The sequence below is a fragment of the Haliotis cracherodii genome, unplaced genomic scaffold (assembly GCF_022045235.1).
Source record: "Haliotis cracherodii isolate W230 unplaced genomic scaffold, xgHalCrac1.p SCAF_13, whole genome shotgun sequence".
NCBI lineage: Eukaryota > Metazoa > Mollusca > Gastropoda > Lepetellida > Haliotidae > Haliotis > Haliotis cracherodii.
Window position 1 is genome coordinate 31,877,509 of NW_027266268.1, and position 72,089 is coordinate 31,949,597.

The 72,089-nt window shown below is 42.2% G+C and overlaps 4 protein-coding genes across 4 annotated transcripts in view; all 4 read right to left on the bottom strand.

The window, feature by feature from the left end:
• Positions 1-6,641: 6,641 nt before the first annotated feature.
• Positions 6,642-19,274, bottom strand: LOC139459852 (uncharacterized). The gene is made up of 5 exons (XM_071241560.1): positions 19,157-19,274; positions 13,582-13,893; positions 12,486-12,818; positions 10,719-10,772; positions 6,642-6,918 (listed from the first exon to the last, which is right to left on the bottom strand). The coding sequence occupies exons 1-5, from the start codon at positions 19,224-19,226 to the stop codon at positions 6,872-6,874; spliced, it is 816 nt and encodes a 271-aa protein (XP_071097661.1). The 5' UTR covers positions 19,227-19,274; the 3' UTR covers positions 6,642-6,871.
• Positions 19,275-30,301: 11,027 nt separating this feature from the next.
• Positions 30,302-37,263, bottom strand: LOC139459851 (uncharacterized). The gene is made up of 5 exons (XM_071241559.1): positions 36,990-37,263; positions 34,071-34,364; positions 32,875-33,261; positions 31,688-31,732; positions 30,302-30,615 (listed from the first exon to the last, which is right to left on the bottom strand). Exons 1-5 carry the CDS (start codon positions 37,108-37,110, stop codon positions 30,491-30,493), a joined length of 972 nt encoding a protein of 323 aa, XP_071097660.1. The 5' UTR covers positions 37,111-37,263; the 3' UTR covers positions 30,302-30,490.
• Positions 37,264-41,560: 4,297 nt separating this feature from the next.
• Positions 41,561-53,289, bottom strand: LOC139459846 (uncharacterized). Its single transcript, XM_071241555.1, has 8 exons — positions 53,209-53,289; positions 48,035-48,349; positions 46,071-46,427; positions 45,340-45,423; positions 44,709-45,023; positions 43,533-43,886; positions 42,684-42,782; positions 41,561-41,996 (listed from the first exon to the last, which is right to left on the bottom strand). The coding sequence occupies exons 1-8, from the start codon at positions 53,261-53,263 to the stop codon at positions 41,836-41,838; spliced, it is 1,740 nt and encodes a 579-aa protein (XP_071097656.1). The 5' UTR covers positions 53,264-53,289; the 3' UTR covers positions 41,561-41,835.
• A 14,413-nt stretch (positions 53,290-67,702) lies between these two features.
• LOC139459845 (uncharacterized) overlaps positions 67,703-72,089 on the bottom strand; it is a 12,455-nt gene continuing 8,068 nt past the window's right edge. Inside the window, exons 6-8 of the mRNA XM_071241554.1 lie at positions 71,949-72,089; positions 70,142-70,234; positions 67,703-69,171 (exon numbers count right to left, since the gene is read on the bottom strand). The exon at positions 71,949-72,089 is cut by the window's right edge and continues 207 nt beyond it. Of these exons, the coding sequence (XP_071097655.1) occupies positions 68,828-69,171; positions 70,142-70,234; positions 71,949-72,089 (578 nt within the window). The 3' untranslated portion in view covers positions 67,703-68,827. The remainder of the gene's footprint in view (positions 69,172-70,141; positions 70,235-71,948) is intronic.

Here is a 72,089-nt window from a genome sequence, read left to right on the forward strand (position 1 = left end):
TAAATACACAATAAGGGCCCACAATGATAACTGGTCAAAATGTTAAAATTTTAGGATTGTGAAGTTTTTAATTTGGTTCAGTATAGATCAAAACTAACCTGAAATGACCTGATTCAATCCATGATTAAGGTCTACGATTCTGGCTTGGGGCTTTCAGAACAGTTCCTATTGATTGGCTGTACAATGCGGTTTAGGGGCCATCTCTTAAACAGCGCGGTATAAAACCATCTTTAAATTTCTTTCACGATCACCTTTAAAATAACAGATTGCTGACAAATAGCAATGTTCAGTGGTTCTCAATTTCTTACCAAACAAGCCATCAAAAAGTCTTTGAGCACAATGTTCACTTTTGTTTGATTTTGTGACTGAGACGTACGCTTAATCAACCTTGATCTAAAGACGGTGGGCAAAATCAATAGGTTCATGTTTTCTTTTTACACATGTCTCTGAACTCGCTAGCAGCAGTTTGAGTACGCTCGTGGGCTCTATCAAGTTCTTTATTCAAAGCAGATTTCAGAGTTGCTTAATCAGCTTTGTTATCGTCAGGGATATCGTTAAATACCCGTGAGCAAAACCCTGCAGGAAGTACTAAAGCTAAACCACGTAACTTCTTCTCAGAGTTAAGGCGCAAAGTTTTCACTTAATACACATTTTCAATAAACTTCGCAAATGTTGACTGTTTTGGATCCAACAAAGGAATTCTGAAGTGCTTGATATCTACAGAATGGTCTTGATTTGTACCACCTTTAGCCATGACGAATGGAATATTATTCTTGCTCAAATGTTCAACGTCAATCACAAAGTAGACGAAAAAGATCAAACACAAGATCAAAGTGGCAAAATGGAACAAACTCACGTTACAGTTCGATGAAGACCACATTCTTTGAATTTTCTCCTTAAAGTAGCACTTTCTTCAACGTTCTTCCATGAGTTCACACTTAAACACCGCTGTAGGTCTTCAGGCCCACATAACATGCAACACAGAGGTACGAACACAAGACGTTTACGAACACAAGGACAACAACGAGACTGTTTACAATCGAAATCGGATCACGCGTCACAGTCTATGATTCCACGTGCAGACACACACAACTGATGGGGACAGTTGCGTTCGGGCGAAGCTGTCCAACACCGGGAACATCCCTCCCCTCGCAAGAAAGGTCTGGCACGACTTGATCAACACTTACGACGACTGTTTCTCTCGATGAACGGCCTGATGACTTGACTTGAGGAACTCACCATAATACTTGGATACCACATATCCAGACTTGAAATGATGTTTCTTGAACTTATGTACTCCTAATATTTCCGACCCGTGAAGATCCGGGGTAGAATAGGTTTTCAGCAAACCATGCTTACTATAAAAGGCGACTATACTTGTCGTAAGTGAGTGAATGAGTGAGTGAGTAAGTTTAATTTTTTAGCGTCGCAACGGCATTAGTTCAGCCATAGCGACGAGACCAAGTTAAGTTATCCACAATTGAGTAATTTATGCAAAGTTATATTTAAGACATGGTATGAAACATATTTGAGCACAACAATATCATGTATACAGTTTTAAAACACGGGCTATAGGCCACCAGTAACCAAAGCTAGGTCATCTCGCTGGGGATCATGGGGACTTACAGTACCTCTTCTTCCTGCATGATACCCAGCAGAATTTACATCATCACTATAGCCACTGGTGGTTGTGCACAATGCTAGCCAATATTAAAAAATACTCGGAAATGAGTTGGCTTAAAAACACTGGTTGATGATAGTTACATCGATTATGATAGGATTACGTGTCACACAGGGGGACAATAATTTTACGATACTTTAACCCCCTGGACAGCCTTCAATAATGTCAGTTGATAATAGCATCACACCAAATTTGAAAACAATTTTTATTATTCACATACATATCTAAAATGTATTATAAAGACCAATGTCTTTCCAATAGCTGATAATAAGATGTCCACTGGCGGGAAAAGAGATCTTTCAGATTTACGCTTTGATAATGTGAATCCCTTGCGATTGCAAAGTCCACACAGTCAAGCAATATACACTTAGGAGGCTCGTCCTCATCTGTTTTCAGCAGATATTCGTGGGTAAACCGAGTGAGGCCAATACGACACCATCGTAAAATGACCTCGTCATGTCTTTACTGACAACCCAAGTAGGTATGGCCGAGTGAGGCCAATACGACACCATCGTAAAACGACCTCGTCATGTCTTTACTGACAACCCAAGTAGGTATGACCGAGTGAGGCCAATACGACACCATCGTAAAACGACCTCGTCATGTCTTTACTGACAACCCAAGTAGGTATGACCGAGTGAGGCCAATACGACACCATCGTAAAACGACCTCGTCATGTCTTTACTGACAACCCAAGTAGGTATGACCGAGTGAGGCCAATACGACACCATCGTAAAACGACCTCGTCATGTCTTTACTGACAACCCAAGTAGGTATGACTGAGTGTTGGTTTCATTTCGTGAAGTTTATTGCTTCCTACCTAGGTGCCCCACCTCGAGATCCCGATCGCCAGTATAACTCTTGATGGTTGGTCGGAAATCACTATACGGGATCAGTAGTGGAGACAAAGATTTGTCAAGAGCTGCTTTAGCTGCAGCATCGGCTTTTGAGTTACCTTCTATGCCTACATAGGCTTGTCGTATGAGGCGACTAATGATCGGGTGGTCAGGTTCGCTGACTTGGTTGATGCATGTCATCGTATCCCAGTTGCGTGGATCGATGCTTATGCTGTCAATCACTGGATTGTCTGGTCCAGACTAGATTTTTTACAGACCGCCGTCATATAGCTGGAATATTGTTGAGTGCGGTGTTAAACGAAAACATGACCACGAGTTAAGCCAACTAGTACTACATGCATCTATGAGCTTTGTGTACAATACCATCAGTCACCAGATTTTTAAAGTCGGCTGACTTTACCTTCGGGAACAACCTCCCACCTGATGACCATTAAAATATCAAGTCATCTATTATTCCACCTCTTGGAATAGAAATTAAACCTTATATTCTCTCTACTAACATTGAACTTGACAATATATCAATTTATTATATACATATGAATGAAATACTGGAATTTATCAGTGACGATAGATCAAGTGACTGATATAAACAAGGTGCCGGAACTACTTTCTCCTGAATCAAAACATTAAAGAGTTAACTATTTTAAACAGGAATGTTTAATTATGACAAACAAAAATGTCCATGGAACTTAATACTCGATATGAAATAATATATTTCGCATAACATATATTAACAGGGCTAGTTTTATTCACGAACTATATTCTTTGCTCAAAACCCTTTATACGGCGGTGGTAAAGGGGCGACAGGGAGAACCTAGTAATTTATCAGACACTGTTTTCGAAAAAATATATAAATTGCAAGTAATGAAAATAAAACATGTATATAATAAATAGAAAATTCAATGTGTTTTTTCAAATAACACTTTTATCTCATCTCGTGAATTGGGGAGAGTCATTGGGGAGAATCATATTCGGAACACGCTGGTGTAACTTAGAAAAACATGACATTGTCAGAGGGAAAAAAACACTCGGCATGAATAGCAAGTGTTTGTTTATCAAAGCAGTTGCAGTGTTGTCAAGAGGTCCCATGGTCGATGTCAAACAGACTCATTCATAAATATTGAGGTTTGAGTTTTCACTTGGCGCACATCTCTGATAGGCTGATATAATTGTCAGTCAATACTGATTGGTTAACCATCACACGTACAGTGATGATGGCGTAAGAGCATAAACAGTCAGTCACGTTTGAATTTGTTGTGATTTATTGTCAAAAAGAAAGAAAGTATTGCAATAGGTTCCGGTTTATGCATCATACAGTGTTATGGCAAATGTCCATTACATCTATCCTGAGCCTTTTCCAATATTAAATGTTTAAGATCCGGGGTAGAATAGGTCTTCAGCAACCCATGCTTGCCGTAAAAGGCGACTATGCTTGTCGTAAAAGGCGACTAACGGGATCGGGTGGTCAGGCTCGCAGGCTTGGATGATCCATGTCATCGATCCCAATTGCGTGGGACAAACAACAAACAAACAAACATAGGCTTCCACCTAACATGTTCTCTGTCCAGCATGCTGTGACAGTATTATCCTTCTGTTGTCATTACCTACTCATGTTATCTCATTCATGTATGCAATTGTTGTTACTGTTAATCCTCTACTGTCAATCAGCCACCTACTATATGTATTCTGTATAATGTTCCTCATTCAGTCTTGCTTGACAACGGTATAAGGGTCTATACCGAAACGTATAGTATTAAACAGTTGGGTACCCCTCAGTACTTTCGGCCATCGGAGCCGTGTCAATTTACACATGTTAGAGGGGTACACAAAGTACGTGATCTGGACTAGCAGCTGTCGGACTTTAATTTTTGTGGAAGCCTCGGTGGCTGAGTGGGTTAGATCGCCCGGATGGGATTCAACCCCAAATTTACGAGAATCTGTACTTTACTCAGAAAGTGTTACATTTGTTACATTTGACCACTTTCTAAATGGCATTGTGTGTTCATGTGATAATCTAGCTTTTTTAAGGTCCATCGTCGACAGATTTATATATGTCACTACCTTATAACTTAGTCTAGATAATATGGTCGAGATACTGCCCATGTGAAATATTTTACTCACTCACTCACTTTTAGCAAGAGTCGACTGGAGAAAATCAGGTGTTCGCACAGTGCGTCTTAGGTGGGCTAATGTCTGTAAACGTAAATGTCTGTTTTTGTAAAGTGTATGTGTGGACCAATTTATGTTTGTGTGGGCATATGCCTGTGTGTGTAAATAGTTAGTGGCTAAATGTCTGTGTTGACAAATTAATGTTTGTGTGGGCATATGCCTGTGTGTGTAAATAGTTAGTAGCTAAATGTCTGTGTTGACAAATTAATGTTTGTGTGGGCATATGCCTGTGTGTGTAAATAGTTAGTGGCTAAATGTCTGTGTTGACAAATTAATGTTTGTGTGGGCATATGCCTGTGTGTGTAAATAGTTAGTAGCTAAATGTCTGTGTTGACAAATTAATGTTTGTGTGGGCATATGCCTGTGTGTGTAAATAGTTAGTGGCTAAATGTCTGTGTTGACAAATTAATGTTTGTGTGGGCATATGCCTGTGTGTGTAAATAGTTAGTAGCTAAATGTCTGTGTTGACAAATTAATGTTTGTGTGGGCATATGCCTGTGTGTGTAAATAGTTAGTGGCTAAATGTCTGTGTTGACAAATTAATGTTTGTGTGGGCATATGCCTGTGTGTGTAAATAGTTAGTAGCTAAATGTCTGTGTTGACAAATTAATGTTTGTGTGGGCATATGCCTGTGTGTGTAAATAGTTAGTGGCTAAATGTCTGTGTTGACAAATTAATGTTTGTGTGGGCATATGCCTGTGTGTGTAAATAGTTAGTGGCTAAATGTCTGTGTTGACAAATTAATGTTTGTGTGGGCATATGCCTGTGTGTGTAAATAGTTAGTAGCTAAATGTCTGTGTTGACAAATTAATGTTTGTGTGGGCATATGCCTGTGTGTGTAAATAGTTAGTGGCTAAATGTCTGTGTTGACAAATTAATGTTTGTGTGGGCATATGCCTGTGTGTGTAAATAGTTAGTGGCTAAATGTCTGTGTTGACAAATTAATGTTTGTGTGGGCATATGCCTGTGTGTGTAAATAGTTAGTGGCTAAATGTCTGTGTTGACAAATTTATGTTTGTGTGGGCATATGCCTGTGTTGGTAAAAAGTGTGTGGATAAATGTCTGTACGTGCGGTTAAATGTTTGTGTGGGTAAATGTCTTCATGAGCAATTGTATGTTTGGACAAATGTCGAACGGCGTTAGGGTAACCCTTATGGTCAATTCGTTCGCCCGTCACGCTGACAGTCTTGATTCCAAAAACGGGCACTTGTGCGAAGCCCATTCGTGTTGTTTCCCCTCCGTGAAATGAGTGAGTTCGTGCTTTCAGAGGAGTAAATCAAAACGACTCGATTGTCTTTCGAAACAGATTCCATTAGGAGTAAAAGGCGAGAAAGAGGGTAATGAAAATTATGTAAAAGGATTTGTTTTGCAACGCCGCACTCAGCAATATTCCAGCTATATGACGGTGGTCTGTAAGTAATCGAGTCTGGACCAGACAATCAAGTGATTGACATCATGAACATAGATCCACGCAATTGGGACACGATAACATGCATCAACCAAGTCAGCTTGCCTGACGACCGATCCCATTAGTTGCCACTTACGACAAGCACTGTTGCCTTTTACGGTAAGCATGGGTTGCTGAAGACCTACTCTTCCCCGGATCTTTACGGGTCTTATGTAAAAGGATAACTAAAAGGATAACTGAAAACACTGGTGATGACGCCAGGTATATGGTGAAGTAGTTCGCAGGAATCTATGCTTGTCACCAAAGGGCATCGGGGTGTCAAGTTCTGTGACTTTTTCTGTGACTTGTCAATTTAAGTGTCAACGCAACCCAGCAATCAATCACTGGTCTGTCTGCTTCATACCGACCATTTCCAGGCCGCCATCCATTAATTGTAATATTGCAGACAAGCACATGCTGCACAGCCGAATTCACGTGGTATTGCAAGGCATTTTGGGGGGTAGGATACCACTTTTTTTAAAAAAGAAGAACCTACTAGCGGCGTTGAAGTGCACTAAAACATACCGGGTGTTCATATTTTATTCTTTAAGAATTTCTCCTGGAGTCCCCATAACAATTACAGATTACATTATGTGAAGTTTCTCCTTGGCCAGGAGACCAACGCCGTTGAGAGAGTCTTTCACCAAAACGAGTTCCTGCTATGCCTGTTCAGTGCAAGATGTCACTGTAGCAATGCCATGGTGTCTGGATTCAAGGTCATCCCTGTGACCGCGCCTTGACCCTTCCGGACAGACATTTGACACCTGGAATGGAATAATGACATCTATATACATACATCTATATATATCTATAACAGTACCACAAATGCAAAATATGTCTAAGTACAAATACCTAGATGTTGTTCGTAGTGTTGTTAGTCAAGGATGCCATGGACAACGATAACCTTGATGGTTTCTTTGTTTGTTGTTTAACGCCGCACTAGGCAATATTCCAGCTATACGACGTCGGTCTGTAAATAATCGAGTCTGGACCAGACAATCCAGTGATTGACATAATGAGCATCGATCTACGCAATTGAGACACGATGACATGTATCAACCAAGTCAGCAAGTCTCACCACCTGATCCCGTTAGTCGCCTCTTACGACAAGCATGGGTTGCTCAAAACAAATTCTAACTCGGCATCTTCATGAGACCTTGATGGTTTCAAGCAATATGATATTCTACTAAACCCAGACCTACAGTATACCTTCACAGACTCTGTCATGGTTATTCATGGAGTGCCTGAGTGCTGTGTACACCGTAGTAAACAGTAGTCCAGCTATATAACGCTGGTATGTGAACAAGCGATTATTGGCCAGACAAACCATTTACACGTTATTAACCAAGTCACTCATCTAGATCACCAATTTTTTTTCAGAATCTTACGATAAACGCCGGTAACTGGTTACCAATCTAAATACGCCCTCGGAAACCCGAAGTTGTTAATTCGCCGTTACTTGCAGGAGACTCGTGAAGATCCGGGTTAGAATTGGTCTTCAACAACCAATGTTTTCCGACAATAGATGATACTTATCTGCATCGGTCACATAATCTGCCGAGTCCTAGATGATTGCTCGTATGTCACGTGATTGCTCGTATGTCACGTGTTGACTCTGTGTGAGGTCACTGCACATTGTGATCATATGTTTAAAATGTTGGTTGGTTGGTTTGTTGTTTCCGAACTCAGCAATATTCCAGCTATATGACGGCGGTCTGTAAATAATCGAGTCTGGACCAGACAATCCAGTGATTAATATCATGAGCATCGATCCACGCACTTGGGATCGATGACAAGTATCAACCAAGTCAGCGAGCCTGACCACCCGATCCTGTTAGTCACCTCTTACGACAAGCATAGTCACCTTTTACGGCAAGCATGGGTTGCTGAAGACCTATTCTACCCCGGAATCTTCACGGGTCTCGCAGTAAGGAGGGGAGCAAAATTGGTGTTTATGGAGATGCCCACTTCTTGACTAAATCTCCTATCCCCATTTCCACATAGATGTTACATAGGAGGAAGTTTTTCACATATTGTTTTCTTTAGATAGCATTTTCTTTCTATTTTGAACCTTTGATGCTGGAGAACAAAACTTTGTATATTCATATGGTCACCACGTTAAGTGACCATTGCCCCACGGATCAAGAAATCAAGTTTTTCTTTAACTTTGAAGAGTTGGTGTACAACGTTAAAAACAGCTTATATTATTAGGAAATAAATTGAACTTGGATAATTTTGATATTACAAACATTCGAGCAAATTCGGTGAGTTTTGAGAGCCAACATGGAATAAATTCCTAAGTTTCTAGCTTGGGTTACTCGTGGCCTATAGCTTGTGTTTTAAAACTGTATACTTGATATTGTTATGCTCAAAAATGTTTCATAAATTGTTTTTAAATATCGTATGCTCAAATATGTTTCATAAATTGATTTTAAATATAACTTTGCATAAATAACTGAATTTTGAAAATGTTAACTTGGTCTCGTCGCTATATGGCTAATGTATGGAAATCTTTCAGGGCAATTATTTTTTTCGTTTTTTTCTCGATGCTATCTTGAAATTTCAAGATTCAGAAGTTCAAATTTCAAGATATTAAGTTGAAATTTCAAGATACTATCTTGTAATTTCAACTTAGTATCTTGAAATGTCAACTTATTATAATAAAATTTCAACTTTTGTATCTTGAAATTTCAACTTCTGTATCTTGAAATTTCAACTTAGAATCTTGAAATTTCAAGATAGTGTCTTGAAATTTCCACATAGTTTCTTGTAATTTCAATTCAGTATCGAGTTTAAAAAAAAAAAAAAAAAATGGTCCTGAGTTGCCGTAATGTATAATTCAACAGTTTATGTCTACCCTTATTACACGGAGACAATGCTTAAGGTTACACGTGGAACAAGTTACAATTTCTGGAACAAGGCAGAACATTGTGACCAGACTGTGGAAAATAGTCCGGTCACCTCCATCATGACAACTTCACTACCGAACACTACTACATAATGTATCGATATATAATAGTGTCCAAAAGAAACGATACCACCTGTTTGCAACGACATAAAAGAAAAACTAAACAATGCAGAAGTTTAGGATTGGTGTTATGCTTTTGAGAAATCCTTTCACGACATCTGTACAAAAATTTCATTTCAATAAAATCTGTACAACCAATATGACAAGCCTTTAAAGATGGGTGGGGTCGAAAAATGAACATTTCGTTAGAGCACTGATCACAGAAACAACGGGAAATGTCACGCCACACGTCTCAAAGTCAAGTCAGTAGCGGGTATGTCCACCGTGAGCATCAATACATGCCAGAACACGCCAACGGACTGATGACGTCAAACGTCTGATGACGTTGGGAGTGATGCGTTGCCATTCCTCGAGGAGACATGGTTCTAAGTCCTGGACGTTGACTGGAGGCACACGGCGACGTCGGATTTGCCGATCGAGGTGGTCCCATATGTGCTCGATGGGATTCATGTCCGGTGAACATGCGGGCCATGGCAAAACCTGTACGTTGGCGTTGGCAAGGAAGTTCTGTGTCAATCTTGCTGTGTGTGGCCTTGCATTGTCATGTTGGAAAAGGAGTCCACGAGGCTGTTGCTGAATAAAGGGCACCACAACAGGCCGTAGGATGTCATCAAGATAACGCTGTGCATTCAGGTTTCCACGAATTACGACAAGCATCGTTTTGACGTCACCACATATGCCACCCCAAACCATTAACCCTCCACCTCCAAACGGCCGGACCTGTTGGATACAGTTAGGCGCCAAACGTTCACCAAATCGTCGGTTTACAAGCTGCCGTCCATCGTTTCTGAAATGAGGAATCTGCTCTCATCAGAGAACATAACACGTGCCCAGTCCCGCCGTTGCCAACGTCGAACTCGCCTGGCCCAGATCAGTCTGTTGTTCCGGTGTCGAGGCGTCAGGAGCGGTCCGCGGTAGGGATGACGTGGCCGGATACCATACTGCCGTAGTCTCCTGTAGACGGTCTGTCGACTGATCCTCTGTCCCAGTGCTGTAGCCGCCGTGGACGTCGCTGTTACGGTGCGGTTCCTCAGGTGTATTACCCGGATGTAACGATCTTCACGGGGCGTGGTTACTCGTGGTCTTCCACTCCTAGGCCTGTCTGACGTCTGACCTGTCTGACGTAACCGCTGCATCAACATGGTGATAGTGATGCGTGCGCAGCCCAACCTTCTGGCGACGTCGACGTGTGACGCTCCTTGTTGGACCATTCCAACGGCTCTCTCTCTCTCGATGGCTGTCAAACGTGGCATATCTTGTGTTCTTTTTGTTGCTGTGATATCAACGTGTCTGATCAGCCGTTTTATACAGTTTTTATGCACGTGCAGAACATGCTAGAGAGGGAAATGTCACTTTCACGAAATTTACGTTTTTTCCCGGAAGTGATCACGTGTTCCCGGTATTTTTTATCGACTATGCTGTGTTTGGGATGTGCAATACGAATTGGCATGTTTTCATACTAGAAAATTCACTTAGTAAAAAACAATTTTGAAAATAAGTTGGTATCGTTTCTTTTGGACACTAGTTTATGTTCACCTCTCACAAGGTCACAGGCATGGCGAATAGCGTCCGAGTAAGTGTCTTTCAACCCTGAAGATACACAAAGCATTATGAACACGTGTCAAGGTCACCTGCATTGGAATTCAGGTAAACGTCAAGGTATATCAAGATGTAATGTTTGAGGTGAGGTGAGGTGAAATTGGGTTTAACGTCGCGTCCAAGATTATTGCACTTATATAGCGACGTGCATGTACGTGGGTGTGTTTGTGTGTACTAGTCCGGACTGATGCCGATTTATAGTGCTAGCTCACTGAGATACCATGCCGCAGTTTAACATGAATACCCCACTCAGACACAGTATACTGACTCCGAGCCGACCAGTCCTTGTTTTAGCCCCTTATTGCCGAGCGCCAGACAGGGTAACAACAAATACCATTTTTTAACGTCTTTTGGTATGACGCGGCCGGGGATCGAACCCCGGACCTTCCGTTCTCCGGTACGTACTTAGTACACAAATTGAAATTTTATCAAATCTCAATACAATCAGATGTTTTACTCCTATAGGGTACTTCTCTGCATGAAGAATATAAGGAAATCTCCATAGGGGGGTGCGGCTGGAGAACTTTTATTTGATTGTTTAACGCTGCATTTCCAGCTATATGTCGACAGTTGGTAAATAATCGAGTCTGGACCAGACAATCCAGTGGTTGACATTATGAGCATCGATCTACGATATTGGGATACGATGACATGCATCAACCAAATCAACGAGTCTGACGACCCCATCCCGTTAGCCACCTCTTACGACATCTTCCCGAGGCAAGGGAGTTAACTGACTACAAAAGTCTAGTTTCCACCCCTGCCGAACTAGGCTGGAATTCCTGGGCTCGATCGTAGCGCCACCAGTGGCTATTACGAGTTATGTCCCTTATATGCCCCTCCTATGTACCAATCAAATTCCATCTAACGTATCACTTGCATTTGTTTCAAACAAAATGGCGGCGCCCAGTCAAGACGATCTGATCGATAATAAAGATCTATATTGTGATAAAACGGGTCTTACATCGCGAAGTGCATCAAATCACGCGAGCACCGTAACATGAAAAGATTAGTTAAATATCTGCTGACTACAAGTTGGTGGTGCACATGCTTTGCAAATCCTGCAATCGACCGAAATCTGCATAACAGTTACGAACCGATTTACAATTTCGATTTCGTTGCGCGATTTTGATTGGACTATGCATAGACTCGTTAGTCCAGCCAAAATGTAACTCCATAATACCAGCCTAATTCGGCAAGGGGGGAAACTGGACTTTTGTAGTCAGTTAACTCCCGTGCCTCGGGAAGATGCTTACGACAAGCATGGTCGCCTTTTAGGGCAAGCATGGGTTGCTGAAGACCTACTCTACCCCGGTTTCTAATGAGTCAATCAGCGTCAAGACCTCACTAACTCACTTACTTTCTACATAGCTTCGTGGGACTAGTGATCCATTCATTCATATAATTTCCCGGGGTAGAATAGGTCTTCAACAACCATGCTTGCCATAAAAGGCGACTATGCTTGTCGTAAAAGGCGACTAACGGGATCGAGTGGTCAGGCTCGCTGACTTGGTTGATGCATGTCATCGTATGCCAATTGCGTGGATCGATGCTCGTGCTGTTAATCACTGGATTGTCTGGTCCAGACTCGATTATTTACAGACCGCCGTCATATAGCTGTAATATTGCTGAGTGCGGCGTCAAACAACAAATAAACAAACAAACGCTCACACTTTAACCCAGTCAGACATGCTGGGTACTTACATACAAAACAAAGGAGAAAGCCCTTCCCAAGTCTTGATGTAGAGCCAACGCTAAACACATACGTGACGTCGCCGCTGGGAAACTCAAAATTTTTGTTTATGTCGTTACTGGTGACGTTGACCTGGGATGTTCCATTCATGAAAAATATTATGTCGGATGTAGTGTCAACTTCTGCAGCCAGAAAAGTGATCCTAAGTTTTTTGCGTGGCTTTGCAACAAATACCATCTGGTGATATGATTGTGTGGCTGGGTAATCCCATGGGAAATACTCATGCGATTTTATGACACCATCCTTCTTCGTCAAACTGATCGGAGAAAACAGCAAAATCTTATCTGCAAAAGATTAAGTTAAAAGTTAACTACAACTACTACTGATTCTACTATTACTACTCCAACTGCTTCTACTACTACTGCTACTACCACTACTGCTTCGACTAATACTGCTACTACTACAACTACTACTGGTTCTTCTACTACTGCTACTATTACTACTACCACTACTACTACTACTACCACTACCACTACAACTACTACTATTACTACTACTACTGCTACTTCTACTACCACTATCATTATTACTACTATTTTTACTACTACTGCTACTACTACCACTACTGCTACCACTACTTCCACTATCAGTACTCCTACTACTACTACTTCTACTACTACCACTACTACTATTACTGCCACTACTACTACAACAACTAATACTACTTCTACTAGTACTACTACTAGTACTACGTCTACCACTGCTACTACTACCATCACTACTTCTACTACTACCACTGCTACTACTACTTCTACTACCAGATACTACTACTACTGCTGCTGCTACCACTACCACTACCTTTACAAAGATGCAGTACAATTCTACTGTCAAGAAGGTTGCTAAGGAACCAACCATATATTTTCTGGTTGATTGTTCTTACAGAGATATACGCACGCACGCACACCGACACACACACACACACACACACACACACACACACAAACCGAATAGTTCATGGTTCTTTCTTAATACTCGTATATTGAATTACTCGATTCAGTGAGAAATGCTGAGAGATGAAACGAGATTTCGTTATTCTTAGTAACTTACTTCTTTTAACACACAAGGCTCTTGCTGAGATAACACGTGGCCTGACGTTAGCACAGTTTCCATTTATGTTGAGTATATTTGGCTGCTCCTTGTTGAGGGGGAAACTGCATTTAGGATTCCAGTAACAAGATTCAGCAACTGTTCTCAGAACTTCCTGTTGCAGACCGGAGCACGTGACCACACCACGACAGTTTCCATTGGTCGTGTTAGAGCTCCTTACATCGACGTAAAACATGGAACTCCTCTTCTTACATTTAAACTCAAGTTGTTTCTCGGTGTTTGGGTACTGGCGGCAACGACTTTCACAAAATGCTGAAACATTTATAAAGATTACTACAGGAGTGTATGACAGGTGACATATAGCTTACAACAAGTTATATCAAACCGTATCTAACGAGCGAAAGCCTGGTTGGTTGGTTTGTTGTTTTACGCCACACTCAGCAATATTCCAGCTATGTGACGGCGGTCTGTAAATAATCGAGTCTGGACCAGACAATCCATGCATCAACCAAGTCAGCGAGCCTGATCACCCGATCCCGTTAGTCGCCTCTTACGACAAGCATGGTCGCTTCTTACGGCAAGCATGGGTTGCTGAAGACCTATTCTACTCCCGATCTTCCTGGTCGCGAAAGCCTGGCTAGATGAATGGTATATGACACACACGAATGCGGCTTAGTATTTTTACATACCCTAAACCCATTGAGGTTGGGGTTGGCAAAGAGAACCCTTTTCGTACCCCCAAATTGGTCGCTTTTAATTATATATGCTTCTGTTCACCTCGCTGTGAATTGGTATTCGACAGGACATGTTAAGGTGACTTTAAACCTTATAACGCCTCCAAAGGACCTTTGTTGTATACATCCCATGGAGCTGAGAATGAAATTTAAATGCACTTCGATCTATTCATAAGGGTAATAATGTAACGCTTTCAGTATGCATGTTTCAATGGTTTGCTTTGGCACATTTTGAATATTTGATATACATTATGATATGTTATATTACACTTTATTAAAGAAATAAACGACGAGGGGCAGTTGTGTATCGTACAATAAAACACTGCAGTGTTTGTTTACAAGTGCAGAAATGTTACTGCTAAAAGTAAAGAAATATCTTCGTTTTGCAACAGTCGGTGGCAGTTTTAAAGTCAACAGTCAACATGTCCATCGAACAACTGATCTTATCGGTTGAAATCTGTGAACAACTTATTTTTTTCTGGAATAAATTATCTTTTTAAAAGAAACTATCAGCCCCCACCCTTCCTCCAAGGATATCAAATGGCCCGTTCCACGGTGAGAGAATACTGTTTAACGAGTAATATTCCAACTAAATGATGTGAAAAGGCAAAACAAACCAGTGGTTGACAGCGTAAGCATCTATACGCCATCGAAGTAATATTACACACAATCAACCAGTTTGCACTGATCCATTGTAACCATTCTATCCAATGTGTAGAACCGCCTCCGTGGTCTAGAGGTAGAGCGTCCGCCCGGAGAATGGAAGGTCCGGAGTTCGATCCCCGGCCGCGTCATACCAAAAGACGTTAAAAGATGGTACTTGTTGTTACCCTGTCTGGCGCTCGGCAATAAGGGGCTAAAACAAGGACTGGTCGGCTCGGAGTCAGTAATCTGTGTCTGAGTGAGGTATTCATGTTAAACTGCGGCATGGTATCTCAGTGAGCTAGCACTATAAATCGGCATCAGTCCGGTCTAGTGCAAGCAGCCACACACACACGTGCATGCACGTCGCTATATAAGTGCAATAATCTTTGACGCGACGTTGAACCCCATTTCACCTCACCTCGCCAATTTGTAGAACAAGCATTAGTGCTTTCTCCTGCCAAGCTTTCTCCTTGGTCACTTCCAGAAAAATAGCGAATCCCACAAGAGTGACTGGTGGAACGTGTACGTGCGAGTGATCATATATTTAATATCAAAGTCGAATGTGAGATTATATTATTCTCCATTATTTTTTTATCATTATAAATGAGCAATTTTGTTAACAATGTTAAAATAATTACTATCGATCAGATGCTGGATGGCTTCTTTTAGGGCAAAAAAACATCCATATATCTTTTAGGCCTCTGTCACCGCTTGAAGATCGCCGGTTGTGGCGTTACTGTCTTGGCTTCAAATTCTAAAGGCTTAAATATGTATGTGAATAATTAAATGTTTGTTTTTAAATTTGGTGTGATGCTATTATAAACTAACATTATTGAAGGCTCTGTCTAGGGGGGTTAAAGTATCGTAAAATTACTGTCCCCCTGTCTGACACGTAATCCTATCATAATGGAAGTAACTAGTGTTTTTAAGCCAACTCAATTCCGAGCATTTTTTTATATTGGCTAGCATTATGCTCAAACACCAGTGGCTAAAGTGATGACGTAAATCCTGCTGGGGTATCATGCAGGAAGCAGAGGTACTGTAAGTCCCCATGATCCCCAGCGACGTGGCCTAGCTTTGGTTACTGTATCAATGATATTGTTATGCTCAAATTTGTTTCATCAATTGTTTATAAATATAATATACTAAAATATGTTTCGTACCATGTGTTTAAATATAACTTTGCATAAATGACTGAATTGTTAATATTCACTTGGACTCGTCGCTATATCGCTTGAATAATGCCGATGCGACGTTAAATTTTAACTCACTCACTCTAAAGGCGCCGCAATTCATTGTGCGGCTTGGCTTGACCGTGCCCGAAACGTGTAACCGTCGTTTCGAACCCCAGATTTGCCCTGATTTGTTTCTGTACCTCATCCTTCCTCGTCGCCTTCACCAATGTGGAGACCCGAGAAGATTCTCGGGTAGAATAGGTCTTTAGCAACCCATGCTTGCCGTAAAAGGTGACTATGCTTGTCGTAAGAGGTGACTAAAGGGATCGGGTGGTCAGGTTCGCTGACTTGGTTGATGCATGTCAACGATCCGAATTGCGTGGATCGATGCTCATGATATTAATCATTGGATTGTCTTGTCCAGACTCGATTATTTACAGACCGCCGTCATATAGCTGGAATATTGCTGAGTGCGGCCTTAAACAACAAACCAACCAACCAAACTTATTGCGAAACTCGCCTCATGACGATTAATAGTGCATGACGATTAATAGTGACAAAACATCTCCACAAGACAAGAGGTATGATTTGCAACATTCCAATAGTTAACTTTCCCTTTATGTCAAACGTAACTCAGTGTCACTTGGTTGATTGACTTCTCACGAGTCAAAGGATTACCACCAGCGGAAGTGTATTGTCCGGGTAAGTGAGACAATTTTTTGTGCATTTCAGTGTATTGTGTATGAAAATGACCGTCCGGTTCCGGAAACTGAATTTCCGTATATACGGGTAAATTTATATAGTAATTATTTCGTTTTGAATGAAAATCGTCTGGGAACCGAGGTTTCCGGATATCTGAAGTCTGAATAAGCTGTTGCTGTAGCTGGAGTGCGGCGTTAAACAACAAACCAACCAACCAATCACCAATGTGGTAAACATCTGAGACCCGCTTCACTTCACTTTCCTGTCAGGTCAAGCTAACTCGTCGTCATAGTACTGAAATAGTGTTCAAAGTGGCGTTAAACTAAACCCACTCACGCACTCAAAGCTTGACACTATAACAATTTCGTCTGCTGAATAACGAAACGAGCATTCGGCGCTTCTCGCAACTTCGGTATTTGAAATTCGATTACGCGTGATGTCACACGGGAGGCTGTGAGATGTGGACTCAGGGGAGACGACTCGTACAGCCGTAGCGTACTTGATTGTTGTCTTCCATGCTCTGATGATTGAAGAGACCTGCTTTATTTAAGCTGCTATTCCTATTTTCATTCTGTTAGAATGCACACACATCACTGAGAAACCTGGCTGTGAGATCTTGTTTGATGGATATATATTTATTCAGGTGTTTAATGTTAATCTCCTTTAAACATCAAATCGGCTTTTGTATGACATAATAATAATGTTTATTACCATGGATATTGTCGAATGAAAGGTCCGTTTCAATGCTAAATACAATTACACCCGTTAACGCACGTGCAACACAAATTGTGACGTCAAAATTTTGTGTATACACAGGAACATTAAATTTTGGTGCTGCACGTTCAGTTTGAACTGGTTCTTTGTCTTATTTACGTTGCGTCATTCGTGTATGTGAAGAGGGACTATCGATACCAACTTATGTCAGTCTAATCATTGGTAATCATGAAATCATTTTGTTAATATTTCGTGACATTTTAAACTGCGGTTGACACTGGTTATTATTAATTTCATGATGCATAATGTCTGAATCTGGCTTTCGATTTGGTATTTCGACTCTGCTGAGAGCCTGGTGATTTTGCACATGACCGGTAATATATGCCATATTTTAGATGAAATTAAAAAAAACCCAGAAATCTGGTCTTGCACATTTAAAATTTAAATGAATTGAAAAACTCGTATTAATTTTAATCAACACCGAGCGTTTCCTAGTTGAATTGTGACAAAACATATAACTTTCAAGAAAAAGTTTATACATCATTTATCGAATTGGCAACTGTATTCTCACAAATCACGGTCTGCCATGTGGTCTAAGGCCCAACACTTTCCTATGTAGAGTTGTGTCCCTTAGAATGCCCTATTGTCGTGGGTTCGAATTCCTGTTCTAAAGTCATCAGCACCATACCCGTGCGACTAACGGGATCAGTTGTCAGGCTCGCTGACTTGGTTTATGCATGTCATAGATCCTTATTGCGTGGATCGATGCCCATGATATTAATCACTGGATTGTCTGGTCCAGACTCGATTATTTACAGACCGCCGTCAAATAGCTGTAATATTGCTGAGTGTGGCGTTAAACAACCAACCAAAATAACCCTTTAAACGTTCGGGGTCGGTCGGGTAGCCTAGCGGTTTAAGCGTTCGCTCGTCACGTCTAAAACCCGGGTTCGATTACCGACATGGGTACAATGTGTGAAGCCCATTTATTGTGTCCCCCGCCGTGATATTGCTGGAATAGTGCTTAAAGCGGCGTAAAACCATACTCACTCACCCACGTTAAACGTTCCTCCGACAGCAAACTGACTCCCCGTTATATAACTGAAATATTTTAAAAACCAAATCACTAACTCACTGGTGATACGATCCAAATATCCGTTATCTATGATCAGGTTTAACAAACATTCACATAATTTTAAAACCGCAAACCTAATTTCAAATGTCCCTATGGTTACAACATGGTAAGAGTCAGAATAGACTATTTGAATAAAAGCGAGTTCAATATGAGAAATCACAATTATTCTAAAATATTTATATTCTCAGAATGGGACTGAATGAAATCACTTTTTAAAAACACGAAAGCAGTAAATTAGCATATTAAAAACCCACGTGTGCATTATATAATTTTTTGAAAGATACACGCTCTTATCCTCACACAAATATCGATAGCTTCGACCTTGGGACGCACAACTAGTTTCCTGTTCAGTCAAAGTAAATCATATCTCTCACTATACGAGGAAACTGGGATGAGGAAGTAGAATGTGGAGACACCAGCTTATCCTCATGCAAGTCACGATAAGGGATGGAAAATAGAGAGCAACGTACCTGTGACTACCCAGAAATTGCAGCTCAACACCCATACCCATATAAGGGCATTTGCCTCCTCGCATCGCATGGTTTTCCTGTAGGTGTGTACGAGGCTGTGCAAAATGTTTCCTCTCTCACAAACCTAAATAAATACCCACTTATTTATGCGTCCCCTTTACTTACATCACAGAAATGTAATCAGATACGTTGGGAGAATTCATGTTAGTTTTATCAGTGGCACATATGTCGGAAAAAACTCTAAAATCTCGTCCCGTTTATTTTCGTACATGGCATTTTGTCAATTTTGTTTGAACTAAATACTGTCATATCTCAGAGCTGTGGTGATAACCGCGTCATATCGCTTAATGCCTCTGTGGGGTGTTGATATGAAGGTGTTAAGTCTACAAAATGTCTCATCATCGCTCTGGAGTTCCCCTTGTCTAGGTTATTATCAGCAACGGAACAGCTTGTGTTTCAGGGCAGGGTACGGATGGGTACACATATATACAGTATTTTTGTGTGAGTGGATGTTATGTGAGTGAGTGAGTATGGTTTTACGCCGCTTTTAGCAATATTCCAGCAATAGGGACACCAGAAATGGGCTTCACACATTGTACCCATGTCGGGAATCCAAACCGGGTCTTCGGCGTGACGAGCTAACGCTTTCACCACTAGGCTACCCGACCGCCCCTGGATGTTATGTGTGTTATGTAGATACGAACGCGTTTGTGACACGTGAAGATCCGGGTAGAATAGGTATAGGAACCCATGCCTGCCGTAAAAGGCCCCTATGCTTGTCGTAAGAGGCGACTAAAGATATCGGGTGGTCAGGCTCGCTGATTTGGTTGATGCATGTCATCGTATCCCAACTACGTGGATCGATGCTCATGATGTCAATCACTGGATTGTCTGGTCCAGACTTGATTATTTACAGACCGCCGTCATAATCTCTGGAATTTTGCTGAGTGCGGCGTTAAGCAACAAACAAACACATCGTACTCACATGATACACCCGACACACTCAAACCGAACAGATGATTGCGTCCAAGATTATTGCACTTATATAGCGACGTGCATGCACGTGTGTGTGTGGCTGCTTGTACTAGACCGGACTGATGCCGATTTATAGTGCTAGCTCACTGAGATACCATGCCGCAGTTTAACATGAATAAATAGCATGAATAACGTGAATAGTTCTACTGTATTAATGTGGGTATGGTTACATCTGGGAAAACCAATGTTGCTTAGAGAATCATGCCATGTTCATATCGAAAATAAGGAAGACGCTTTTTGACATGTACTTTCAAACATGGAGATCCACTGTAGATGTTTCTAGCAAATGCGAATATTATAGATATTTTAAAATGCAAATATGCGCAGAAAAATGTTTAATTGATGTAAATATGAGAAAATGCAGAATATCATTAACACAATTTAGATGCAGCTCACACAGGTTAATGGTTGAAGTTGGCAGGCACAACAAAATACCCAAATGTTTAAGATTATGTAAACAAGGTTCTTTAAATGTTGTCGAAGGTGAATTTCATTTTCTACTTGTATGTTGTAAATATGATAATTTAAGGAAAAAATATATTGAACAGAAATACTATGTACATCCAAATAAATACAAGTTTATCTCTTTAATTTCACATGTGAGCAAAACGGCTATACAAAATCTCTCTCTCCTTATATATCATGCCATGGTATTAAGAAATGAATCCTTGTAACATTCCTAACCGCTTCCAAATTGTCATGTATTCTGATAGCACATGAATACCTCACTCAGACACAGTATACTGACTCCGAGCCGACCAGTCCTTGTTTTAGCCCCTTAATGCCGCGCGCCAGACAGGGTTACAACAAGTACCATCTTTTAACGTCTTTTGGTATGACGCGGCCGGGGATCGAACCCCGGACCTTCCGCTCTACGGGCGGACGCTCTACCACTAGACCACGGAGGCGGTCCAAATGGAGTGGGTATTCACACAAGATACATACTTTGTTAGTCACAATACACATTTCAATGTAGCCTAGTGGTTAAAGCGTACGTTCGTCACACCGAAGACCCGGGTTCCAATCCCGACATTGGTACAATGTGTGAAGCCCATTTCTCGTGTTACCCGCCGTGATATTGCTTAAAGCGGCGTAAAACCATACTCACTCACTTACTTCAATGTATAGAACATGATATAGGATCGATATTATCTATTCACAGCAGAATTACACGAGGATATTTAAAATATGCACAATGGTATAAAGTTAAAATAGTGCACAAACTTGTAGGTATTGCCAAAGGTACATGTAATTGCGCGCAGTAAAGTATAGTACAGGTTGCTTACCTGGGTGAATAAACACGAATTTATTCAGAAAGGATATGACATATGGATGAACGACTTCTTTATTACAGTGAGTGAGTGAGTTGAGTTTAACGCCGCTTTTAACAGCATTCCAGTTATATCATGGCGTATCAACTTAATGTGGGAGGAAAGCCCGATGTGATGCAGGTCTCAGGCGTTTACCACTTCGGTGAAACCCACGAGCACGGGTATGGTGCTGACAAACCTAGAAACATAATGGGGGTGAACCGGGATTCGAATCCAAAGTCATAGGTTTTTGGCGTGCCCAAGGGCCGCAACTCTGCACAGCGAATCGCGGCGCCTTAGACGACTGGGCCACCCGTGCCCCCTTCTTTATTACAGTTAGGACCGACGTTTTGGTGTAGGTTCTAACACCGTTATCATAATTTCTGTGATAATGGCCTAAGAACATACACCAAAACGTCGCTCCTAATTGTAATACAGAAGTTGTTCATCCATATATCTTATCCTTACTTTTTACTCTCACTTCTAAATGCCTCTCAAAGAAGTTACGGTTTAATTAGTCAGCCGCAGCGTCATGTGTGACTGTCGTCCGTATTTACACCTGATCTAGCAATAGAGACATATTATATTCTGAGCTAGGAATAGATGGTAAAGGTGCTTGTGAGTGAAGTTTAGTACATGTATGTAGAGGTACAGCTGATCAGTATATGCCACGGATGTGTACGTGGTAAGTGTGATGTCATGAGTGAGTGAGTGAGTCGGGTTTAATGCCGCTTTTAACAGTTATATCGCGGCGTGTCAGATTGATGTGGGAGGAAAGTCCGAAGTGATGCCGGTCGCAGACGTTTACCACTTCGGTGAAACCAACGAGCACGAGTATAGTGCTGACAAACCTAGAAACATAATGGGGGCGAACCGGGATCCCAACCTTCAGCAACCAACGCTTGTCTTAAAAGGCGTCTATGCTTGTCGTAAGAGGCGACTAACGGGATGGGGTGGTCCACCTCGCTGACTTGGTTGATGCATGTCATCGATCCCAATGGCGTCACTGGATTGTCTGGTCCAGACTCGATTATTTACAGACCGCCGTCATATAACTGGAATATTGAGTGCGATAAACAACTTTACTCGATTTCCAAGAATTTTACTGATGTTCGTTTTATTTTTGATGCGACATTAAATTTTAACTCACTCGCTTTACTGATGTCATATCATTGCGCATACTCAGAAGCCCTAAGCCAACTATAGATGACAATGTAGAATTCTAGATGAATTTCTAGTGTACGTCTTACTAGAACCGAATATAAGTTGTGTAACACGCATGTTAAAATTTTGATAATATAAATATTCAAACAGCTATGGTTATTTCCGTCCTGGAGGACTCACAATAGAAAATAATCGAGTCATGACAAGACAATCCAGTGATTGATATCATGATAATCGATTCAGGCAATTGGGATGCGATGACATTCATCAACCAAGTCAGCGAGCATGACCACATGATTCCGTTAGTCGCCTCTTACGACAAACATGGGTTGCTGAAGACCTCTTCTACCCTTGATCTTAACGTGTCTATTGAACCATACACTCTTCACAAAAAGACACGCACAGGTAGTATGTTGTTCATGAACCTGACTACACAAAACATCCGGTATATAGATTGGATATATGTTATTTGAAAATGTTGGTAGCCTGATATTCAAAAAACGGTGCGTCAAAACGCAGCCATTGCTGATTTTCGATGTCTGAAACGGCATTGTTTTCACAAATGTCACGGGGGAAAACAGTAAAGCAAAATGCTCGTGCAAGTTATGCTATTCGTAACTTGTGGTTATGGACATAAAAAGGTAAGCATAAGCCAATAATTTGTCATTCAGTTGTCACACATTTTTCTAGTTCGAAAATGCCGAGACTCAGAGCTGCCGATCGGAACATCGCCAAATGATGTATCCAAAGAGGGAAATCGCAGTCTTCTGTTGCACGCCACTTCAATGTCCACCACAGCAACATTTGCCGCCTTTGTGACCGATACACACACTTCAATTCAACCGTCCGACCAAGAGTTACCACCACGGCACAGGATCGCTACATTCGACTGTTCCACCTACGTCATCCCAATGCCACAGCTACAGAGACTGCAGGATGCATCCTGGTTTGGGGAGGATATCGGACTAGGCTGTCAGGAACCATCTTCGCGAGGCTGGAATCCGAACCAGAAGACCAGTTATCGTCTCTGTTTTGCAATAGATCCATCGACAGCGACGCTTGCCATAGCGCCCTATCTTACAGCCATGGGATTTGATAAACCGGAGACGAGTGTGGTTTAGCATGAATCACGACTTCTTCTTCACCGACTAGTGGAAGACAACATGTTTATCGTCATCGAAATGAGCGTTTTGCCCCACATTGTGTACGTGAATTCGACAATTTCGGTGGCGGTAGTGTCATGGTATGGGGGGCCATATCCTACACCACGAGATCTGACTTGGTTGTGGTTCAGGGAAATTTGACAGCACATCGCTACATGAGTCAAATTCTTCAACCTTACCTTCTTCCAATCATTGACCGCCACAGGGAGCTGTTTCAAGAGGACAACGCTCCACTGCACACGGCTCGTTTCACGGTAGACTACCTTCATAATGCCAACATCAACGTCTTGTCCTGGCCGTCGGGATCTCCAGATCTCAACCCAATCGAACACCTCTGGGGTGAACTCGGTCGACGTGTACGTTAACGTCAGAACACACCGCAGATACTCCCACAACTGGCCAGCGCGATACAAGCAGAATGGCCCTGAATTCCGCAGTACAGAATTCGTACACTTATCCAGTCAGTGCCGAGGTGAGTCGTGATTGCTGCCAGGGGCGGTCACACGAGATACTGAGTTCAGCGCAACCTTGTGGCCTTATGTGACCTGATAATGAACAGTTTTCAATGTCTTTGTACAACGACAACATGTGACTATCGAGCCCCAAAATTTCATATTTGTATCTATGATATGGAATTAAATATACCGACTTTATTTGGTACAGTACATGTACTAAAAATCCACATGTGCGTTTCTTTTTTTGAAGAGTGTATGTGTTGTATAATAGATGTAGTTAGAAATATGCTTGTTGAACCTATACCTATATGTATTGGGTTATTAATGTCGTTAAAATAATATGTGGCTGACCCCAGATTGGTTTCTTAAAACATATACGAGTGATTATATAACTTATACAATGCATGTTTAACCCAAATACATGTAGATAGGGATTATTCTTGTTGAAGTTTTATGTGTTGTATAATAAATCTCGTTAAGGACAGTGTTGTTGAAACTATATGTGTCGTATTGACAAAAATAACGTTTGTCGTTCAGGATAATGCATATAATACATGTCGTTAAAAATAATGCTTGTTAAACACAAAAGTGTTGTATGATTAATGTCGTCACATGTAGGTTGAAGCTTGCTGAAGCCTTATGTAAACGGCGTTAAAAATAATGCTAGTTGAACCGCTATGTTTGTAAATAGATATCCTTACCAATTATTCCTATCCAATTATAATATCGTTTTAAATAATACTTTCTGAACACATTTGTTGAATGTCGTTAAAAAAACATTTCGTGTTTGTCAACGTGCCCCTCACATAAATCGTCCCCTCTCGCCCCTTTCCTTAACAAGCGATTGCGTTATCCGAAATGACACGATTGGTCACGAATGCGTGCAGATTCCAAAGCAATAATATGACGAAAGGAGAGAGGGTAGGGCACACAGTGGATACACGTCTCGGCGCATTGACGTCGGGTGAATGAGAAGCATGACCCACAGCGTCTTGCTCTAGTTCTGAATGACACGAGGAATATACGCATACCCTCTTCTCACAGGGAAGTCGCTGTGATTGGCTGTGTTGACACTGTAAATAGGGCACCGCCCAAACAGCCCAGGAAGTTGAGCGGTGAGAGGCTCAGGCCTCCCTGAGGCAAGTGTAGCCTTGCTCCAAGGTTGAACTGAAAGGAAAGTCCATGAGTGTGTAGTAATTCTATCCCATTCGGCAAGTCTAGATATGAAGACTCCAGTCTCTTATAGGGGCAAATTGATCTTATCTTTTACATTATTTAGCACTTATGATTTAAACTAATAATTATTGCCTTAGAGACTCGTGTAAGTCTAGGACAGGTGTAATGTTCAGGGCTTCCGTCTCCGTGTTCTTACCTCGTAGTGTTACGTCTAGTCTGTCTCACAAAGGGAGGGGGCAGGGGGTAACGGCTTTCTTGTAAAACCTAAGGAGAAGCCATACATTTGACACGTATGTCCTCAAGAGGTGAATTGGGGTTTGCTGTAATGGGCGTTTGGAGACACTTTACTGTTCATTACCCTTGACAATAGAAAAAAAGGGCATATAGCTTGAGTCTTTCCCATGTGGAGAATAGATGGGAGATGAGGTGAAATGGGGTTTAATTATGATTACACTAGCTTGTTTGTGTGTGTGTGTGTGAGTGTATGTATGTGTGTGTATGTGTATGTGTGTGTGTGTGTATGTGTATGTGTGTGTGTATGTGTGTGTGTGAGAGAGTCCGAGTGTGTATGTGTGTGTGAGTGTGTGTGTATGTATGTGTGTGTGTTTGTGTGTGTGTGTGTGTGTGCTTGTACTAGTCCGCACGCTTCATTTTGCAGACCCACTGAGATGCCATGCCGCAGTTTAACATGGATACCCCTCTCTTTCCCAAACTGCTGATAAAAGTGCAAAGTAAGTGGTCCCTTGGCGTAAATGGTTACTCTTTATATGCCACGGACATTCCCCGCGTTTTAAAAAACCAAATGTAGTAGTGAGTGAGTGAGTGAGTTTGGTTTAACGCCGCTTTTAACAGTATTCCAGTTATATCGCGGCGTGTCAGCTCAATGTGGGAGGAAAGCCCGAAGTGATGCAGGCCTTAGACGTTTACCACTTCGGTGAAACCCACGAGCACGGGTATGGTGCTGACAAACCTTGAAACATAATCGGGGCGAACCGGGAGTCGAACCCACAATCATAGGTTTCTGGCGTGCCCAAGGGACGCAACTCTGCACAGCAAATCGCGGCGCCTCAGACGACTGGGCCACCCGTGCCCCCCAAATGTAGTATGTGGTTGGCAGTAAAACTGTCTGAGAGAGGATACTGACATTTTGAACACTTACTTTTGGACTCGCCAAAGAAGGGCACATCCATATGTGGCTGTTTGTACGTGGCCTGACGAGGAGAGGCATTTTCACTGTGCTGCCCCACCGCCCAATAATAACATGAAACATATACAGTAACATTTGACAATTAAATAAAATTTCTTTCCTGTAAACTGAGGGCAGAAGGAGTTCCCACTGTAACTTTGAGAGTGACACTAATCTCAAAGTCAGCTGCCTCGAATGTCCTTAATGTTATAGTTAATGAAGGTAATCGTTCTGGGTTCAAGTGTATATACAACTCTGTCTCGAATGCCCTTAGGCTCAAAGTTAAAGAGGGTACCTGATCCGTCATTAGGAGAATACAAATGTTCTTAATGTTAACACTAAGTAGGTACTTGCACTGTCATCAGGAGAATACAAATGTTCTTAATGTTAACACTAAGTAGGTACTTGCACTGTCATCAGGAGAATACAAATGTTCTTAATGTCAACACTAAGTAGGTACTTCCACTGTCATCAGGAGAATACAAATGTTCTTAATGTCAACACTAAGTAGGTACTTCCACTGTCATCAGGAGAATACAAATGTTCTTAATGTCAACACTAGGTAGGCACTTGCTCCTTATCTACAGTTAAACATTCTGTCGTGAATGTCCTTTAAATCTCAAAGTTAAAGCTGTAACTCATTCTGTCTTCATGTACCCGTTTTTTTTTTCAGGTGAACACTTGGCTTGCCTTTGCATGTGTTTGTGACGGATGCCACCGGTTTGGCAGGAAAAGGTCACCTTTTCGCGTAAACCTGGTATCATCACTGTTTGATAGTGATTCATAAACACATGCTCATGATATAGTCGGAATCGGTCAGGACCCTTGCCCTCTCTACACGCAGCTCAGACAACGATTGAGACCTCTCAGCTCTCTGCCTTGTCGAACCCATTCAGAATTTTTTGGAGAATGTGAAGACTTCCCCACAGTGTAGCCTTCAGCATTACTCAGATTCTCAGAAGAGTTGTATTCCTGGAAGCAAACCCTGGCACTCTCCCAGTGTCAGTCAACCGATTGTGAGATACCAAAAGCTAACTAAGGCACCGAGAACATTGGGGAGTCGGACAACTTGGAGCTTGGGGTGCAATGGTGACATAGAAACAATAGAATTAAACAGAAAATTGATAAATTTTGATGATTTCATTGGATTTATCAAAAAGGACAAGACCAGGTTTGTTGGCCTTGATACGTCTGAGAGTGTATACGGGCCTATTCCAAAGAGGTTTGTATTTATCAGTTTCCATGACATATTCTGGGTCGTACCATGGAGTCAAACCCACAAGAATGGCGAAGCATAGCAATAAAATGACCGAGACACACCATAATGTCGCTTAAGATACTGTGTTTGTACCAAAAGCTGGGCGTCCACTGACAATGCCATTGTGTTGGACAGTCTCATTAACTTCATTGTATAATCTATATTTCATATTACACTTTTGATGCAAAATCACACATTGACGGTTTCGACTGGGAAGTGACTGGTCCTGAGCAGCGAACAGAAAGCCTTCTGTTTAGGACTCTGCAGGGCTGCTTAACCTCTCAACACACTGCACATATACGCGATGCAGAGGTCGTTCAGATAACCTCTCCTTTTAAGTCAGAGCCAACTTGATATGGCACCTCGCTTGGTCGCAGTACAGAACCATCAACAAAATCAACACTGACATTGAGATTATGTCCCACATCTTTAGCTCGATTACGTAAACAGTGGAATGCCTTGTTTTCATGATGAGTCTTGGCATGCTCTAAAAGAGGATCATCAGACAGATATATGTGTGCAAAAGTGCACAATACAATTCTATTATGAAGAGTCCCAACATTAATAAAACCACGCCCTCCCATTATGATTGGTAAATATAAGCGATTGTGGGAAGAGCAAGGGGGGTGGGATCTATTGTCTGTCATGATTTTTCGTGTGAGGGTGTCAATTTCTGAATTTCTTGTTTCGTCTAATCAACATCACCAAAAGAATATGAAAGGACAGGTACAGCATAGGTATTTGTGGCTTTTAATTTATTACAAGCATTCAGATCTGATTTTCTTATGCCTACATTTGTACTCTGCCCGAAGTTTATCCTTGATATGGTCATTCTGGAGTTTCTCCCTAACCTGCATCCCTAATTACATATAGGCCGGATCTTCTACGAGATGGTCAATAACTCCTCCCCCAAGTAAAGTGACTGATCCTCCCGTTTCTACATTGGCACGTTTCAGATGAAGAATGTTGCATTTGTCGAGTCCAAAGAACATGCCGATATCATTAGAAAAGGACTCGACAAGGTGAATCTGTTTTCTAAGTGTGGATCATCCATTGGCAATAAGTTCGAGGTCATTCATGTAAAGGAGGTGAGAAAGGGGTGTGGGGGATCTGTGCTGATGAGGTCCAGGATGATAACTTTCTTCTTTGCTTAGCAAAAAGCTTAAAGGATTTAGTTACAAACAGAAAAGCAAAGGACTGAAAGAATCGCCCTAAAAAAAATACCTCTTCTATTAGAAAAGGGTTCTGAAGTCATCACCTGCCTCTGTGATTACGTCTCAAGTTGAGTTGACCAGCAATTAATTAAAAAGTTGGGCAAAACAAGAAGTCGCTCGGTGAGGTCAGTGCATTCCAGTGACTTCAAAATCCATGGTGAGGTACAGAATCATAACCTTTTCTGTAGTCTATCGAACACATTGAGAGGTTACGGTGGTAAGTTTTAGCCTCTTCAAGGATCATTTTCTGAACCAGCAATTGATCCTTAATTATTATGATTATTATCATTCTTCAAATACGAAATGGTTTTCTAAACCGATTGTATATGCTTGGATCCTGTGTTAACTTTAAACTCAATTCCATTGCAAGTCTCTATCTGTTTATGCGTTCACGTGGGTTTCATGAAAGTAGTAAACGTTCAAGATCTGCATCACTATTAAAGCTGACACGCCATGAAATGACAAAGTACCGTTCAAAGCACTGTTAAACCCAACTGATTCACTCTGTCATCTAACGTATTAATATTTATATGTTGTATGTATAGGAACGAGGCAGCCTGGTGATGAAGGCGCTTTCACGTCGCGCCAAAACAAGGTTCGATTGTCCACAAGCTTGATATAGTGGCGCATCCCCAAACTCACATGTCTGTTTCCCTGCTCCTCTTAAATCATCACTGATGCCACCATTTTCGTATGTCTTCCAACTGCAAGTGCATATTGATCGTGTGTGTGTGTGTGTGTGTGTGTGTGTGTGTGTGTGTGTGTGTGTGTGTGTGTGTGACGCACTTCCACGTCATATCGAGCCCCGGCCGTAAACGTTATCGTCTACAGCAATGTAGACCGCCTCCGTGGTCAAGTGGATATAGCGTCTGCCCGGAGAGCGGTCTGTGGTTCGACCTCCGGCCGTGTAATGCCAAAGACGTTGAAGGGTGGTACTTGTTGTTACCCTGCCTTGCGCTCAGCATGAAGATGAGAAAACAGGGATTTGTCGGCTTGGAGTCGGTATGCTGTGTCTGAGTATCCATGTTTAACAGCGGCATGATATCTCAGTAGGCTACACACACGTGCATGCACGTCAACGTCACTATATAAGTGAAGTAATCTTGAACGCGACGTTAAAACCCATTTCACCTTACCTATAGTAATGTCCAGTTTCTTCACAACGACATGAACAAAAAAAACCATCCAGTTTATTACTTTATTATCTAGTTGTTTGAGCATTCTATGTTACGCACTATTATTATATATAACAGTAATAATCAAATGCCGTCTTTTTCCGATCGACCTTCTTTAACCATCACCATAGGCGACGCTGTGTCTTTTCTCCATCAAAGTGTGGTCCTATTCACGTGTCCAGTAGCACCTGACACCGTTCACCCCGTCTTCTCCTTCTTCTTCTCCCTCTTCCTGCCATTCTTCTTCCTTCCTTTCCTACTGCTCTTCCTATTAGTTTTCTCCCCCCTTCCAGGTTTTGGTGTCCTTTTCTTTTTCTTCAATTCTGGGGATAGCGATCGCATCATATGAGATACAGGTCCTTTATTACAGGAAGATGTATATATATATATATATATATATATATGTATATATATATATAACACATTTTTTATGATCCCGGCTCCTCCATAAAAAATCCCCTAAATAATGTTCAGATTTATACTTTGTACTAGAAGTGCAGAGTGCCCCAAAAGGGATATAAACATCTTCCCGAGGCAAGAGAGTTAACTGACTATAAAAGTCCAGTTTCCATCCTTGCCGAACTAGGCTGGTATTATGGAGATACATTTTGGCTGGACTAACGAGTCTATGCATAGTCCAATCAAAATCGAGCACCGGAATTGAAATCCGGTTCGTTAACTGTCGTTCAGATTTCGGTCGATTGCAGGATTTGCAAAGCATGTACACTGCTAACTCGTTGTCAGCAAATATTTCCAATTTTTTTCATGTTTTTAATCAAGGTGTTCACGTGATTTGATGCATTTCGCGATGTAAGACACGTTTTATCACAATATAGATATTGATTATCGATCAGATCGTCCTGACCGGGCGCCACCATTTTCTGTGAAGCAAAAGCAAGTGATACGAGAGGTGGAATCTGATTGGTCCATAGGAGAGGCTTAGAAGGGACATAGCCCGTAATAGCCAGTGGTGGCGCTACGATCGAGCCCAGTAATTCCAGCCTAGTTCGGCAAGGGTGGAAACTGGACTTTTAAAGTCAGTTAAGTCTCTTGACTCGGGAAGATGGGATATAAACGGATGACGCACTCACTCATTCTCTCACTTACTCACTCACATAAACACACACACGCGCACGCACGCACACACACACACACACACACACACACACTTCTTACATAACTATCATAACTTAAAACTTACAAGCCAATTCAAAGTAAGTTTATACAAATCAACGCAATACAAAGCAATCCATATTTGGAATCATTCCGGGCATTCAGTTCGTGGAATATTGCCACCAGCAATGGAACGTTTAAATTGGCTGAGAAATCTGTTTCATGTCCTAGATTTATTAGAGAACGTTTTATTCGTGTTAAAACTGCATTGTTGATACTCACTGCTACAAATATCTTCCTGTGACAAGTCTTGTGTAGGTTCCGTCCCTGGAACAACAAGTTTGACAGCAATTGGTCTCTCGAACAAGTTTGACAGCCAAAGCTTCTTACAAATAGCAAATTTTACAGCAATATTTCAAGCAAATTGTTCTCTTGTACAACAAGTGTGACTGTAAATTATTCTCTGAAACAACACAGCAAATTGTTCTCTTGAACAACAAGTTTGACAACATATTGTTCTCTGGAAACAACACATGTGACAGCAAAGATGGACAGCAAATTGTTCTCTTGTTGAGCAACAAGTTTGACAGCAAACTATTCTCGAAAACAACATTTGACAGCAAATTGTTCCCTGGAACAACACGTTTGAAGGCAAATTGTTCTCTGGAACATGTTTGACAGCAAAGCTGTTCTCTGCAACAACAGGTTTGACGGCAAATTGTTCTCTTGAACAACAGGTTTGACAGCAAAGTTGTTCTCTGGAACATGTTTGACAGCAAAGCTGTTCTCTGGAACAACACGTTTGACGGCAAATTGTTCTCTGGAACAACACGTTTGTCGGCAAATTGTTCTCTTGAACATCAGGTTTGACAGCAAAGTTGTTCTCTTGAACAACAGGTTTGACAGCAAAGTTGTTCTCTTGAACAACAGGTTTGACAGCAATACCACATGCTCCTTTGATACATCCATAGCCAGAGCAAACACACCACGGATTACCCTGGTCTTACAAGCAGTACCATCTGATTCGTGTAAGTTCTGCGTGACGAGTGTACGCTTAAACCACAAGGCTAACCCTCTGCACCTCTAACAATTAGACCTGAGACAGACTAATATATGTTTGTGATATATCATCATCATCATCATCATCGTCATCATCATCATCATCATCACCACCATCATCATCATCACCATCATCATCATCATCATCACCACCATTACCATCATTATCATCATCATCATCACCATCATCACCATCATCATCATCATCATCATCATCACCATTACCATCATTATCATCATCATCATTACCATCATCACCATCATCATCATCATCATCATCACCATCATCACCATCATCATCACCATTACCATCATTATCATCATCATCATCACCATTACCATCATCATCATCATCATCACCATCATCATCATCACCATCATCATCATTATATATCATGTCTTCAACTTACAGTAGTAACACACGATGAAACCCTGAGCAGTAGCCGAGGCATTGTTTGTGAAGAACTTGATTATTGTCATGGAGTCATTCGTGTTCACCTTCCCTGTGATCACAGCTGACCTGCCCATTCCTGTCGCATTGATACTGACGCTCACTCCGCCGGTGTTATAGGTGTAGTCAGTGATGTTGGCGATGTCGTCCGGTTCGTCAATATCCATTGAGGGCACGGTTATAAACAGCTTGTTCTTCGTACTGGAGGTTGATCTCAGTGTAAGGGTTATGATCACATCGCCCCGATAGTGCCATGGATAGTCAATGTGACTCACAAGCATACCTTTATCGGATGTATGTTCTTTCCCCGCCCGTGTATTGTTGTCATGTAGCCAAAATATAAGATCTGTAACAGAATAGTAGGTGTAAGAAATGTGTGTTTAGAAGGCTGAATACAGTACGGTTCGACCATGGCATTTGACAATGGCAGTAAACGGAAAGAGACGTTACACATGCATAGCTAAAGTCGTTAAAGAAATATATAGTTGTACTTTATGCCTGAAAGCATATATGGAACATGTGTAGAAATAATATCAATGATTAAAAACATGCATTAACATTTAATATAATATGCTGTACTTTTGTACTATAATGTACTTTTAAATTAAGAAATGATGAAGTTTGTTTAAAGATCACCCCAGGACGCATAAGTCGCTTTTGTTTTACTGTCGCTTTTGTCTGATTTTTGTGAGATTTAAAAATGAACATATGTATGATACTTGAAACCCTCAGTAATGAGGTCTTCATATAGCTCGAATATTGCTGAGTGCAGAGTTAAACAATCAATCAATCAATAAATCAAGTACCCTCGTAAAAGCAGTTTATCAATAAAAATTGTGAGACATAGAAACAAATAGAAAGGTATTAAGTTCTTAGAAATGAATATATTATTCCAAATCGTGATAATATTTCATTCACCCCAGCATAGCAGATTTAAGGTAAGTTCGACATCTAGTTATCACGACACATCACAGTTGTGAGGGTTACCTGGGTATCATTCCATATTTTGATAATTTTAGGACTCACTATGACTCGCTTTTGTATATATAACTCGCTCTCGAATACACACACACACACACACACACACACACACACACACACACACACACACACACACGCACACACACACACACGCACACACACACATTTACGTACCATCCTTGATGCAGCTGTATTGAATGGACAGTGACATCGGGAACTTCCCTATACAGTTGTGGTTTGAGGTTTTGACAATAGGAGCGCGTCGGCTGTAGGCGATGATGCAGCTTCTCTTCCAGAAGCACGTGTTGGAATCGGTGATGACCTTCGGCTGGAGGCCGGAACAACTGTCGTCGGTGGTGTTTTTGCACGTGTCGACGCTGCTGCTGATGTTGATATAATAGATAGAGTTTTTGGATCTGCATCGTAATTTGCCGATGGTGTCGATGTAAGTCACTTCCAGACATTTACCTGAAAAAGACAGGTATCTGACGATGAAACTCTTGGATATGTGTTGTCTCCATAATCCGGTTGGTTTGGTTAGTTTGTTGTTTAACGTCGCACTCAGCAATATTCCAGCTATACTCCTCACAAAAAGTTAAGCAACAAATATATTATGTGTCAGTCCATGTTCATATATTCCAATACCTAAAAACTGACTAAAGCAATACAAAGAAAGAGCACAAACACACGTTGTCCTCAAAGGGAACTGAAAAGCGTAAATGCCTAACAGGTTTACAAATGATCAAAAACATGACAATCTTTAAATTTGAGTTTAAATCATTTTGAAACAATGATCCAATGTTCAGTAACGTGTATGTTCACCATTGGCTTGAATGCAAGCTTCTACACGTCTTGGCATTGACCAGATAAGCCTATCAAGTGTGTGTTGAGGAATGTTCTGCTATTCTCTCCTTTTTAAGGCCTGTTCAAGTTGATCCAGATTCTGAGGACGAACATGAAGACCATAAACACGCCTTCCAAGAATGTCCCATGCATGTTCAATGGGATTAAGATCCGGAGACCTTGCAGGCCAGTCCATATGCGTGATGTTGTTGGTCTGAAGAAGATCAGTGACAACTCTTGCTCGATGTGGACGAGCATTATCATCAATAAAGATGAAGTTAGGACCTGCTTGCTGTGCCAGGGGAATGATCACAGGTGTGACAATCTCGTCCCTGTTCCGTACTCAGATCAGTTCAAGACCACAAGATCAGTTCTGTGCCCAACCCTGATGCCAGCCCAGATCATCAAACTTCCACCTGCTTACTCCTCGGCAATTGTACAGTTGGCGCATCGTTCATTACGGTTTCTCCACACACGTGCCCTACCATCGTTGAAGTCAAGGCAGAATCTTAACTCGTCTGTGAAGAGAACGTTACGCCAGCGATTGACCCTCCAGTTACGGCGTTGATTGGCCCAAGCAAGTCTCTGTTGTCGATGGTGTGCGGGCAGTGGGATACGTCGTACTGGTCGTCTGGACCTCAGATCCTGAGCGTGAAGTCTGTTTCTTACTGTCTGTGTTGAGACTCTGTTTCCTGCAACTCTCTGAAGGTCATTCTGGAGAGATCTGGCCGTAGTAAACCTGTTTCTCCGGGCTAGGGTGGCTAAATACCGGTCCTCAAGAAGAGTTGTCACCCTTGGACGACCCCTGTGCGTGGTCTCTCTGTCACAAGCCATATTGATGGTATCGAGTTATCGCTCTTGCGATGACGCTGCGGTGAACATTAAAATGATTGGCAACAGCAGTGTTTGGGTGAGTCCTCCCCAACCCCCCCCCCACCCCCAACCCCCCCCCCCCCCCCCCCCCCCCCCCCCCCCCTCCCCTCTGTACCATTCCAACAATGTCAGCAACCTCAGTTGGCGTTAAGTGACGCCTAGCCATGTGTAAAGTGTTAATGTGGACAAATTGCCCTTGCTGGCAGTTTTTAAGCAATAAGAAGTGTGTAAAACATGCATGTGGTTGTGTTCAGGCGATGTTATCAGTGTTATCAGGAAAATCTACATAGAAAAGGCTTTAAGTCGAAAATTCGTAGGTAATTCTCCTGCCTGAATTTGTTCTCATTGGATGGCATTCAACACTGATGAGTATGTTGCACGGAAAATAATACTTGTTGCTTAACATTTGGTGAGGAGTATATATGACGGGGTCTGTAATCGAGTCCAGTGATTTATATGAAGAGCATCGATCCACGCAATTGGGATCGATGACATGCATCAACCAAGTCAGGAAGCCTCACCATCGGGACCCGTTAGTCGCCTTTTCAAGCATAGTCGCCTTTTAGGGCAAGCCTGGGTGGCTGAAGACCTATTCTACTCCTTAATCCAAATATAATTATGGCCCCATAATTTAATATTATGGTGAGGGACTGGCATTTTTGTTGAGACGGGATACGTTTTTGATCACTTCAAAATACGGTAAGGACCCAAACAGTTAGTTTTGGGGGTAAAACCTGATGACAAAGGATTGTTTCCAGTTTTGTTAGGAACATATTTTTTAATATCCGAAACATTGCTTGAGTATGCTTTCACGCCGCTTCAGATCAAATAAGCAGAAGAGGTACACAGATACTGAGTGGACAAATGTATTCACTTACGTTACCATACAGAACACTAGTAAGAGGTGCGCGACTAATGGGATCGGGTGGTCAGGCTCGCTGACTTGGTTGAAGCATGTCATCGATCCCAATGGCGTGGATCGATGTGCATAATGTGCACCCAAGTCAGCGAGCCTAACCACCCGATCCCGTTAGTCACCTCTCACGACAAGCATAGTCGCCTTTTACGGCAAGCATTGGTTGCTGTAGACCTATTCTGCCCCGGTTCTTCACGGGTCGTGAGGTGAGGCTTGCTGACATGGTTGATGTATGTTATCGTGTCCCAATTGCCTAGATCGATGCTCATGATGTCAATCACTGGATTGTCTGGTCCAGACTCGATTATTTACAGACCGCCGTCACATAGCTGGAATATTGCTGAGTGCGGTGTAAGTCAACAAACAAACGTACCACAGTTGATGCTACTCCATATTTCCATATTGCACGTTTGGTTAGTTTTGGGAGTATAGGAAGTGAAGTCAAGATTGTGAGTACTTACGCTTCTCAGGTCGTATCTTCGCCCCTTTACTTTTACCCCTACCTTTCCCTTCCACAGCAAGACACAGAAGCAGAACGAGTATAATTCCGACGAAAGCGGGAGTATATTTTGGAACAAACATCCTCCTTATATCCCTGGAGCTACATTGCGATTTATGTGTCAGCACTGTCAGGCGATGCTAGATTCTGTTTCTGCGAGAAACTAGCCCCGCGGGTCGTAAGTTTGATAAGACGAGCAATGCTGGCATTCCCAGGCAGAGTTCCACACTTACTGCTGTTTATCCTAATTATCGGACTTTTCAATTAAAGCTGCACTCGTTGCATTCATGTGTTGAACATGTTTAACTGTCAAAGTCTGGTAAATCTGCCATTTGAAATCATATCTTAGAAAAAAAATATCATTTAAGTTGGCATTTGCTTCGAACATGTGTTGAAATATCATATCTGTTTATTGGATACAAATATCAATGTTTAACTTGAAAAATGCACTGAGTATGGAATACTGTAAGGGACATTCTCGCGATCTCGCATTCTCGCGATCTCGACCTTTGGAAACGAGCTACAAATATGCCCAAAACACGAGGATGCGAGATCGCGAGATGGCGAGATTTCGCCACAACATGGCAGGAGCATGGCTGGGTGCGTTGTAAGGTGCGTAGTTATACATGTGTGAATGGCGGGTGCTTACATTAGAGCGGGCCATGCTGACCCTTTTCGCGAACTACTGATTTTGGGTGATCCATGAATACATTTTTTACATCGTTGGTGCTTTTTATGGTATATGTTTCAGCTGATAATCGCGAGTGATTCTTCTCTGGCGTTGACATTTTGAACACAATTACTCACGGACATAATCTGGAAATTATGTCAAACAGCAATGCTTCCTGAAGGACACATGCTTGAAGGGTAGCACTAAATCTAGACTAAAACAGAATATACAACGACAACACTAGAGAATAAGCAGTCTGGATTATCCATTGGTCGTAATCGATTCCATTGGTCGTAACGTAGCGGCGAATATCACACGACAGGTCACTAATGAAAATCAGTGATGACAACAGCTGTTTGTTAAAAGGGGAATTTGTAGTTTATTGACCTTGCCCTGCAGCACCCGTGCTATGCGACAGCGACATGTAAACAAATCAGACAATCAAGTGATGGAAATGAAATCCAGTGACACGATAGCGCATTTACCGATTTCGTTGAAACAAAACGACATGTTAAGTTTGAATTACGTCTGACGTGTACAAGTGCACAGATTCTGACGTCTGTAAGAACAGCAAAAACGTTGGACTAGTGTAGCGTTTTGCAACACAATAGAGGGCAATTTTAATGTCTTTGCCCAACAACAGATAGTACATGGATAAATCACTATTTGTATAACCCCAACATTATTATATCAAATTGGGTTAATAAAATACTTGAACGCCTGAGAATGATCAGTCTCGATTACGGTAGAATCAGATTCCATTTGGCGTAAGAGCCAAAAGAATGGTGGAAATTAGATTAAAGGATCACTTAAAATCAGTGATGCCTGCCCTGCCCTGCCCTGCCCTGCCCTGCCCTGCCCTGCCCTAGTGATTCGAAATAGCGTAATGACAATAAATGACTCTACAACTATGTTATATGCATACGATTTTATAGCTTAAAATTACAAACTAGCTTTTAACAATTGGCGTCCTGTTAAATCTGCCATAAAAGTGTAATTCAGTTGCAATATATATATAATGGGACATGGGACATGTACATTGTAAGTGTTTAAGCCGTGGGGCGCTGGTTAAAGTACCGTGAGACAAACAGGCTTTTAAAATTTAACGGAAACAAAGGAAGATAAAGAATCCGATAAATCGGAAATGTGTAAATTTGGACGATTTTACCAGGAATGTATAAGTTAACCATTGCAGCTGAATAGATAATAAATGAAACGGTATAACCTAGGTGTCAGAAAGGCCAATTTTTCGTTTGGGTTACTTTGATTTTTGTTTTGGTAATTTGAGTTATTAGAAACAATCAGTTGTTGTGATATTAAAGAATGATTATTTTCAGTGAATGATGTTAATCGGAAACCTATTTTCCATTTTGAAAGTAGGATTAAATGCATTCGCTTGTATTTTAACATAGTTTGCTGCATCTTCCCGAGGCAAGCGAGTTAACTGACTGTAAAAATCCAGTTTCCACCCATGACAAACTAGGCTTGAATTATGGGTTTATAGTTAAAGCTGTACATAGTCGAATCAAAATCGCGTAACAAACTCGACTTTCGGTTCATAAACAACATGGCGACTGCGGTTCAGATTTCGGTCGATTGCAGGGTTTTCAGAGCATGTGTACCGTCAGATATATTCCAAATCTGTATTTATGTTTTTAATCAAGGTCCTACAGTGATTTAAAACGCTTCGCGATGTAAGACACGTTTTATCTTCTTTATTATCGACCATGGCCAGATCGTCATGCATGAGCGCCGCCATTTTGTATGATGAAAACGCAAGTGATATAACGAGTGGAATATGATTGGTCAATAGGAGGGACATAGAAAGGACATAACTCGTAATCTCTAATGGTGGCGCGACATTGAACCTCGAAACTCCAGCCCAGTTCGACAGGGGTGGAATCTGGACGTTTATGGTCAGTTAACTCCTTTGCCTCGGGAAGATTGCTGGATTTTCTCAATCCTGTTTTTGAAGCTCGATTAATATGAATACTGACAACATCACAGTGACGCTTGAGTCCATTGCTATCACTTAGCAGTGCTTTCTTAGAGAAATAACACATCATGAAGAATTGTCATTACTGGGCACAGACGCGAGTACATGAAATTCATTTCTACATTTCAATGTGTTTAGTTATTCTGGTAGTGGAAAATCTAGTGTTCATCCGCCCAAGTGGGAGCGTACGTGTGCTCGTGCGTTCGTAGGTGCGTGCACGTATGACTGGATGGGGTATAGGGTTGAACGAGAGAAAACATTGCTTCTTCTCGCGAGATTTGTAATGCCCGAGACTTTATATATATAATGAGCAATCAAGGAAATTCCATTTAGATATGTGCAAATAGACTTGAATAACATTAGTTTGCTTTTTACGTCGTTTTAAGCTGTTTATTTTTGTTCAGTTTGTAATTTGTTGTATGTCTCAGTCTGGAATACCTCGGCCATACGACGACGGCGTGCAAATAATGGACTGAGTGAGTGAGTATGGTTTGACCCCGCTTTTAGCAATATTCCAGCAATATCACGACGGGGGACACCAGAAATTGGCTTCAATCATTGTACCCATGTCGGGAATCGAACCCGGGTCTTCGGCGTGACGAGCGAACGCTTTAACCACTAGGCTACCCGACCGCCCCTGTAAATAATGGAGTCTAGGTAAGGCAAACCAGTGACCCTTGATATGGCCAACGCACCACGCCCTGGTGCGTGCGAGCGTGTGTGTGTGCATGAGTGTGTGAGTGTGTGTGTGTGTGTGTGTGTGTGCTTGAGTGTGTGTGTGTGTGTGCTTGAGTGAGTGTGTGTGTGTGTGTGTGTGTGTGTGTGTGTGTGTGTGTGTGTGTGTGTGTGTGTGTGTGTGTGTGTGTGTGTGCAAAATCATGCGGGTATGTTATAAAATACGAGGCGGAAGTGTGAACGGCTCTCGGGAATAAAGTAGTGCGGACATTCATGAAACATGGTCTTGGGCGTTATCAGGCGACTGGGCGACCCGTCCTCCTGTCACACGTGATGCTTTGTTATCAGTATATATGTTTCTTATTGTATATGGTGCTGTCAATATGGATGCTTTGGTGAAGATGAAGCTCTACAAGTCAAAAGTGTTCGTTTTGCCTTCATTGTTTCTTTTAATGAAATTGCTTAACGATCGTGAATTGTTTATTTTTTTTATTGCGTAATAAAAAAACAATGACAAAGACAAATGTATTTCAATATGAACACAAAGAGGCAGTGTAAATTCATGTAACTTTGGCAGAACCTTAGCATAAGAGATCATAGATGAACATAGCGCACAGAGCACTTATGAACAGTGAATGCTGCGCTATACAAATGCATAGATTATTATTAGTAGTATTACGTTACACTAGGTATACCCTAGGAACATATATTGTTGTGTAGGCGTAAAAAAACAATTTCAGGGTGTGACGCACAGGAACGCAGTGTATCATTGTAAACATGAAGCAGAACGAGATTATTGAATGAATCGAAGGCGTTATATGACAAGGGTTTAAACAGTGTATACACCTTCTCTGATTTGGGGCGAGATCGGTCGATCTCTGAAAGAATTGACTTGGTTGATACATGTCATCGATCCCAATTGTGTGGATCGATGCTCATGATATCAATCACTGGATTGTCTGGTCCAGACTATTTACAGACCGACGTCATATAGCTGAAATATTGCTGAGTGCGGCGTTAAACAACAAACCAACCAAACCAACCAAACCAACCACGACTGTGGACTCGACGCGGAGTCTTCACAAATTGGTTTCCTTGTATGGAAACAACCTTTGCCTCCAAGGGAGATTCTCGAGGGCAACAACCAAACATACTGGAAGACACAGATGGGGTAACAGCATACAACAAACAGTACTCATATATACACGATGATATCCGAGAAACTGTATCTCTTTTATGAGATTCCCGATTTGCAGGAAAAGGCACCACATCAAATGAAAAGCAGACACATACAGTACCGATAGCACAAAACGGGATGATGACGTCACCAGGTTGACAATGTCTACTACTTCTACAGCTCAACCGTATGATAACTTCGAAACAGCGGAATGTGTTTTCAGTAAATGTTAATTCATAACCATGTAAGATTTTGGAGGTAAGAATAATGACACTGATCGTTCAGGGCGTTCATTGGCGCCGTTTTCTGTGATTATAACGAGAATGTCGAGTTCGAGGTGATCTTGATAATCGGCCTTTCCTTTTTGGACTCCGTTTCCTCTGTGGATACCCTCCGATACATCTAGTTGCCGTGGCAACTATCTTCCCTCTCATTTCGTATAAAAGTGTACCTGAAAAGACGTAATGATAAAACATACTCAGTGATGAATTTGTGAATAAACATGCGCTTATTGAAGAATCAAAATCATGCTTAAGAGCTTATAAAAAGTAGTTAATTATAAGTTATAATTATAAACACATAATTTGAAGAATAAAATGTCAAACTTTCACAACATATATGGATTTGAATACACAATGCCTTTTAGAAAGTGGTCAAATGTAACATATGTTATATTTGGGATAACACTTTCTTAGTAAAGTACAGATTTTCGTCCTTTTTGGGGGTGAGTCCCGTCCGGAATTCGAACCCACACTTGCCAGGGTGAGGCACCTAATCGCCAGCACACAAAGTCAGCGATCTATTCATAGATTTCGGCCATGGGAGCCGAGCCAATTTACACTTGTCAGAGGGGTACTCAAAGTACGTGATCTAGATTACCAGTCGTCGGACTTTCATTTTTTATGGGAGCCTCGGTGGCTGAGTGGGTTAGATCGCTGACTTTGCGTGCTGGCGATAAGGTGCCTCACTCTGGCAAGTGTGGGTTCGAATCCCGAACGGGACTCAACCCCCAAAAAGTACGAGAATCTGTTCTTTACTAAGAAAGTGTTATCCCAAATATAACATATGTTATATATGGATTTCATATTATGACAAATTTAGAAAACAGACATTTAATAACGTATTTCATGGCTCGTACGTATATCCTTGCTCCTGCATCTTCGTTTAATCTTCACAACAGGCACCTCGTTGGTCATACCATGGGCCTCTTCAACATTCACTTGTGGCTTAACAATACCTGTAACAAATGGACGTTAAAAGTATTCAGCATCACTGGTCATTTGTAGGTTTGTTTTTTGTTTGTTTGTCTAATGCCGTACTAATTGACCAGATTAATGAACATAATCAATCCAGGACCAGACACACCAGTGATTAATATTATGAGCAGCGATCCATACGTAGGGCAACAGGTCACCATGTTGACCATGGTGACCAACAGAGATTCCGTAGGACCAGGTTTTACCTGACAACCCCACAGGGTCAAGGGCGGATATCCAGCATGAATGTCCGCACTACATCCGCACTATATTCCCGATAGCCGTTCACACTCACACCTCGTATTTTATAACATACCCGCATGATTTTGCACACACATACACACACACACGCACGCACACACACACACACACACACGCACGCACGCACGCACGCATGCACGCACACACACACACACACAAGCACGCACGCACGCACGCACGCGCGCGCACAGGGCGTTGTGCGTTGGCCATATCACTGGTCACTGGTTTGCCTTAGCTAGACTCCGACCTTGTATTTTATGACACACTCGCATGATTTTGCACACACATACACACACACACACACACACACACACACACACACACACACACACACACACACACACACACACACACACATACACGCACGCGCGCGCGCGCACGCACGCACGCACGCACGCACACACACTCCTATGCCAGGATCAACATTTCAAAACGTTTGTACTTCTCTGCTTGTGACTATTACTACCTACCTTTAAATCGCAGAATGAATCCTTTTCCACCTTTTGATCGCCTGGACACTCTGAACTGGACTTCAACAGTTCCGGACAAAATGTGGAGGTTGACTCGTCGTCCCCCCACATATTTTCTGATAAGTTCCTTCTTTTTCCCAAAGAGAAATACCTTCAAGTTATCTCCCCTTGTGGACGGGTCAAGGTCCATTTCGTCTGTGTAAAGATGGAGGCCATACTTTGGGTTGATTCGGAGTTTCTTTCTGCAAATTATTGGTCGTGCTGTGTAGTGCCATGGGTAGTTGGTGTGGCTCTTGATCAGACCTTCTGTTGTGGTAATGACGGACGTTTTGTCACACATGTCGAAAACGTTGGCTGCAAAGAAGGAACAGATCTGAGCTGTATTGGGGGCGGTCGGGTAGCCTAGTGGTTAAAGCGTTCGCTCGTCACGCAGAAGACCCGGGTTCGATTCCCGACATGGGTACAATGTGTGAAGCCCATTTCTGGTGTCTCCCGCCGTGATATTGCTGGAATATTGCCAAAAGCGGCGTAAAACCATACTCACTCACTCACTCTGACCTGTATTGAATACATTTTGGAAACATTTGTGAAATGTTTTTTAATGCAAATACATGATTGTAATTATGTTCTGTTTCAAGCTGCCTCCACAATCAGCCTGGGTTGAAATCTAAGATAACTACTTTTGTGATGTCTTTGGTACGTCCATGTCAAACTATCAACTATTTCTTATGTATTTGTGTAACCATATCTTCTTTCTTCATAAAGTTTCTCCAATTCCAGCTTTCGCCCTGCTCGTGTTTCTTGGTTTGTCAGCACTCTACACAAAGTGATAAACGTCTGAGACCTGCATCACTTCGAGCGTTCCACCAACATTCAGCTGACACGCCCTGCTATTACTGCAATACTTTTCACAGCGGCCTTAAACGCAACTCACTCACTCACTATATGGAGGCGGTCAGTAAATATCTGAACCGGACAGATCAGTGATATTATTAACAATGCTGTCGGGCCACGATGACCTGAATCAACCAAGTCATCGAGCCTGACCACCCGATCCATTTAGCCTCCTCTTACGGGCAGCATAGGTTGCTGGCGACCAATTCTAACCCGGAATCCCTTCGAGGTATATCGATATCTAGTTAAACCACCTGCACTTTACGATACACGAGAGCCTACCTTTAGCGACACACTCATAACCCTTTGTGGACAAGTAGTCAGGCATGAGTGCAAGGCACCTCAGTTCAAAGGTTCTTGTCAAGGGCATGCTTGATCGTTTGCCAATCTGGCACTGTTGGTTCCAGTAGCATCTGTTGGTCTCTGTGATTAAGCCAGTGTACTGCCCATGGCAATCTTTGGAAGTAGACATGATGCGCCCTCTGAAGCTGTTGACCCCAGCCATGATGATGGGGTTGTAGAGGATGTGGAAGGCGGGACACGTGAAAGTCATGGGTGAGTTGGACCTGATGATGCGTTCATCCACGGAAGCATCATCTGAAACACAGAGTTCATCTTAGTCACCATCTGTTTCTCGAACTTTCATGTGATTTTATCTTGCTTTATGTGATTTATGAAGTGAATGTGCCAATGTTTCTGAAATGTCCATAAGAACATAAGTTCATAAGTATTGAACGACAAATAGATAGTTTGCTGCATATGATGAATGTACTAAGGAACAGATGTAAAAAATTGTTCAACTCCTCCAATCAGAGAAAAGAATTGATGTCCTGAAGAGGTAACCGACGAATTAAATGACGGAATACTGAAGTTCGGTGTGTTGTACAATGAGGAAATGAATGAACTGACTTACATTTTGATTTTGGTTTTCGTGGCCCCTTGCTTATGACTTCATTTGATACAGTAAACCCTCTTGCAAATGAAGACATCTGTATATCTGCAAGCATGAAAATAATATATACAGTGAAATCCGTTAACCTGAACGGTACCGTTTCAAGGTGAGTTGTCTGGATCGACAAATGTCCGGATTAACGAATTATTGGAATATCCCCTTTTATTTATGTAGACCTTATATATCGTCTGGAGGGTGGGTGTCCGGATTATGGGTATTAAGTTATATTACGACACCAGAAATTGGATTCACAGTTCGTACCCGGGTCTCGAACTCGGACTTTAGGCCTGCGGACGATACGTTTTAACCACTAGGCTACCCAACCTCCAGAAGGCACGAGTCGCTGAGCGTTCAAATCCCGATTCGCGCTAAATATGTTTATAGCTTTGTCAGCACCATGCCCGTGCTCGTGGGTTTTCCAAAGTGGTAAAGGTGTAAAACCTGAATCACTTTGGGCTTTCCTCCACATTAAGCTGACATGCCATCAGCAATATTCCACCTCTATAACGACAGTCCGTATATACGTCTAGACCAGATAATGAAAAAATGATATCATGAGCACCGAGTCTCATCGTTCTGGAAAACTGTCACACAATCACAACCTGATCCACTAAGTCGCCTCTTACAACAAACATACGCGGCTGTGGACCTATTCCATCCTGGAAGCACTATGAGGGATTTTTTAAACTCACTTTCAAATCTTATGATAAAGCCGCCCTCTTCCACCAATCCCTTGCTTGAGACTTTGAGCGTTATATCCAGATGTCCTTCGACAACATCAAACTGTGTGTTCTTGAGACTGGGGGAGTTTATCAGTTCCAGTTTCTTCTCGCCCCTGAAGTGACGCACGGTCAGACGGTCCTCTGTGTCCAGCCGGAGATGGTCCACTGACAGGTGTAGCCGATGTCCAGCCTTCGGTTTTAAAATGTGGGTGCAGGTGGTGTTAACCAGTCTAGGAAACTGACCCGGAAACAGGTCATGGCTCCTGATGATGCCTTCTTTGGCTTGAGACAGTTTCACACTATTGTCGCACATGCTGAACACCTTAGCTGAAAACATACAAGCAGATGGAACGTGTTGGCCTCTATTGTTTATCGCTAATCACCTAATAGCGCCAATTATTTGTTGGCTTCCCTTGATGCGTTTCCACCTTTTGTTGTTCTTACATGCACATACATATGCTCTCTACCGCATAGCATTATTTAACCCGATGAAGGAGTAAGCATATACTCCGAAACGTTGTGTTCCTCATGATAAAGATGTTAACATCCATAAATTCTCTTCCTTTTGTGCATTAGTAGATGATCTTTCATTATTGAGTGAGTGAGTGAGTGAGTATGGTTTTACGCCGCTTTTAGCAATATTCCAGCAATATCACGGCGGGGGACACACATTGTACCCATGTCGGGAATCGAACCCGGGTCTTCTGCGTGACGAGCGAACGCTTTAACCACTAGGCTACACGACCGCCCCCTTCTTTCATTATTGACTAGCATTGCAAAAATGTATTTATTCAACAAATACGGTGACGCATTTATGATTTCTTTTAACAAAATGAGTCATGATTTGAATGGAGACTAGGAAATGAAAAGTTTGAATCTGCTGTAAGTGCACAAGGTAATATTAGGTGAGCACCCGAGCACGGCTTCATTCACTTCACGGACCGCCTCCGTGGTAGGGAGTCCGCCCGGAGAGCGGAAGGTCCCGGGTTCGATCCCCGACCGCGTCATACCAAAAGACGTTAAAAGCTGATACTTGTTGTTACCCTGTCTGGCGCTCGGCGTTAAAGATTTTGTTAAAGAAACGTGGTATTTATGTTAACAGCGGCATGGTATCTCAGTGAGCTTGCACTATAAATCGGCATCAGTCCGGACTTGTACCAACGGCCATACACACACATGCATGCACGTCGCTATATAAGTGCAATAGTCTTGGACGCGACGTTTAACCCAATTTCACCTCACCTCATTCACGATACATGTACATAGGAGCATCCCGTAGGCCTGCGCACAACCAATGAAGGTTCTAATCCCAGTTCGCCCCAATTATGCTTCTAGATGTATCAGCATCATAGCCGCTCTTGTTGGATGGTAAAAGTCTGAGACTGCACTTCGAGCTTGCCTTTCAGCACCTTCTCCCTGAGCAGCAAGATGAACACCCAATTGGAGTGGACCCGACTCAGTGCACGACCACAATACGAGCGTGAGCAGGCACCAATTCAATAAACTGCATCACAACATTTCGCAGTTGTAATAAAAAAGTTCTTCATCCATAAATCTATCCTAACTTTGCAACACGACAACTGTAAAACATTCTCTCCAAATTCTAAAGGGTTGAAAATATGAAGCCGAAGCAAAACCACCATTCATTGTTTGGTGTTCATACTAGTTCAAAATGTTTAGTATAATCCTCTGTCTGGTTTATGTTATCCATTGCCCCCTTCCCGCACACACACGCACCCTAAATGCGCGGATGCTTACCTAGGTTATAAAGTAAGGTGATGCGTTCAAAAACGCAAGTATGCAAGTAAAGAAGCACGTCTCGACTGTCTGTTTCAGTAATCGCAATTTGAACCAGACCAAAATATGCAGACACAGACAAAGTAACTGACCAAAGATTAATGTTGATATTATAAGAGACGTGGCGGGCTACATACCTTTCAGAATACACTTAGGGGTGTCATACGCGACAAAGGTTGGTGTCTGGTCGATGCATCTGTCCTGGTCTGAAGACTTAATGGGTTGGCTCGTATTCCACTGCATGGAACAGCGTCTTCTCCAGAAACACTTCCTGCGCTTCCTCAGGAGCTCCCTGCTCAATCCTGTACAAACATCGGCGCCAGCCATGCAGGGGTGCTCGTCATTCCTGCCCAGCGATATTATTGGGTCGTAGATCACGTGATGTTTGCGACACTGGAAGCTTAAACTGTCCTCTTTCTTCAAGGTACATCTGGAAATGATCCCAAATACTCCTGGAACAATATAACAGTTTCTAGTACATCAATTCCGTCTCGTCATGGTGAAAATGAAGTAGCATGGAGGTTAAGGCGTTCGTTCGTCTTGTCGAAGGCCCGGGTGACAATGGTTACAATATATCAAGCAAACTTATTGTATCCTAGGTCGTGATAATGCTGGGAAATTGCTAAATGCGGCGTATAACAATACCCACTCACTAGTGGTGAAAATCCAATTTTGGATCACCTGCAGCATTGTTGTTACAACAATTATGATATAATACCCGTCCGTCCGTCCGTGCTTTACATTCGCTGTGCAGAGTTGCCTCCCTTGGGGGAGCCAGATACTATGACCTTGCGTTCAAATCTCAATACTCCCAGGTTCTGTTTCTCGGTATGTCAGCACAATATCCATGCTGGTGGGTTCCTCCAGAGTGGTACACGACTGAGACCTGCATTACTTCGGGATTTCCTCCCACATTAAGCTGACACACCGTGAATAACTGGAATACTGTTCAAAGCGGCGTTAGACCAAACTGTGTTTGGCGAGCGTGGTTCCATTTTACGTTTCAGTACGTAATCTGTTTTTATTTACTTCATGATCATCTATTTCAGAAACCGCATCTGGTACCTTCTTTCGCGTTCAACGCGAGTTAAAGATACTCCAAGAACACGATATTGCACATCACCTATTGGCAATAGCATCAACGGTAGTTACAATAAGCCAATGCGGTTACAAATACATGTTATCATTTTGTTTGCTTGGTAAAGTTTCAAGGACGGACGGGGGCCAACTAAAATTATAATTGACGTTATGTGAATATTACCGGAGTGTGGGTATGAAAGATATAATTTTGCTGGTTGATATTATATACTTCTGTATTCTGACAGTACCCCGTGGCGACCCGGTTAGAATAGATGGGTAAGCCAGGGTACACGGGTACAATGTGTGAAACCCATTTCTGGTGTACCCAGTTGTATTGATGGGTCGGTCGGGTAGCCTAGTGGTTAAAGCGTTCGCTCGTCAAGCCGAAGACCCGGGTTCGATTCCCTACATGGGTACATTGTGTGAAGCCCATTTCTGGTGTGCCCCGTCGTGATATTGCTGGAATATTGCTAAAAACGGCGTAAAACCATACTCACTCAGTCACTCACTCACTCACTCAGTTGTATTGGTGGAATATTGAACAGTGCGGCTTTAACCATACTGACTCACTCATTAATCCGCTTCTCTATTTTCGTTTAATCATGGTGTATCGTTACATGGATATGGTATCGACTGACACGTCCTTAAAGTTATCGCTAAACGCTCTTCCTTGTTTCGTGTCCTGCTGACAAAGAGTTTCAATTTTGATAGAACAAGGACGTTTTCGTGTCTTATCTCACACAACTTGACCACCCGTCAATCCTACGCCACTTTCGTCAGGGGGCGTCGGGTAGCCTAGTGGTAGATCGGGTTCGATTCCCCTCATGGTTGTATGTGTGGAGACCATTTCTGATGTCCACCGCTGGTATATTGGTGAAATATTGGAATATATCTAAAACCATCCAACCAACCAACTGACTACAAGACTGCATTTATCCAAGACATTATATAAATTTAGGTCCGGTTCTAGACAGACGGCGTATCTATTGCATGTTTTGTTTAGATGAATGCTATAACCGCCTATGCGTATATTAAGCATGAAACAGCATATCGCAAAAACGCATTTTAATCTATCGATAAGTGCTTTTGATTAATAGCTTCAGAATATCATTCCCACCTTTGAGCAAAATCTCTATCAAGCTTAGATTATTTAACATATCAAGTTGTAATTTGTCTCTGAACTGGCAATATTGGTGAGAGCAGTGTTGGGGCGTTCGCATCAATTGATGAATCATATTTTCCGAGAATTGAAAATGAAATATGATTAATTTCAGAAAGATAGAGATTTTCACCCGTTTCTTTTGACATCAACTATACACCTGAGTAAAATATTAGCACACCATTAGATAATGGATTATAACAAATTACCATTAATTTCAATTGTAATGCTATTGATGATTACACAAAGAATAACGTTCCATCGTAAAGATGTGATCATTCGTATTGTACGTTCAAACGGTAATGTCCAAACGCTAAAATGCAGAATGTTTCGGCTTCACAATTGGGTATTTAAATTCAGTGTCTTGCAACGTTTACTTGTTTCCCTGATGCAAGAAGGAGAATGTCAGAGGTACAAACATTGCATATAATCGATACACTCCATGGTCAACCGACCTTTATAGCTATCTGGGTATATATTATTAAGTAATCATCCGATTGGTAACCAAACATGGTCAACCCGATGCTGTGAAGGACATTCCAAGGTCAGGATGACCTCCTGTGACATTACAGCGTTTTTTACGGACACAGCTTCGGTTAGCAGGACACGAGCCATTGGAAATGAATCCCGTCCTGAAGAGACGATGCCTACCTAACTGACGTCTGTCCACCACAACCGCTTGAGATCAGCAGGAATGGCGTCCAGGAGGGTCATCAAACCCTCCCACAGGCAGATCACCGTCAGACTTTCCATTTGGCACGTTTATTTGGCAAGACGTGCTTGAGATCTGAGAGAATGGCGACAATTCAACTGGTTGGACGAACGCAGGCGCATGTTCCTTGTCACAGATGGACGACTAAGGCTTTGAAGGCAGAGGAATACGGCACCCGTGATGATTCGGGTTAGAAGTGGTCTTCAGCAAACCATGCTTGCCATAAAAAAGCGACAATGCTTGTCGTAAGAGGCGACTAACGGGATCGGGTGGTCGGGCTCGCTGACTTGGTAGACGCATGGCATCGTATCCCAATTGCGTGGATCGATTCCCACGATGTCAATCACTGTTTTGTCTGGTCAAGACTCGACGCCGTCATATAGCTGGAACATTGCTATAAACAACAAACATACAAACGATCCCGGGCAGTGACAGCCTACCTCCAGAGCAACCCAGTGACAACTCTGGCTCAGATCGCCATGATTTCTCTGGAGTACTTTGGGGACTGCGTCGTATGGATTCATTGAAGCCTCCTGTTCAGAATCTGCGTGCTTTGCATCGGGAGTGGCTTTAGTTGCCTCTTCAGCAGATTGAACGCCTCACCAAATGGGGGAGACACATGGTGGAGGCAGCCATCTGGGTACATTGATGGTTTTTACTCGCTACTGAGCCTGCAGCTCCACTCCTTTTTAAGTGATATAGTTTTGGGATGAAAACACATCCTACAATATCGTGAATAATCCAAACTCGTATACATTGGTGGTGGTTTGTTATTAAAAGAGGGGGACCGCCTCCGTGGTCTAGTGGTAGAGCGTCCGCCCGGAGAGCGGAAGGTCCGGGGTTCGATCCCCGGCCGCGTCATACCAAAAGACATTAAAAGATGGTACTTGTTGTTACCCTGACTGGCGCTCGGCATTAAGGGGCTAAAACAAGGACCGGTCGGCTCGGAGTCAGTATACTGTGTCTGGGTGGGGTATTCATGTTAAACTGCGGCATGGTATCTCAGTGAGCTAGCTCTATAAATCGGCATCAGTCCGGACTAGTACAAGCAGCCACACAAACACACACACGTACATGCACGTCGCTATATAAGTGCAATAATATTGGACGCGACGTTAAACCCCATTTCACCTCACCTATTGTAAGAGGGTTATTCATGCAGATCTCATTCGTTTGTCCCAGTTCATTTTGTCAGTAATTCCATTCAAACACTTGTTTCATTCGTGATGTTTTTTCGGGAGATGATTATTCCAGGATATATAACACCCTATGTTGGTAAATAGTTTAAGATTATAGACAACGAGTGTTGATATATTTCATATCGAACGACACAAGGGTGAGATTCTTCATATGTATCATTCAAAATCATAATTCCAAATTAACAAGTTTTTTTAGTATAAAACGTAAAGCTAACTAGCTCCGGTGGCAGAGATATTGGTGATACTATTATGATTTGGGCGTCATGGTAACCGATGACATCACAATGGTCTGCAAAGCATTGTGGTACAATTTTCATTGTATCTTGCCCATGCCATATCGCCTGTGGATGCCAGTTTTGAAGGCTAAATACCCTCTTTGTCAATTTAATGAACAAATTCAGAGCATATTTCTATGCATAAAAGGCAATAACTTAGTCAGGTACCCTTGTAAAGTTGAAATGATTTTAAACCGGGATGTCAAGCTGTTATCATTTCCTCAGGAAAACTATATCCCGTTACAAGGTAAACGCGACACTCCAATGCTCGACGCGCATTAACTGATCTTACAAAGAAACATTAACCTAAACGATGGACGATTAGTTTTATAGATTATAGATTCGTGAACCAGTCCACTTTGACATATTACATTAAATGTTAATGTCAGGGCACAATATGAAGACCACAGGCGAGTAGTATTGATTGCATTAAGTTGATAGTTCTTAAGTTCGGCTTGCGTCACCCTGTTGGATCAAAGTCGACACTGTGAAAGTCATCTAAACTTAAGTACCATATAAATAGATCATTGTTATTTGTGATCTCTTTATGGCGTTGACTGGAAAGTAAGATTTAAAAATACTTCAGATAATATGGCCAATCAAACCAATGAATCAGAATATGATGACACCAATCAGAACCGTGAATGGATCGGTTGTCAGACTCGGTGATTTTGTTGATTGCACGTCATCGTTCCCTGACAGCGTGGGCTCATTATATTAATCACTGGGTTACCTGTCCGAAACTGCCGTTATTATAATAATCTGGATTAAAAACAGCAAATAAAATCCAAATGTTTTTAACCAACAATAGAACCCTATCGAATTAGAGATTATAAGGCGGTTGTAGGGTATAATCTGCAATAAGGTGACACAAAAGAGAACTTACCAACATTTGAGGACAGAACGATGTATACCAGATATAGTGTCGGCACCACCTCCATGGTAGGATTACAGGGGAAACACCGCTAGTTAGATCTCCGTATCATAGTTTATAAAACCGATTTTAGTTCCCGGTTTCAAGTCTAACCAATGAGCAAGACGCAGTTTAATATGAATATCCCACTCAGACACAGTATACACTCCGAGCCGACCAGTCCTTGTTTTAGTCCCTTAATGCCGAGCGCCAGACAGGGTAACAACAAGTACCATCCTTTTACCGTCTTTTGGTATGACGCGGCCGGGGATCGAACCGCTCTCAGGGCGAACACTCTACCCCTAGACCATGGAGGCGGTTGAGTGAGTGAGTGAGTGGTTAACTGTCTCTGTGAATATTCAGTTACATCACTGTATGTCAGCTTAATATGGATGAAAACCCGAAGTGATGCAGGTATAACCTTTACCACTTTGGTGAAACCCACGAGCAAAGGGAGGTTCTGATAAACTAGAAACATAATCAGCGCCATTCGAACCTACATTCTTACAACGATTCCCCACGGGAGAGAAATCCTTTGCAAGTTAGTGATAACGGAGTTTGAGATAGTGACGTCACCTCCGAAACGAAGTTTAGCTGGGGAATGGAAAGAGGGTTTTTATCACAACAGAAGGCGGGATACTTCCCTGGATTGTCGAGGATGATGTCAAACAGACAATCTCAGAAATGTGACCCCAAATGTGCAAGCTAGTGTATATTAAGCGTATTTAAGTTTCTCTAAGATGGGAATTGTATAAGGAGCTTTTTTATGTGATGTAATCGTCCAAATGAAAAACAATGGGGTTGGAGGGGGTTGGCTGGGCGGGGTTGAGGTTGGGGGTTGGGGTGGTGGTTAGAGTCCATTGTATTGCGCAAGCCCTACTTGTAAACTGACGCCCCAAAGTCAAACTATAGGGAAATAATTCAAAATGGTTTATCATATAATGGGTGGGTTTCTCGGCAGGATAAAAGCCAACGGATAAATACGATATCCGTTGGGGTAATATGCGGATATAGATGCAAATATTAAAGGGGCACTGATCTAACGCAATTCCCCGGGACTGGTTGTTGCCTTTGTTATTGTTTTTTCCCAGCGAGTACCCGGATGTATAGCAGAAATCTAGACTAGTTCGCGACCTCTGCTGCGCCATTCGTAAGCGCATTAGTTACTTTTATGGGTAGTAATAAGTGCGTATGGTCACATTGATCAACAAAATGAAATACAGTTTTCGAGATAATAAGGAAATGTAGGTATCTTTGTGGGTAGCATCGGTAATGGTGACGAAGTTTTGATAAGTCACTTGCTTGGTAATTTTGCGATTTTCGTTTACACTATTTTGACTTGCAACACAAAGTAAATATTTCACCTGAGCATTGCTTTTTTTATTGTGTGTATATTTTTTTACTGTCAAATGTGTAACAAATTTATTAAACGTCTAAATATTCAGTTATTTTACAAAGTGACTGAAAAACATTTCCATCTGCATTATTATGATAACGAATTCCAAACATTTTGATGTTTAATGTCATCACCAAGAGACTGAAAATGTTACGTTGAAAAGTACATTTCTATGTTTGGCTTCTAATCCTACATAATAATCTGATGTGATGTTTGTAAGTTCTTTTGATCGTCTTAATCAATCTGGACAGATTTTTTAGTCAAAATGACAGAATTATTTACACATTTTATAATTGCCTGAGAGAATCACATTTTACAAATTGACGGTAATATATACACGCTTACAAAGGAAATGATCTGTGAAAACGACGTCTATCGCTCATTGAAGAATTTCCCAACCAAGACGTAGAGAAACAAGTACGAATCGGTTCAAATGAAGGAAAACAAAATGCAAATATCATAATTACAACCTACCAAATTTATGTGTATAAATTTTAGGCAGCTTCCTTGTTCGAGGAATGTATCCGTGAATATCCATACAAAGGAACAATATCCCATTCGTCTGCAGCTGTACAAAGAAACTTATTCGATGTCACGTGTCTCAGTAACAATCAAATATTTTAAAAGATATATATCGTTTCGGGTTATTATAACCCGTGTTCGTTTCTCAACTGATCACTTGGATTGTTTCAGGTGTTTTACATAGGTGTCAAGTCTCAATGGTCGGCTGAGAAAGCCTACGTGACAACTACAACGTCCACGGTTCCTAAAAATACATTGTGTGATAGATGACAGTGATCAATCAATCAACGTATTATCAGTTAACCCTTTGAACAAAGTATATTGTTTTTACATCGGCACTTCACGCCATGATATGAGTGTATTCCCTTTGTTTTAATAAACCTAGACATGTAAACACTCACTCTTGACATATCCACTGTGCAAGATAACTGTGATTAATCAATCAACGTATTTTCTGTTAATCTAGCGGACAGACTGATGGATTGCCGCGAAAGACAAGTAAAAACAATTTGTGTAAGCAATTGTCGTTTTGGGTATATGTTGTTTCGCCACTGTATATGAAACAGATTTTAGTTATATCTATATTGGCTACTGTCACTGTCCGACCGACACATCACTTACCGTGTGACGTAACATATATTCATGCGCACAATCCCGGAAAACTTGCAATGTTTCGGTAATATTTGTGAGAGATGGAAAGCGATTTTCAAGCACAGAATTGAAGAATGACATTATATGATAAAGAGGTTATCACGCTTGTGTGTTTGGGGATGGTAAGTATCCTGTTTTAGGAATAAACACCATGTATTTAGCTCGCCAAGGCTCGCTCACTACAATAGCCTAACACAGGTTATTTATCATCCCCAAACACACTCGCGCGATAACATCTATTTAGCTAATGATATCTAACTTTTGAAATAGTTTCCCTAAAAATCTATACAGAAGCTTCACAAAATATGTACGTTAGAGTTGTGGTGTCCAGAAACGTGCGCCTCTTTCCTTTATCCTCTTTAACGTGTATCGACAGTCCATGGATTACGTATTGATGCGACCGCCTCCGTGGTCTAGTGGTAGAGCGTCCGCCCGGAGAGCGGAAGGTCCGGGGTTCGATCCCCGGCCGCGTCATACCAAAAGACGTTAGAAGATGGAACTTGTTGTTACCCTGTCTGGCGCTCGGCATTAAGGGGCTAAAACAAGGACTGGTCGGCTAGGAGTCAGTATACTGTGTCTGAGTGGGGTATTCATGTTAAACTGCGGCATGGTATCTCAGTGGGCTAGCACTATAAATGGGCATCAGTCCGGACTAGTACAAGCAGCCACACAAACACACATACGTACATGCACGTCGCTATATAAGTGCAATAATATTGGACGCTACGCTAAACCCCATTTCACTTCACCTCACCTCACGTATTGATGCGGCATCACGCCCGACGTAATAATATTTAGACTTCGAGCTGCATCGCTTCATATGGTCAACATGCCATTATTGACTTAGATATATTGATAAAGGACTTCCGATACACCAAACCCGTGAAGGTCCGGGGTAGAATAGGTCTTTAGCAACCCATGCTTGCCGTAAAAGGCGATTATGCTTGTCGTAAGAGGCGACTAATGGGATCGGGTGGTCAGACTCGCTGACTTGATCGATTCATCTCATCGATCCCAACTGCGTAGATCGATGCTCATGATATCAATCACTGGATTGTCTGGTCCAGACTCGATTTTTTATAGACCGCCGTCATATAGCTGGAATATTGCTGAGTTCGGCATAAAACAACAATCAAACCAAACCGATACACCACAGTTCGAATTGCTCAACCTGTCAGTGTATTCATTGCGCCAGTCGTGTGATTGAACTATTGTACAGTCCTGCATGCTGTTTGTAACGATATTCCTTATCATAGTTATGCGCATTAGATAGCCCAGTCGTCCGAGGCGCCGCAATTCGCTGAGTTGCGTCCCTTGTGCTTGCCTATGATTGTGAGTTCGAATCCCGGTTCGAATCCCGGTTCGCCCCGATTATATATCAAGGTCAACACCACACTCGTGTTCGTAGATGGTAACCGACCTGCATAACTTCGGGCTTTCCTCCCACATTAAGCTGACATGCCGTGATATAATTGAAATACTGTTCAAAGTGGCGTTAAACCCAACTCGCTTACTCACTTTATCCCTTTATTATGGATGACATCATATAAACACTGGACAGCGCGGTAGTTTAATTACACCATATTTGTTTAGACATACGAATCCCTGAACAATGTTTTTTTTATGGAGACCAGGACCCACTTGTACAAAGCGATCTGAGCGCTAAGATGATCGTAACTCCCATACTTAAACATAGGCTTACAATAGGCTTAGCGCTGAGATGATCGTTGCTCCCATACTTTCACATAGGCTTACAATAGTCTTAGCGCTAAGATGATCGCAACTCTCATACTTTAACATAGGCTTACAATAGTCTTAGCGCTAAGATGATCGTTACTCCCATACTTTAACACAGGTTTACAATAGTCTTAGCGCTAAGATGATCGTTACTGCCATACTTTAACATAGGCTTACAATAGTCTTAGCGCTAAGATGATCGTAACTCCAATACTTTAACATAGGTTTACAATAAGCTTAGCGCTAAGATGATCGTAACTCCCATACTTTAACATAGGTTTACAATAGGCTTAGCGCTAAGATGATCGTCACTCCCATACTGTAACATAGGCTTACAATAGTCTTAGCGCTAAGATGATCGTTACTCCCATACTTTAACATAGGCTTTCGATAGTCTTAGCGCTAAGATGATCGTTACTCCCATACTTTAACGTAGGCTTACAATAGGCTTAGCGCTGAGATGATCGTAACTCCCATACTTTAACGTAGGCTTACGATAGTCTTAGCGCTGAGATGATCGTAACTCCCATACTTTAACATAGGCTTACAATAGGCTTAGCGCTAAGATGATCGTAACTCCCATACTTTAACATAGGCTTACGATAGGCTTAGCGCTGAGATGGCTTTGTGCAAGTGAGTCCTGTACGTGAGGAGAGAGGTCAGTGTACCACATGCACAAAATACACAAAAAATCTTTATGAAATTGATTCGTGTTGTTCAATTCACGAATGATTTAAATCCAGTATCCTGCATCCCTGTGTACGGGATACGATGACGAGCAATGACTGCATTCTTGTCAGGCCGCCATCAAGGATCTTGCGCCCTTAAAAGCAACAAACAATACCCACAATTCAACAAACAATAGCCCCTTATAGACGAGCAGATAAGAGACACAAAAGAGAACTTACCAATATTATGGACGGAATATGTATAACAGATATTGCATCGGCCCCAGTTATATGAGGAGAATCTGATCGGTCTGTATATGCGTTACCGAGTCTGTGCACGTACGGTGGCGAGGGAGTACCTGGAATGGAGGTGGGTGGTAAAACGGGGTTTTAACGTCGCGTCCAAGATTATTGCACTTTTATAGCGACAGTGTATGGCAGTGTATTTTAGTTTATTGTGTGTGTGTCTGCTTGTACTAGTGCGGGATGATGACGATATATAGTGCTAGCCCACTGAGATACCATGCCGCAGTTTGACATGAATACCCAACACAGACACAGTATACTGACTTCGAGCCAACCAGTCCTTGTTTAAGTCCCTTAATGCCAGGGTAACAAGTACCACTTTTAACGTCTTTTGGTATGAAGCGGCCGGGGATTGAACCCCGAACCTTCCGCTCCCCGGACGGACGTTCTATCACTAGATCAGGGAGGCGGTCTACCTTGACTAGAGGACGAGAGAGAGAGAGAGAGCGAGAGAGAGAGAGAGAGAGAGAGAACGAGAGAGAGAGAAAGAGGGTAGAGAGAAAGGGGGTAGAGGGAGCGAGAGAGAGAGAGAAAGCCTACTTGATTAGTATAGCTACCATGTGTTTCAGCTTCTCAAATGCTAATAAATCTGACAAATGGCGTGCTACTTCAGTAACACCTGACACATGACATGCTACTTCTGTATATACCTGACAAATGACGTCCTACTTCACTATACACCTCACATATTCCGTGCTTCTTAAGTATACACCGGACACATGGCGTCCTACTACAGTATACACCTGATACGTAACGTGCTACTTCAGTAACACCTGACACATGACATGCTACTTCTGTATACACCTGACAAATGACGTCCTACTTCACTATACACCTCACATATTCCGTGCTTCTTAAGTATACACCGGACACATGGCGTCCTACTTCAGTATACACCTAACATACGACATGCTACTTCAGTAACACCTGACACATGACATGCTACTTCTGTATACACCTGACAAATGACGTCCTACTTCACTATACACCTCACATATTCCGTGCTTCTTAAGTATACACCGGACACATGGCGTCCTACTTCAGTATACACCTGATACGTAACGTGCTACTTCAGTAACACCTGACACATGACATGCTACTTTTGTATACACCTGCCAAATGACGTCCTACTTCACTATACACCTGACACATTCCGTGCTTCTTAAGTATAGACCGGACACATGGCGTCCTACTCCAGTATACACCTGATACGTAACGTGCTACTTCAGTAACACCTGACACATTCCTAGCTACTTAAGTATATCCGTGACATATGAGATGCTACTTCGGTATACACCTGACACATTCCGTAGTACTTCAGTACACTATTGACATGTGACGCGCTACTTCCGTATGCTCCTGGCACGTGATGTGATACTTCAGTATGCACTTGACACATTCCGTGCTACTACAGTATACACCTGATACGTAACGTGCTACTTCACTATTCACCTGACACGTGACGTGCTACTTCAGTGTACACCTGATACGTGACGTGCTACTTCAGTATACACCTAACATATGACATGCTACTTCAGTATACACCTGACACATTCCTATCTACTTAAGTATATCCGTGACATATGAGATGCTACTTCAGTATACACCTGACACATTCCTATCTACTTAAGTATATCCCTGACATATGAGATGCTACTTCGGTATACACCTGACACATTCCGTAGTACTTCAGTACACTATTGACATTTGACGCGCTACTTCTGTACACTCCTGGCACGTGATGTGATACTTCAGTATGCACTTGACACATTCCGTGCCACTTCAGTATGCACCTGACACATTCCGTGCCACTTCAGTACACACCTGACATGGGACGTGCTACTTCAGTATACACCTGACATGGGACGTGCTACTTCCGTATACACTTGACACATGACATGTTACTTTCGTATACACCTGACCCATGACATGTTACTTCCGTATACACCTGACCCATGACATGTTACTTCCGTATACACCTGACCCATGACATGTTACTTCCGTATACACCTGACACGTGACGTGCTACTTCAGAATAAACCTGACATATAAGATGCTACTTCAGTATAAACCTGACAAATTCCGTGCTACTTCAGTATACACTTGACACATTCCGTGCTACTACAGTATACACCTGATACGTGACGTGCTACTTCAGTATACACCTGACCCATGACATGTTACTTCCGTATACACCTGACCCATGACATGTTACTTCCGTATACACCTGACACGTGACGTGCTACTTCAGAATAAACCTGACATATAAGATGCTACTTCAGTATAAACCTGACAAATTCCGTGCTACTTCAGTATACACTTGACACATTCCGTGCTACTACAGTATACACCTGATACATTCCGTCATACTACAGTATACACCTGATACATTCCGTCCTACTACAGTATACACCTGACACATTCCGTCCTACTACAGTATACACCTGACACATTCCGTCCTACTACAGTATACACCTGACACATTCCGTCCTACTACAGTATACACCTGACACATTCCGTCCTACTACAGTATACACCTGACACATTCCGTCATACTACAGTATACACCTGACACATTCCGTCATACTACAGTATACACCTGACACATTCCGTCATACTACAGTATACACCTGACACATTCCGTCATACTACAGTATACACCTGACACATTCCGTCATACTACAGTATACACCTGATACGTGACGTGCTACTTCAGTATACACCTGACACATTCCGTCCTACTACAGTATACACCTGACACATTCCATCATACTACAGTATGCACCTGATACATTCCGTCCTACTACAGTATACACCTGACACATTCCATCATACTACAGTATGCACCTGATACATTCCGTCCTACTACAGTATACACCTGACACATTCCGTCATACTACAGTATACACCTGATACGTGACGTGCTACTTCAGTATACACCTGACACGTGACATGCTACTTCAGTATAAACCTGACACATTCCGTCCTACTACAGTATACACCTGACACATTCCGTCATACTACAGTATACACCTGATACGTGACGTGCTACTTCAGTATAAACCTGACACATTCCGTCCTACTACAGTATACACCTGACACATTCCGTCCTACTACAGTATACACCTGACACATTCCATCATACTACAGTATACACCTGACACATTCCGTCCTACTACAGTATACACCTGACACATTCCGTCATACTACAGTATACACCTGATACATTCCGTCATACTACAGTATACACCTGACACATTCCGTCATACTACAGTATACACCTGATACATTCCGTCCTACTACAGTATACACCTGATACATTCCGTCTTACTACAGTATACACCTGACACATTCCGTCCTACTACAGTATACACCTGACACATTCCGTCCTACTTCAGTATACACCTGACACATTCCGTCATACTACAGTATACACCTGACACATTCCGTCCTACTACAGTATACACCTGACACATTCCGTCATACTACAGTATACACCTGATACATTCCGTCCTACTACAGTATACACCTGATACGTGACGTGCTACTTCAGTATAAACCTGACACGTGACGTGCTACTACAGTATACACCTGATACATTCCGTCGTACTACAGTATACACCTGATACGTGACGTGCTACTTCAGTATACACCTGATACGTGACGTGCTACTTCAGTATAAACCTGACACATTCCGTCCTACTACAGTATACACCTGACACATTCCGTCCTACTACAGTATACACCTGACACATTCCATCATACTACAGTATACACCTGATACATTCCGTCTTACTACAGTATACACCTGACACATTCCATCATACTACAGTATACACCTGATACATTCCGTCCTACTACAGTATACACCTGACACATTCCATCATACTACAGTATACACCTGACACATTCCGTCCTACTACAGTATACACCTGACACATTCCGTCCTACTACAGTATACACCTGACACATTCCATCATACTACAGTATACACCTGACACATTCCATCATACTACAGTATACACCTGATACATTCCGTCATACTACAGTATACACCTGACACGTGACATGCTACTTCAGTATACACCTGACACATTCCATCATACTACAGTATACACTTGACACATTCCGTCCTACTACAGTATACACCTGACACATTCCGTCCTACTACAGTATACACCTGACACATTCCGTCCTACTACAGTATACACCTGACACATTCCGTCTTACTACAGTATACACCTGACACATTCCGTCATACTACAGTATACACCTGATACATTCCGTCATACTACAGTATACACCTGACACATTCCGTCATACTACAGTATACACCTGACACATTCCGTCCTACTACAGTATACACCTGATACATTCCGTCTTACTACAGTATACACCTGATACATTCCGTCATACTACAGTATACACCTGACACATTCCGTCATACTACAGTATACACCTGACACATTCCGTCCTACTACAGTATACACCTGATACATTCCGTCATACTACAGTATACACCTGACACATTCCGTCATACTACAGTATACACCTGATACATTCCGTCCTACTACAGTATACACCTGATACGTGACGTGCTACTTCAGTATAAACCTGACACATTCCGTCCTACTACAGTATACACCTGACACATTCCGTCCTACTACAGTATACACCTGACACATTCCATCATACTACAGTATACACCTGATACATTCCGTCATACTACAGTATACACCTGACACGTGACATGCTACTTCAGTATACACCTGACACATTCCATCATACTACAGTATACACCTGATACATTCCGTCATACTACAGTATACACCTGACACATTCCATCATACTACAGTATACACCTGACACATTCCGTCATACTACAGTATACACCTGATACATTCCGTCATACTACAGTATACACCTGACACATTCCGTCCTACTACAGTATACACCTGACACATTCCGTCCTACTACAGTATACACCTGATACATTCCGTCATACTACAGTATACACCTGATACATTCCGTCCTACTACAGTATACACCTGACACATTCCGTCCTACTACAGTATACACCTGACACATTCCGTCCTACTACAGTATACACCTGATACATTCCGTCATACTACAGTATACACCTGATACATTCCGTCCTACTACAGTATACACCTGATACATTCCGTCCTACTACAGTATACACCTGACACATTCCGTCCTACTACAGTATACACCTGACACATTCCGTCATACTACAGTATACACCTGACACATTCCATCATACTACAGTATACACCTGATACGTGACGTGCTACTTCAGTATACACTTGACACATTCCATCATACTACAGTATACACCTGATACATTCCGTCATACTACAGTATACACCTGACACATTCCATCATACTACAGTATACACCTGACACATTCCGTCATACTACAGTATACACCTGACACATTCCGTGCTACTTCAGTATACACCTGACACGTGACGTGCTACTTCAGTATACACTTGACACATTCCGTCATACTACAGTATACACCTGACACATTCCGTCATACTACAGTATACACCTGACACATTCCATCATACTACAGTATACACCTGATACGTGACGTGCTACTTCAGTATACACCTGACACGTGACGTGCTACTTCAGTATACACTTGACACATTCCGTCCTACTACAGTATACACCTGACACATTCCGTCCTACTACAGTATACACCTGACACATTCCGTCCTACTACAGTATACACCTGACACATTCCGTCATACTACAGTATACACCTGACACATTCCATCATACTACAGTATACACCTGATACGTGACGTGCTACTTCAGTATACACCTGACACGTGACGTGCTACTTCAGTATACACCTGATACGTGACGTGCTACTTCAGTATACACTTGACACGTGACATGCTACTTTAGTATAAACCTGACACATTCCGTCCTACTACAGTATAAACCTGACACATTCCGTCTTACTACAGTATACACCTGATACATTCCGTCATACTACAGTATACACCTGATACATTCCGTCCTACTACAGTATACACCTGACACATTCCGTCCTACTACAGTATACACCTGACACATTCCGTCCTACTACAGTATACACCTGACACATTCCGTCATACTACAGTATACACCTGATACATTCCGTCTTACTACAGTATACACCTGATACATTCCGTCCTACTACAGTATACACCTGACACATTCCATCATACTACAGTATACACCTGACACATTCCGTCATACTACAGTATACACCTGACACATTCCGTCCTACTACAGTATAAACCTGACACATTCCGTCCTACTACAGTATACACCTGACACATTCCGTCCTACTACAGTATACACCTGACACATTCCATCATACTACAGTATACACCTGACACATTCCATCATACTACAGTATACACCTGACACATTCCATCATACTACAGTATACACCTGATACATTCCGTCCTACTACAGTATACACCTGACACATTCCATCATACTACAGTATACACCTGATACGTGACGTGCTACTTCAGTATACACCTGACACGTGACATGCTACTTCAGTATAAACCTGACACATTCCGTCCTACTACAGTATACACTTGACACATTCCGTGCTACTACAGTATACACCTGATACGTGACGTGCTACTTCAGTATACACCTGACACGTGACATGCTACTTCAGTATACACCTGACACATTCCGTCCTACTACAGTATACACTTGACACATTCCGTGCTACTACAGTATACACCTGATACGTGACATGCTACTTCAGTATACACCTGACACGTGACGTGCTACTTCAGTTAGACCTGATACGTGACGTGCTACTTCAGTATACACCTGACACGTGACATGCTGCTTCAGTATACACTTGACACGTGACGTGCTACTTCAGTATACACTTGACACATTCCGTGCTACTTCTGTAAACACCTGACACATTCCGTGCTACTTCTGTATACACTTGACACATTCCGTGCTACTTCTGTAAACACCTGACACATTCTGTGCCACTTCAGTATACACCTGACACATTCCGTGCTACTTCTGTATACACCTGACACATTCCGTGCTACTTCTGTATACACCTGACACATTCCGTGCTACTTCTGTAAACACCTGATAAATGATGTGCTACTTCGGTATACACATTACACGTGACTTGCTACTTCAGTATACACCCGACATGACATGCTAATTCAGTATACACTCGACACATTCCGTGCTACCTCAGAATACATCTGACACATGACATTCTACTTCCGTATAACCTGACACAATCCGTGTCAGCTCAGTATACACCTGACATATGACATGCTACTTCAGTATACACCTGACACGTGATGTGCTACTTCAGTATAAACCTGACATATAAGATGCTACTTCAGTGTACACCTGACATATGACATGCTACTTCCGTATACACCTGACCCATGACATGTTACTTCCGTCTACACCTGACACGTGACGTGCTACTTCAGTATACACCTGACACGTGACGTGCTACTTCAGTATACACCTGACACGTGACGTGCTACTTCAGTATACACCTGACACGTGACGTGCTACTTCAGTGTACACCTGACACGTGACGTGCTACTTCGGTATACACATTACACGTGACTTGCTACTTCAGTATACTCCCGACATGACATGCTAATTCAGTATACACTTGACACATTCCGTGCTACCTCAGAATACATCTGACACATGACATTCTACTTCCGTATAACCTGACACAATCCGTGTCAGCTCAGTATACACCTGACACGTGATGTGCTACTTCAGTATAAACCTGACATATAAGATGCTACTTCAGTGTACACCTGACATATGACATGCTACTTCCGTATACACCTGACCCATGACATGTTACTTCCGTCTACACCTGACACGTGACGTGCTACTTCAGTATACACCTGACACGTGACGTGCTACTTCAGTATACACCTGACACGTGACGTGCTACTTCAGTATACACCTGACACGTGACGTGCTACTTCAGTGTACACCTGACACGTGACGTGCTACTTCGGTATACACATTACACGTGACTTGCTACTTCAGTATACAACCGACATGACATGCTAATTCAGTATACACTTGACACATTCCGTGCTACCTCAGAATACATCTGACACATGACATTCTACTTCCGTATAACCTGACACAATCTGTGTCAGCTCAGTATACACCTGACATATGACATGCTACTTCAGTATACACCTGACACGTGATGTGCTACTTCAGTATAAACCTGACATATAAGATGCTACTTCAGTGTACACCTGACATATGACATGCTACTTCAGTATACACCTGACCCATGACATGTTACTTCCGTCTACACCTGACACGTGACGTGCTACTTCAGTATACACCTGACACGTGACGTGCTACTTCAGTATACACCTGACACGTGACGTGCTACTTCAGTATACACCTGACACGTGACGTGCTACTTCAGTATACACCTGACACGTGACGTGCTACTTCAGTATACACCTGACACGTGACGTGCTACTTCAGTTTACACCTGACACCTCTAGATCTCATCCTTCACAAGAGCTACACACACACATTTTGAAGCTTACATAGCAATCTCTGACAGATCCCTCCACGACTTGCCGTGGATAAAGGAACCTAGAGCATGACATCCTATATTGTTACTATAGCTGTACATCGATTATGTAATGTGCGATTATGTGTCTTCTGTCTATTACAAAGAATATTTTATTGTGACACGATCATGTGTGCGCCGAGGATGATTGTATGAGCTTGAAAGTAATAATTGGTAAAGGAAATGAATAACTTATTAAAGAAAAAGAAACGTACGAAAATTAAACATTTTATTCAACATATTGAAACATGAACAATAATGAAAAAAGGTAGCGCAAAAAAATTCAATTGAATAAATACACAATACAATGTAAAAAAATACATTTTCGGAATGTTTCGAGCAAATGAGGTCAGCACCATGACAGAAACACACAAAGACATTTTTCATACATAATATAACCTCGTTAATCCGTATGGTTTCCCGTCAAAGAGTCCAGATAAACGAGTTTACGGATTAACAAATCTTTACTTTTGTGAACAGAACACCAGGTGTCCGATTACCGGATAAATGCATATGTTTCTACCATTTACTAAAACGTCTTTCATTCATTTCATTCCAACAACGAGACGACATGACAGTAGCAATACTGGACACAATTTGGCTTGTGCGGATAAATTTGAATGCGAAGCAAAATAGGATCAATATCTATGACGTTATACATGTAACACAGCGACATGTAACACCTTCGTCAGTGACGTCCTATACGACTTCACCATTTCACCAGACTGGCAGTATTTCCGAAACCGATTCACCCACTGACAAATTTACCATTTATAAAATAAATTATATTTCGCTCATAATTGAGATTTGAATTTATGTCTCCTCGTACTTAAATAAAAATAGTTAGTTAGTATTTTTTCCTTGATATCGTGCCATAACATAGACTAGATAAGCAGGCAAATGCGAATTATTATTATTTTAATACAGAAGTGCATTTTGATATTCTTTTGCGCGGGGATCTGCCTTTATGATTTGAAGATGGTGATGAAGACCACGCGTGGTCTCCAACGTAATACATTGATTTTTAACATTAAGACTGATGAAGAATATTTGATTATACATAAAATCAAACTCTCTTTCTTTCGAAGCTAAAATATACACGAAGCGTTTAAGACCTGAGTGGCTGATCTCATCTCGGAGTGTATCATTTGATACACATTTGATGTCAGAAGACTGTGAGATTCTCTATGCGTTGGATATCTTAAGGTCATTTCCCTCTCATGAATCAACTGAACGCTTAAAAACTTCTCACGATGGCCGATGAATTGTTGGATAATCGAAACAATTACGACACTATTGAAATAATGAACATCTTGTGGTTTGCAATGAATTGACTACACAATTGAAGCTCTCAACAGATGCGGTTACCCTTAATTGTCAGCACCTTTGAAATAGCGAACAACTTGTGGTTTGCAAGGAATTGACTACACAATTGAAGCTCTGAACAGATGCGGTTACCCTTAATTGGCAACACCTTTGAAATAGTGAACAACTTGTGGTTTGCAAGGAATTGACAACACGATGCAACATTGAACACATATGTTCTGAAATAATTAACAACACCTATGGCACACTGAACACATGTGGGTTGAAATGATTTGACAGCACTGTTGACACATCGAACACATCCTTGTAAACAATGATAACAGTACATGTTCACGAGGCATAGCTATTTATTGCATTCCACGTTCCATCGACAGACGTTCGATGGACATGTGGCCGTCGTCGTCTTCTTCTCGATTTACTCTTCCTCTTCCTTCCTCTCTTATTTTTTCGTCTGTTCCTTCTCTTCTTATCCCGCCCTCGTCTGTTGCGACGCCCTCTTCTGGTCTTTTTACCCTCCGTATTCTGCCAGTTTGCTCCAGATTTCCTCGCCGTTGCCTTGCCAACAGACATGCCCTTTTTGCCTATCCTGCTTCCTTTAATTTTCTTCTTACACCGGCTTCTCCCCCCAGCCATGTCAGAGCAACGTGCCGCCCCTCGTCCCCTAGGAAGCTTGACTGAAAGATCAAATGTGGCTATTACGTCAGTGAGCAACTATGAAATCTGAAAACAACAACAATAACAACAATAATAATGATAATAATAATAGGAGAGGATTTTTGAACGACCACTGCATCGAGTTTATGTACAGTTTGTAGAGAAGGTCAGCAACCCTGCAGAGTTCTTCGCTTGGATGAAGTCGGCTGGCCTGAAAAGTGAAACAAGGCTTTCTGTTCGCTCCTCAGGACCAGTCACTTCCCACTCGAAAACCGTCAATGTGTGATTTTGCATCAAAATGTAAATATGAAATGTAGATTATGTAATGCATTTAATGAGACTGTCCAACACATTGTCAGCGGATGCCCAGCTATAGCACAAAACATTATCTTAAACGACATGATTGTGTAGCTCGATCATTCTATTACCGTCTTCGCCATGTTTGTGGTTTTGACCCAGAGGTCCACCCATGGTACGACCCGGAATATGTGGAGGGCGTCATGGAAAATGATATACAAAATTATTTGGAACAGGCCCATTTACAGCCTCAGACGTATCCAGGCCAACAAACCTGATCTTGTCCTTTTTGATAAATCCAATGAAATCATTTATATCATTGAATTTTCTGCCCCCTTTGACACTAATGTGATTGACAAGATTGAGGTAAAAAACATGGCAAATATGCGGACCTCGCTTTCGAAATGTCACGCTTGCATCCCAAGTACCAAGTTGTCCGACTCCCCATTGTTCTCGGTGCCTTTGGTATGGTACCTCCAAATCTGTTGACTGACATTCGGAGAGTACCCGGGTTTACTGCCTTGAATACAGCCCTTCTGACAATCTTGGTAATACAGAAGGCTGCAGTGTTGGGGAGTCTTCACCACATTCTCCAAAAAGTTCTGGGTGGTTTCGACTAGGCAGCGCTTCCTGGGAGAAGTCCCATTTGTTGCCTGGCCTGCGTGTAGATAGATCACTCACTCACTCACTCACCTCCAGTATTGCGGTGATGTTTACTCCGTTTCATCATATCCTCGCAGGTTTGTGACGGCAACATCCTCGTGCTTCCACTAGACTTCACTGCAGCTGCAAATAAACAGGAACATCATGTACAACGAATCACACCCGGGGTATATCTTGAAGAAGGACCTTCCACTCACCGCAGTTACGTAACCCCTGAAGATCCGGGGTAGAATAGGTCTTCAGCAACCAATGCTTGCCGTAAAAGGCGACTATGCTCGTCGTAAGAGGCGACTAACGGGATCGGGTGGTCAGGCTCGCTGACTTGGTTGATACATGTCATTGATCCCAATTGCGTGGATCGATGCTCATGATATTAACCACTGGATTGTCTGGTCCAGATTCGATTATTCACAGACCGCCGTCATATAGCTGGACTATTGCTGAGTGCGGCGTTAAACAACAAACAAAAATCACGTAACCCCCTCTCCATCACAATGCGTCTCGTGTCTCGTCTCAAACAAGACCTCAACCAGCAATGTCAGGAAACCATATTGGACCTAGATTCGTGCACGTGACTATCACATGACACACGACAGTCTGGCGGTAATCGTGAACCTTTAATAACCGTTCAAGTTGTTCCGTTTGCTTTTATCTTTGCATCAATATGTTTTCCTTATTTATTGATATTAAGCTCCGGATAGCATGTCATTAAACAAGAACGTCATGTTCTACGAACTCTATGCTGCGGAATCTGGTGTTAAACGGTAACAGGTTTACAGTGTAATTTCACTACACACAACCTCCGTGGTCTAGTGGATAGAACGTCCGGGGAGTGGAAGCTTCGTGGTAAAACAAGGACCGGTCGGCTAGCACTGTAAAACCTCAGCACAGAGAGCGGAAGAACGACCGTAAAATATGGAACTTGATACCCTGTCTGGCGCTCGTCATTAAGGGGTAAAACAAGGGCTTGTCTGCTCGGAGTCAGATTATGGTGTTTAACTCTGGCTTGGTATCTCAGAGGGCTGGAACGATAAATCCGGCTTTCGCCCGAAGTAGTACAAGCAGACAGACAGACAGACACGCACACACGCACGCACGCACGCACGCACACACGCGCACACACACACACACGTCGCACGTCTCTATATACGTGCAATATTCTGGATCGCGACATAAAACCAAATTGCCACCCCACCTCACTATAAAACCAGCATTACCGATGAGTACAGTCACACACACACACACACACACACACACACACACACACACACACACGCACCCACACACACACAAGCACGCACGCACACATGCACACACACACACGTACACATACACAAACGCACACACGCACGCACAAACACACATGCACACACACACGCACACACGCACCCACACACACACGCACAAGCACGCACACACACACACATGCACACACACGCACGCACGCACGCACGCACACATACACACACGCACACACACACATACACACACGCACACACACATGCACGAATACACGCACACAAACATACACAGACACACATACATACACATACGCGTCTCTATATAAGTGCCATAAACTTGAAATCGACGTCATCTATTCCAAATCTCAAAATTCCCAAATTCTATATAAGCAACCCATAAAGCCCCCTCTTGGGTTGCACAGACCACTTTCGCCCCTTTCGGAAACACACTAAATGGCCTGGCCGGGGCCGTGTGCGAAATACGCATCAGTCGGAAAGCGCACGTTTAATCTCCAAAGTAAGTAAGTAAGTAAGAAGGCGACGTTAATCCCCAACCCGCCTTCACGACACCTTCATGGCTACCTGCTGGCTCTTACTTTCAAACTTTAGTATGAAACCTTTGCCTCCCTTGGACCTCTTGGAGACGTGAAACTGCAACATGACACATCCGTCCTTGGCGGTGATGTCCACATTCTGGCTCCCTATCACCTTCTTCATCTCGCCCTTGGCGTTGAAGA

What these genes read in the sequence shown, in the direction of transcription:
- LOC139459846 (XM_071241555.1), bottom strand. Translation starts at nt 53,263, where the DNA reads ATGGAGGTGGTGCCGACACTATATCTGGTATACATCGTTCTGTCCTCA. An exon ending in CTTTATCATAAGATTTGAAA is followed by an intron (nt 45,424 to 46,070) that starts GTGAGTTTAAAA and finishes TCATGCTTGCAG; the next exon opens with ATATACAGATGTCTTCATTT. An exon ending in ACGAAAACCAAAATCAAAAT is followed by an intron (nt 45,024 to 45,339) that starts GTAAGTCAGTTC and finishes TCTGTGTTTCAG; the next exon opens with ATGATGCTTCCGTGGATGAA.
- LOC139459851 (XM_071241559.1), bottom strand. Translation starts at nt 37,110, where the DNA reads ATGTTTGTTCCAAAATATACTCCCGCTTTCGTCGGAATTATACTCGTT. An exon ending in ATACAGCTGCATCAAGGATG is followed by an intron (nt 33,262 to 34,070) that starts GTACGTAAATGT and finishes ATTCTGTTACAG; the next exon opens with ATCTTATATTTTGGCTACAT. An exon ending in TTTCATCGTGTGTTACTACT is followed by an intron (nt 31,733 to 32,874) that starts GTAAGTTGAAGA and finishes TTGTTGTTCCAG; the next exon opens with GGACGGAACCTACACAAGAC.
- LOC139459852 (XM_071241560.1), bottom strand. Translation starts at nt 19,226, where the DNA reads ATGCGATGCGAGGAGGCAAATGCCCTTATATGGGTATGGGTGTTGAGC. An exon ending in AGCCTTGTGTGTTAAAAGAA is followed by an intron (nt 12,819 to 13,581) that starts GTAAGTTACTAA and finishes AATCTTTTGCAG; the next exon opens with ATAAGATTTTGCTGTTTTCT. An exon ending in TGCCTGTGACCTTGTGAGAG is followed by an intron (nt 6,919 to 10,718) that starts GTGAACATAAAC and finishes ATTCCATTCCAG; the next exon opens with GTGTCAAATGTCTGTCCGGA.